General features: G+C 59.6%; 3 protein-coding genes across 6 annotated transcripts; 2 read left to right on the forward strand and 1 right to left on the reverse strand.

Moving 5' to 3' along the window:
- The first annotated feature begins 1028 nt into the window (after positions 1-1028).
- AP3D1 (adaptor related protein complex 3 subunit delta 1) lies at positions 1029-35943 on the forward strand. Its single transcript, XM_032466033.1, has 32 exons — positions 1029-1388; positions 13389-13484; positions 13988-14068; positions 15030-15110; positions 16447-16554; positions 17995-18124; positions 18683-18822; positions 18940-19013; positions 20198-20247; positions 21457-21506; positions 21917-21965; positions 22733-22878; positions 22954-23102; positions 23250-23480; positions 23953-24184; positions 25029-25174; positions 25562-25703; positions 26209-26280; positions 26884-26959; positions 27280-27479; positions 27831-27904; positions 28038-28215; positions 28531-28587; positions 29158-29262; positions 30121-30264; positions 30472-30519; positions 30810-30999; positions 31091-31179; positions 31280-31365; positions 31900-32021; positions 32127-32206; positions 35250-35943. Exons 1-32 carry the CDS (start codon positions 1293-1295, stop codon positions 35343-35345), a joined length of 3618 nt encoding a protein of 1205 aa, XP_032321924.1. The 5' UTR covers positions 1029-1292; the 3' UTR covers positions 35346-35943.
- A 1498-nt stretch (positions 35944-37441) lies between these two features.
- IZUMO4 (IZUMO family member 4) lies at positions 37442-40258 on the reverse strand. 4 transcript variants are annotated; one of them, XR_004314373.1, is made up of 10 exons: positions 39901-40257; positions 39735-39815; positions 39571-39642; positions 39164-39190; positions 38997-39072; positions 38789-38836; positions 38694-38708; positions 38348-38365; positions 38115-38211; positions 37442-37768 (listed from the first exon to the last, which is right to left on the reverse strand). XR_004314373.1 is itself a non-coding variant. In XM_032466060.1 (10 exons), exons 1-10 carry the CDS (start codon positions 40184-40186, stop codon positions 37678-37680), a joined length of 729 nt encoding a protein of 242 aa, XP_032321951.1. In that variant the 5' UTR covers positions 40187-40251; the 3' UTR covers positions 37442-37677. The 4 variants fall into 4 exon arrangements, 3 of the variants coding, with proteins under 3 accessions (XP_032321951.1, XP_032321953.1, XP_032321952.1); XM_032466060.1 differs by having other exon boundaries at positions 38115-38129; positions 39901-40251; XM_032466062.1 differs by having other exon boundaries at positions 37442-38211; positions 39901-40258.
- Positions 40259-40382: 124 nt separating this feature from the next.
- Positions 40383-56222, forward strand: MOB3A (MOB kinase activator 3A). The gene is made up of 4 exons (XM_032466064.1): positions 40383-40538; positions 49651-50158; positions 53316-53518; positions 54846-56222. The coding sequence occupies exons 2-4, from the start codon at positions 49738-49740 to the stop codon at positions 54873-54875; spliced, it is 654 nt and encodes a 217-aa protein (XP_032321955.1). The 5' UTR covers positions 40383-40538; positions 49651-49737; the 3' UTR covers positions 54876-56222.
- The last annotated feature ends 10716 nt before the right edge of the window (positions 56223-66938 follow it).

The raw sequence follows: 66938 nt of genomic DNA on the forward strand, positions 1-66938 counted from the left end.
ACAATCTTTTGCCACATTTTAACTGGGTTGTCTTTTTCTTTGTAATTTGTAGGAATTTTTGTTTGGTTCTGTTTTATTTACTGTTTAACTATATTGTGGCTATAAGTCCTTTGTCAGATATATGTCTTGCTAATATCTTATCCTAGTTTGTGGCTTGATTCTTCACTCTCTTAAAGGTGGATCCGGGAAGGCAGGAACCAAGCGTATCTCATTCACTTGCCAGGCCTGGCACATAGTAGGCTCTCAATAAATATTCGTTGAATGAATGACTGGGCTCAGTTACCCCACGTGGGCATGTTAATCCCCGTGCTGCTCATCTCACAGGATTTTGTGCAACATGCCAGAGACACAGGATGGATTTGCTGCAGAGTCGGATTTGGCGGTGCTCAGACACCCTCAGCTTTTGGAATCAGAAAGGGTGGAGCTAATAAACAACAAGGCCCTACGTTAGAGCACAGAGAACTATATTAATATCCTGCGATAACCTATAATGAAAAGGAATATGTATGTGTAACTGAATCACTATGCTGTACACCAGAAACTAACACAACATTGTAACATTTACTTCATGTACTTTCATTACAACATTTACTTTAATTAAAAATAATAAAGAAAGAAAAAGAAAAAAAAAGAAAAGAAAAGAAAAGAAAGGGGCGGAGCTGGGTTCTTCCACCAGGAATCTTGCCTTGGAAGCTCCACGTGGGCGCCCCGCCCATAGCAGGGCCCTCCCATAGATAGGCCCGCCCACACCTGTCACTTAGCAGGGCAGGGAGGGTGCCTCCTAGCAGGCGTGGTTACAGGCCGGAACCAGGAAGTGGGTGGAGTTCCAAAGGCCACTGACCAATGAGGTGAAAGAGGATTGTGCCAGGAGGGGGCGCGGCCTAGTGGGCACTGAGGCCGTTGTCTGCGTTTCCATTGGGCGGTCTGGCGTCGTCAGGGAAACGCGGGGTCCCGGTGGAGGGGCGGGGTTTCCCGGGAGGCGGGGCTTCCGGGGGCGGGCGGGCCGGCCGGGGCTCCTGCCGTCAGCTGACTGGCCGCCATCTTGTCCGCCATTTGCAAGCGGCGCGGCGCGGAGCCGGAGAGAAGGGGAACGCGGCCTGCCGAGCGGTCCCCGCCGCCGCCGCCGCCGCCGCCGCTGCCCTGCTGACCGCCGCCGACCTGGCCTGGGAGCCCGCCCCGCCGCGGCGGCCGGCAGCGCAGCGCTTTCTCGGGCGGAAGGCGCGGCCACCGGGCCCCCTCAGGGCTCCCGGCCGCGGGCCTCCCGGGGCTCGAGCCGGGCGGCAGCCGCCGCGATGGCCCTCAAGATGGTCAAGGGCAGCATCGACCGCATGTTTGACAAGAATCTGCAGGATCTGGTGCGCGGTATCCGCAACCACAAGGAGGACGAGGTGAGCTCGGCGCGCCGACCGCGGCCCGGACGCCCACCCTGACCGCGACTCGGTTCCCGATCCCCTCTCTGCCCCTGACTCTGGCCCCCAGCCCGTCCCCGAGGCTCCGCTCCAGACTCGAGCCCCGCCTGCCCGCGGCCTGGGCTTCCGCACGCCCGCGCCCTCCCCGAGGCTCGGTTTATCCCCGAGGCCCGAAGGCACCCGAGCCGCGGGTTTTGGACCCACGTATGTATCGGAGCGCCTGGGGAGCCTGCCGCTGAGTGGGCTGCCTCCCCGAACCTCGGTTTACCCGCTCGGCGATGGGGGCTCGCCGCCTTCTCCCCGCGGATGGCCTCGGACGACTTGGCAGGCCCCCCCACCCCGGAGCGGCGGCTCTCCAATATTGAGTGTGTTGCTGGATGTATAAGGGGCCACGCCCCAGGCCCTGGGCACCTGGTTGGGGGGACCCTCCTCTCCGCGGGCCGCCCCCGGACGGAACCCCTTATGGGTTAAACCCACGTTCAGGTCACTCCCTGATGCCTGGCCCGGAACTGGGTCTTGCCTCCTGAGCCCGTGTCCCCCGGAAGGTGCGGCCACCCCTCTTATTGGGAGGAGGGCAGCAGACATCCTAGGCCAAAATAAGGAAGCTACTCAGGGGTCCTGGAATAGGGAAGCCAACTTCAACTAGAAACTCGAAGCCGGGGAGGAAAGGTTTTCCAGAAGTAATAATGCAATCGTGGGCACCATTTTTCTCCCTCCCCCACCCCCCCAACGTGTGACCTAGATTTAGGGGGAATGGGGACAGTTAGTGGCCACCAGGCTGCCAGCTTCCAGGGAAGGATGCCCATGGCTGCACAAGTCCCCTTTCTCTGCTGGAGTCCTCTCTTTGGTGGAGAGCAGCTGTTTGATGTGGTGCAGGTCCCACTGCCAGATGTCACCCGGCCCTCTTCACAAGGGCGCCCCCGGGGGTCCAGCATCACTGGGTGGAGGTGCAGAGAAGTTCAGGAATTTGCTGGGAGGCACCGAGAGCCCCTGGCTCTGCCCTTGTGCCGGGAACCTGAGTTCTTGCTTCTTTGTTGCACTTTTTCAGAATGGGTGTGACCTCGCTGAAATGTAATTAGGTTATTTTAGTTCATTTCCATCCCCTGTTGTCTTCTGGCAACACCTGGGTTTTGCATTGTGTTGGAAGCTCTGGCCAGCTGCGTTGGCTATAGCTCACACTTACCCTGGCCTTTAGTTTCTTTGTGAGTTGGAAGAGTATGTGGTTGGCCTGCATTTTGGTTACTGAGTGTGGCTAAGTGAGTTTGGGTGATGTTTGCACCCTTAGATTTTTTTCTGCCCTGGTTGACCTCCTGATGTCCCCTCTGTCAGCGGATGTTCTGAGCAGACTGTTGTGGGTATTTTGAGGAGGGGCCAAGGGGTCTTTTCAGGCGAGAATCGCACACTCAGGTGGGGCATCTGTTTTTTCAGGAACATTGGCCCATTCTCCCTGGCAGTGCCCTGAGCCGAGCTTTATTCATGTGGAATTACTGGGAATTTTTATTTTTATTTAAATATTTTGGGGGAGGAGGTAATTAGGTTTATTTAGTTATTATTTTTAGTGGTTGAACCCAGGACCTTGTGCATACTGAGCACTCACTCTCCTGCTGAGCTGTACCCTCCTCCCCCTGGAATTGGTGGGAACTGGTGGCGTCATCGCCCCCAGGCTGGGAGCCCATTGAGGGGGCTTTGGGTGGTGGAGGTGGGGGATGCTGCAAGTCCTCAAGGCCAGGTTTCCACGTGAGTCCTGCCCTTGGCCTGTTGATGATGGCCGCAGGAGGTGCCTCTGGGTGCCGGCTGGCGTGGTTTCCTCAATAGAAGAGTTGTGCCATGGAGAATCCTTGCTGGGGTGTCCCTTCTGGTTGCAGATGCTCGGCCATGGCTATTGAGTTTCTCTTCTGGCTCCCTTCTCTCTGAGATCCCCCCCACCCCCGCCGAGCCCCAGGAAAGGCTACTGGCAGCAGTATAGTTTTCCCCCAAAGTTTACTTTTTGTAGTGGATTTTAGCTTGAAACTTCTATGTGGCACCGAAGAGATGAGGCTTAATTATGACTTTAAAAGCCCAGTGGAAAGGCAGGGTGATTTAGTGTATGATGTTTGGGAGAGCCAAGTCCAAGTTCTTGGGCCTGTTTGGGTGACCTGGGGAGAGCCCCCAATGGAAAGTGCAGGCAGCAGCCACCAGCCTCCCCACCTTGCTGAGGGCTTTATGAGAGTGCAAGAGTGACTGCTGTAGGCTTCTGTGGGTGCCCCAAAGAAGAAACTAGAAAACCCAGGACTGCAGGCAGAATAACTTGTTTTTTGAAACTCTTGTTTCAGTTTATGATACCAGGTGTGTGCGTGTGTATGAGTTGGGTTACCATGGAGAACAGACTTTAACAGTGGTCTAATTCACGTGTTTTTCTTGGTGCTTGAGTTTTTTTAATCCTTAAGATGGGGCAGGAATCGTGTTGGCAGGTAGAGGAAATTCACTTGCTAATGTCCTTGCTTCTAAAACTTGCGTATGACTAGGAAAAAGACCAAACAGTTTTAACATTTCCTTTTTTTTTTATTTTTGGGGACGGTAATTAGGTTTGTTTGTTTTTTAATGGTGGTTCTGGGGATTGAACCCACGACCTCATTCATGCATGCTAAACACCCGCTCTACCACTGAGCTACACCTGCCCCCTTAACATTCTGTTCTTATGAGTACCTTTGGAATTTTGGGGAAAGCCTTTTCTTTCCGTCTTTTTAAGTTGTAGAATTATACCCATCACTTTTTGTGATAAGCCTAGTGTTTATTAAAGAAAAAGGGAAAATACTTCTCCTGGTGAATCAGTTCGAGAACTTTTTCCTCGTGCAGAACTCGAGGGAGAGGCTGGGGTTCTGCCCCGCGTCCTGCCTGGGGGCGCAGCAGCGCCGCCGCCGCCCGCGCGCACGGGGCGCAGGGCTGCCAGCCCTCCCGAGTGGGCGCGCAGGCGCCGCGGTTTATTTTACTCCGCCCATGGCAGTGAGGTGGCTTCCAGTGTGTACTGACTGGTGCCCTCCCCTCAGGCGTGGCTCTGCTGGGTCCGGCAGTACCGGGGTATGTCTGAGAGTTTTCCCTTGGGTCTCAAAATTTCCAACCCTATTTAACTGAAGTTTCTGAACTGTAAAAACAAATTCAGTTTAAATTGTGTACTGTCAGCTGTGTGTCCCTGTGGGTTCTGCATTCACCAACTGTGGAATGAAAATATTTCTGAAAAAAATTCCAGAAAATTCCAAAAAGCAAAACTTGAATTCGCTGCATGCAGGCCGCTGTTTACATAGCACTTGCGTTGTATCGGGATGGTCAGTGATCTGGAGGTGATATAAAGTGTAGGGGTGGATGCGTGTAGGTTGTGTGCAAATCTGTGCCATTTTTATACGAGGGACTAGAGCATCTGAGGACTTTGGTATCTTCGGGGGTCACGGAAGCAGCGCCCCGCACAGGTAGCAAGGGCTAACAGTAGAGTAATGCTTTGAAACTGGACGTGAGCTGTGGTTAGGATTGAACTGTGTGGGATGCGGGTGCTCTAGTGCTGCTGACCTCAGAAATGGCAGTTCCCTGCGGTCAGACCCAGCGCCACGCTGTGGGGCCCGTCGGGCTGCGAGGTGTGTGCGTGGCTGGCTTCCGCGCTAGGGACGGTTCCCGAGCCAGTGTCACGACAGGCTTGGGTAAGCACTCAGTGCTTTTTGGCTCTTCCTGTAGGATTCCTTTCGCCCTAACAACTTCTGAGAAGACTGAGATCTGAAGTTTAACAAATGGGCTGTTCCCTAAGTGAGGGTCTCCCCGTCAAAACTGCTGACGTCGAGCAGGTCCCTCTCTGGGGGCGTCCCGGGCACTGTGGCCGGCGGACCGGCACCTCTGACCCTGCCCACTTGATGCCGGGGCATCCGCAGTCGTGACAGCCACGGACGTCCCCAGGTGTTGCCCAGTGTCCCCTGGGGGGATCGCCCAGGGGAGAACCCCTGACCCAGATTGGTAAGAACCATTCCCAGCATTCCTTAGTGCTCCCCGCTTCATCCACGTCCTTTGTCCCTGTTTTGTCACTGTTGCTGGACCCTGTCATACTGTGATATCAGAAGGCCTTTGTCCCTGCCTCCTGTCGCAGAGCTCCTGGAATCTTTGTAGCTTCCTAAGCAACAAAGGTACCCAGGGCATCCTTGTTGACAGGGTTGGTCTCTGCCCCCAGTTCCTGACACTGAGCTTCTAGATCTCTTGGGGTGTCCTGGGTGAGGGGAGCGTCTTTTGTTCTGATGAGATGGCTCTGGGTGGGCTCCTGGCTGGGGATGGTCACCAGAAAGGCCAGGCCATGATCTGAAGCTTGGAACTTTCAGACCCACACCCTACCCCCAATCTTTGGAGGGTGAGGGGCTGCAGATGGAGTAAATGATGGATCACGCCTCTGTGATGAAGCCTCCGTAAAGGTCTCTAGAGTGTGGGGCTCAGGGAGAAGCTCAGGTGGTGGAAGCATCCGTGTGCCAGGAGGGTCCCAACACCATGAGGACAGAGGCCCCGCGCTCGGGGCGCCGTGGACTCGCCCTGTGTGCCTCTGCCATGCCCTTTACTGCGGAGTAAGCCGGAGGACACGGGTCAGTGCTTCCCTGAGGAGAAGGGGGCCGTGGGGCCTGGATTAGAGATGGTCCCTCAGAAGCTCAGGGGACAGCCTGGACTTGGAACCAGTGTGTGAGGTGGGGGCGGTCCTGCAGGCCTGGGTCGTCACCCTGCAGGGTCTGCACGACTCCGGGCAGAGTGTCAGAACTGGACTGAGTTGTGCCACACCCAGCTGACATCACCGAGTTGGTCCCCCCACAGCGGGTGTGAGAGTGAAAGGAACCTGAGTTTTTCCTGGGCAGCCCAGAGGATGTCTTCCAGCTTGGCTCTTTTCCTGGTCCTTACTAGTTGAGTGTATAAGGCGCATGGACTTGATTGCACGTCGTACAGCTGAAGTATTACGGTGAGCTCTCCCGAGTGTAATTTCCTTGCTCTGCCCACAGTCTTGTCACCGCCACACGCGGCCCTGCGCGGCCCGGCTGACTGCTGCTCTGCTGGCTGCGCCCCGCCCTCCGCGGACAGCAGTCTGCCGTCTGTCTGCGCTTACCCGGTGGGCGGGAGCTGGGCGCCTGGCTGGTTTCCGCCTGGGGGGTTTATGAGCCGCCTGGTGCAGGTGAGTCCTCTTTCCTGGTGCCGAGCCATCTGTGTTCTTTGTGAGGCCATCTCTTCTCGGCCTTTTTCTCTTTGTCTTACTGATGCGCAGGGGTTTTTGAAAGGGCAGCTCCGTGTCCCGGGCAGAGTGGGTGGCTGGACCCAGTCTGGGAGGGGTCTCTGCGATGGGTGATCCGCGCTGGTAACCGGCTCCTGGTGATGCCCATTTGTGTGAAGATCTAGTAGGTTGGAAGGAAGGAGGGAGAGATGACTGAAGGAGGCTCGAGGCCAGAGTCCCCTCTCCACACTGTGGATGCTGGGGCCTGGTCGTCCCCTTTGGAGGGGCATGTGGAGCAGCCTCCCTGGCCCAGCTCACTGGGTGCCACGAGCCCCCCCAAGTTGTGACAACCACTGATGTCAGGCGTAGCCCGGCATCCCCTGGGGGCACAGATGCCCCACTGAGACCCTTGCTCCAGGAGCTCTGCTGACAGAGGGAGGCGGGAGGCCGAAGGTCAGGAAGCCTGAGTTGACTGCGGTCCCCAGTCGAAGACCGAGTCCTGAGCCCCTCCCCGGCTGGTCCAGGGTGGGCCGGGGGAGGGGGCACAGGCGCTCCTGCCTCGCTGTCTCTCTGATCTTGGCCTCCCCAGAGCTGCTGCTGCGGGCCACCTGTGGGACCTACAAGTTGTCCCGTCTGTCCTTTCAGGCAGCCAGTGCCCAGACCGCCGTCCACTACTGTGGAACCCTGGTGCTTAGGGTCCCCTCCTGCACCCACTTGAACGACTCGGGCCCTGAAGTGGGCTGCCGCCCCAGTGTGGGCGCAGCCACGTGGTGTCTGCAGGAGCAGAGACCGCAGGCTGGGCCCTCGCGTGCTGAATGACATCTTGCGGTTCCAGTTTCACTGAAGTGGTGGTTTTAGGTGGTTTTATTGAGATACGATTTATGTATCGTAGCATCCACCTGCTTTAAGCTTGAAATCCAGTGACTATTTTAGTGCATTTACAAAGCTGTGGGGCCGTCAGCACAGTCTAACTGTAGAGCATTTCCATGACCCGCACACGAAACCCCAGGCCCGCGTCACGGTCCCTCCCCTCCCTCCCTGAGCCCTGGCCTCACTGACTGGCTTCTGTCTCTGGGGTCAAGGTAAAGGCTTTCTAAGGCTGTTCCCACCCTTCGGGTGGGTGTGTCGTCTCATGGGCCTCCGGGCTGAGCTGAGGGTGGTGTGGGTGATGGCAAGGGCCGTGACTGGCCGTTGTGGGAGCTGTCTGACTTGCGCACGTGGGTCCTGGGGGCTCACGTGGAGGAGGGCTCGCAGGTGGGCAGGGGGCATCTGGCCAGAGCTGTGGCCCGGGTCCCTGCCGTCGCCGTCTCTGCCCAGCACCACGCCGTGTCCGTGGCTGGGGTCTGAGCCCTGGCTGGGCCTCGGGCTCGCGCTTCTGCGGGGGCCCAGCTCCTCCTGGCACAGAGGCGCTGGAGCCTACCCATGGCCAGGTGACCACCAGGAGGGCGTCCTTGTTGGAGGTCACCCTTGGATGTCATCAATTGAAGTTCACTTTGACGTTGACTTGCCTGCTTTGGGGTTCAAATGCATTTTGCTGTTGAAGAGATGATGGTGGATGTCAGTCGGCTTGTTTTTGGCAGGGTGGATGGAGTCACTGAGCGTGCTCTCCCTGGTCCCACAGCGACTTCTGAGAGATGGGGTTAAGTGCCCTGGAGAGCCCTCACTGGTGGTGATGGCGGCCTTAACCACGGCCAAGCATCCAGAGCTCTGAGGACTCCTGGGGCTCAGGGCCTGAGCCGGGGAGCCCGTGTGCCGTGGGAAGGTCCAGAGAGCATCTCGTGGGGACGTCAAGGGATGGAGCAGCTGAGGTGATGAGCGGTTGAATCCTCCAGACGTCGGAACATCACTCAGTGCTGAGAAGAGAGGGGCCGTCGTGCCACGAGAAGACACGAGGAGCCCCGAGTGCACACGACTAAGTGAGGGAAGCCGGCAGGAGGCTGCGCACTGTGAGCCAGCTCTGGAAGGGCAGCGCTTTGGAGATGTGGACGGATCCATGGTCGTGGGGCAGGGGTTGGGAGGGGGTGAGGAGATGGAGCCCAGGGGACATGAGGGCAGTGAGACACTCTGTGTGGTGCTGTGGTGGTGGGCACGGGTCTCTGTGCATTTGTCCAGGCCCACAGGGTGAACCCCGATGTCAGCTAGGGATCCTGGGGGATTGTGACGTGTCTGTGCAGGTTCATTGATTGTCACAAATGCCCCACTGGTGGGGGATGTTGACAGTGGGGGAGGCTGTGCACATGTGGGGCCAAAGAGGTGGGAATCCACCTTCCACTCAATTTTGCTGTGAACCTAAAACTGCTCTTAAAAAGAAGTCTTTAAAAACAAAAGTGCACGGTCCAGCTCCGAGGATTTTGAGTTTGCCAGCACCTCTGAACGAGCGCAGGGCCCCGGGCCTCACCCTGGAGGCCTGACTCCACTTCGGGGGAGGGCCTGGGAGTCTTGGGTGTTTCTGTTTTTTAAGTGTCTCGGGAGCTCTACTGAGCAGCCAGTGGAAATGTTTATAAATGGTTATTTTATGATCGCCTACAGGGCTCGTATGTGCAGGAAGTTTGTATCCTTTGTTCTCTCTTAAGTTCTGTGGCGAGAGAAAGACGCAGGGACCTGGTGCCAGCGTCCTTGCCCTGTGCTGAGGTGTGAGTCAGCCTGAACCAGGCCGCAGCGTTTAACAGCTTTGGCCTGCTTGCACCTCTGACTTGGCTTTTTGAAAAGTGTCGGCGATATGTAGTTGTTTATACTTCAGGTCTTAAAATACTTTGACATTTTTAATACAGACACCTCACTTCATCATGCTTTGCAGATACCCATTTTTCACAAATGGAAGGTCTGTGGTGACACTGCCTCCAGCAGCATTTGCTCACTTGGTGTCTGTGTCACATTTGGGTAATTCTCACAGATTTTAAAACTTCCTCGTCACAACTGCATTTGTTATGGTGATCTGTAGTCAGGGATCTTTCATTTTAGTGTTGTGATTGTTCTGGGGTCCACGAACCTCTTCCGCGTGAGATGTGGACACAATTGATTGCTGAAGAGACGGGCTGAGAATGCAACACGGCCTGGGGGTAGAGCAGTGCGCCCGGCCCGGAGGACAGAGCCAGCTGTGAAGGGAGCGCCCTGCGGGCACAGTGCCTCCGACAGCCACCCCGCTGCGGGGGGGACGCCGCCAGGGCAGGAGCCGTTGTCGTCCGGTCAGCAGGCTTCACTGTCGCCTGCGAGGTCGCGCGGGGTCACCTCATTGGCACCTTTCAGGCGGGGCTCCCCCTCCTCCCCAGCCAAAGCTGACTGACTGGTGGCTCTGATGATGGTTAGTGTTTCTTAGCAATAAAGTGGGTTTAAGTAAGGCACGTACTTTTTTGTTTAGACGTAATGCTGTGGCGAGCTTAACAGATGACAGCGTGACGCAGGCGTGACTTCACACGCAGCTCGCGGTGGCACATGTCCGCCGTATCGCTGTCCTCTGGAACCCACCCTGCAGTGTCTCGGGTCTGCCTGATCACCATCATGTCTGCATACCCTGATCAGTTTTTTTTCTTCTCTGAGAAGGAGAATAAATACTTCCTTGTCAGCAGTGCTGTGTGAAAATAAAGACCTGGAAAGCCTCACGAGGTCGTCCTCTCCCGCGCTCCTTGCCTGGGCTCCGCACCTAGAGCTCTGCTTTAGATGAATGTTTAAGCACTCCCGAGGGAGTGGGGGACAGGGCAGTATTTTACAGCCTTTCCTTCCCTTCCTGTCTGTTGAGCCACTGAGCCCATGCACCCTTTTTATAGCTAAAAGCTAGTGTTGAGGCAGGGTCTTTGCGAAGGTCGGCCCCTTCCTGGGGTCCCATTTGTCGGCCCAGTGTGTGTGCTGGGGGTGGGGACTCTGTCCTTGGGCTGTCGCTCTGCCACCGCTCCCCAGGGCTGTATTCCAGGCTAGAGCACCAGGGCCCGCTGTTCCCCCACCACTCGTGGCCTCCGGGGATAAGTGGGGCCGCCCAAGTCCTTGCCACCCTATAGCCACGGGCCGTGTTGCTCTGGCTGCTTTTCAGATTTTCTCGTATTTCGGTTTTCAGTAGTCTGTTTACCATACGTCTGGGCGTGATTTTCTTTTGTATCTCCTGTTTGTGGGAGACGCTGGGCATCTTGAATCTGTAGACTTATGTCTTCCACCAAATTTGGGGACATTTCAGCCATTGGTTTTTCAGATCTTCACCCACGCCTTCCGTCCCCGGGAGCCCAGTGCTATGCTCGCCGTGCCCCCGACCTCGCAGCGCGGGCAGGCACGCTGGCCCCGCGTCCTGCCTTGACTGCCTGCACAGCGGCACGTCCGGCTGATCCGCCTTCACCTGGCTCGCTTCCTCCTCCAGCTCCCTGTCCAGTCCATCCAGGGCATGTTTACTTCAGAAATTACTTTTCACTCTAGAGTTTCCATCGGGTTGTTTTATGTCGCTTGCCTTTCTCTGCTGAGATTTCCTCTTTCTCTTCATCGTGATCATATTTTCTCTTTGGTCACAAGAGCATGGTGGCAGTTGGTGGATTGAAGTCCGCGTGTCAGCTCCATCACCGGGGCTGTCTCAGAGCTGGCCTTCGGTGGGCGTTCTTCCCCTTGGGTGCAGGTTGTGTCCTCCCGTCTCTAATCTGAACAGCTGTGCCTCGTGTCCTGGACGGAGTGAGCTTGTCTCCGGTGGGTGTCCTTCCCCTTGGGTGCGGGCGTGTCCCCGTGGCTCTCACGTGGATGGCCACACTCTGTGTCCTGGACAGAGCGAGGGCGGTGCTGCGGGGACCCTGGGCTGTGTTGCGCTCTCGGAGAAGTGTTGCTCTGCAGGGAGGGGCTTGTTTTCGGGGTGGTGGTCTTGCCTGGGCTGAAACTCCAGCAGTGGCCGGAGGAAGCTGGAACGCGGCTGCGTCTGGACTTCGAGTTCCATCAGGACGGCGTTCATGTGAGGGTGTGGCCCCTACTCCCCCCTCCGTTCCCAGCGGCTGTGTTCACGCCTCTGTGCTCTGCACGGCGCCCACGGTCACAGCCGGACAGGACCCAGGGGTCTTGTGGGGTCTGCCCAGTAGTGGTCTTCAGATGAGCTGGGGAGGCTTGGCCTGACAGGAGCGCACACACGTTACCGGGAATGGACTCTGCCCAGAGTCGCACGGAGACCACGGTGCCTTGGCTGCTCGTGGGCTGACAGACACCTCACATTCAGGTGTCAGCTGTTGGGGTGTCCTGGGCGTGCGCCCACCCCAGAGCTGCCTGACCCTCCCACAGCAGTATTCGTCCCTCTGTTGCTTCCCTTTTAAATCATTAACGGCAGCTCCCAGGTGCGGGAGGGGTCACCATGTGTGGGGATTAGTAACTGGAAGCCCGCTGGAAGGATCCAGTGACGTGACACGTGTTCTATCACGCGCCCCTTGGTCATGGAATATTCATCACACTCGGGCTGCTGGAGCGCTCGGGTGGCGCCATCCCCGTGTGTCTGCGCTGGGGTGGCCGAGTGGCCGCAGTGACGTGAAGGGAGGGTGTGAGCACTGGGCAGGGTCCCCCGGGTGGGGTCGGGAGCCGTTGAGTCCTGTCAGAGGCCCGGCAGCCCGCTCGCTGTTGCCCACTTAGAAGCAGGGCTGCAGGGAGGGCGGGCAGGCGGGCGCTCCCGGCCCTGTGCTGGTTCACGGCGTCCGGCCCAAGGGCACGTTGGTTGCTCTGGACCTGGTGTATGGGTCCCGACCTTGGGATTGGGGTCTTAGCAGATGTGCTGAGTTAGTGAGGAACCCCAGGGAACTGGAAACCTCTGTCCCCACAAACACCTGCGCACGGACGCCCGTCCGGGAGTCAGGGTGTGAGGGGGGCTGAACCTCACTGATAGGCGGGGAGCTGCACACAGACCCTCGGCAGGCTCGCCGGAGGGGCTGCCGAGAGCGGGCCGGGCTCAGAGACGCCCATGGGGTGGCTGGTGTCCGAGAGGGCCTGGTGCCTTCAGCTCCGAGGGCCGAGGGGCTCCTCACAGCCGTTCAGGGCCAGCAGCAGGCCTGGGTCTCGTGGGGGTGGGCGGGAAGGGGCCTGGATGGCGAGGTTGCTGGCCGGCCGGCCCTTCTTACCCGGGAGCCGGAGCGGTGGGCCCGGTGAGGGGCCGTGCCAATCTGGACCTCCGCCCCGGCTGCCTGCGCTGGGCTCCCTGCGCAGCTGCAGCACGGGCCGAGGTGGACCTGCCGCTGGGGCGGCGCTGGGACATGGGCTGTCTTCCCGGCTTTGTGCTTTCTTGTCTGCAGCTGGCTAACAGGCTAATAGAAGACGAAGAAATTTTCCGTACCTTGATACTCTATGTTGAAATGATTATTCTTTTTTTTAAGTTTTAAAACTTTTCGGTGTATAAAATGTCAGGTAAACACACAAGTAGAGGAAGCAGTTCACAGAGCGCGGTGTGCCTGCCTCAGCTGCATCACCCCGACCGCCTGTCGTCCGCAGCCATCCTCCTGTGGGGCGCTGCCGGAGGCCCGGAGGCCGGGAGGCCGGGGCACCTTGCAAACAGACCTCACGCACACAGCGCGCCCCTTCGTGTGCACTGGTTGGTGGGGTCTGTACGTTCATGGAGTTGTTCTGCCTGATTCCAGAACACCCCATCACCCCAAAATGAAAACCTGTCCCCAGCAGCAGTTACCCCCTTCCCCAGCCCAGTCCCTAGCACCAGGAGCCTCCTCTCTGTGTCTGTGGACTGGCCTGTTCTGGACGTTTCACTTCTATGGAATCACACAGTCTGTGTCTGACTTCTTTAAGTTTTAGCCGAACTCTTGGAGCTTTTTTTTTTTTTTTTTTCTTTTTAGGCAAAATACATCTCTCAGTGTATTGATGAAATCAAGCAAGAACTGAAGCAAGACAACATCGCGGTGAAGGCCAACGCAGTCTGCAAGCTGACCTACGTGAGTACCGGGCAACCTGGCCCTTCAGGCTGGGTCTGACTCCACCGTCCCTCCCTCTTTCCGTCCATCTGTCCCACTGCGACTGGTGGACACCACTGGGGCACTCCGGGTGGAGGGAGAGGTGTGCTGAAGCCCTTGCCCCGTGACCCTTTCCCACGTGGAGGGGCAGGAGCGCCCCCTGCAGTCACAGCTGCCCTGCCAGCTGGGCCCTGAAGCCTGCCGGGGGTAGGGAGCTTCCTGGTCCAGTGGGGGGTGGGCCTGGGCCGGGCAACCTGCTCCGGCCTCTCCTGGTCAGAGAAGGGAGACGCGTGCGCTGCTTGGGTTTCAGCTGGTGTTTCTGTTTGCCAGACACTACTTTAGCGTGTGTTGTTACCCTGTGGCTGTGGTTTTAAATGTGGGGACTCACTAGTCAGGAGCAGAAGTGAACCGCCCCGGGGCAGGGGGGCTGCTGGGGCCGGCGGCGCCCGGGCGTGTGGGTGAGGATCGCCCTTTCTCGCCGACAGCTGCAGATGCTAGGCTACGACATCAGCTGGGCCGCCTTCAACGTCGTGGAGGTGATGAGTGCCCCCAAGTTCACGTTCAAGGTGAGGGGAGCCAGCCTGCGGGGGCAGGGCTAGGGGCGGCGCCCGCCCTGGGGCAGAGGCACCACCGCCGGGCACAGGGCGACAGACACCAGCCGCTGGTCCTCCGCGCTTCACAGCTACTGTTGTGCTCGGCGCCGGCACCCCTTACATCACCTTTATCTTTCAGTTTTAAGTAGGCCAGTGAGCTAAGGGTTTGTAGGATTGACTGTGTATTAATACAAATTAAAATAAATTTCTAACTTTTCCAAAAAAAAGACTAGCAGGCACTGACCCTCCCCGTCAGAGGCCACGCTTCTCACCATGTCCCAGGGCCTCAGTCACCTTGCAGGCGTTCTTTCTGTGTCGCAGGGGCCTACTCAGGAGCAGTTTGAGACGTTGCCTGCTGCTTACTTGGTACTGTAACAAACAGGCACATCTCTCGCTTTAGTAATTGCCCTGAAACGCGGTTTTCAGCGCCCACAGCCCATTGTGGGTTTCCTTGAATTTCCTGGGTTGGCTCAATTTTCCACGCACCGGCTGGGTGCCCGGCTGTTTCCTGCCTGCGGACCAGGCTCCGGCTCTTCTGAAGGACACGGTCATCCTGCCCGCCTGTTAACTGTCGGCAAAGAAAGGAAATGCCGTATTTGTCAGAATTGGCTGGTGCTCTGTGTGGATGTTAAAGTATCTCAGGCGCGTGCGAGTGTGACTGTAGGTGCCCCGTCAGGGGGCAGAGAGATGTGAGTTGAGTTTAGCCAGCACTTGTGATGGCTTTTTCCATCCCATGGCCAGGTGGCAGTGAGGCCGCGCTCGGTCCTGGTGGACTGGTGCCGGCGCCACAGTCTCTCACCCTAGCACCCTGGGAGGGGAGGCCTTCCTCCTGGAGGCCCCATCCTGTGCTGACTCGTGATGGGGACAGCTGGGTGCTTCCTCCTGGCACCGGGTCCCATCTGGCCTCTGACACCTCCTTTTGTTCCACTCCCAGCGCATCGGCTACCTCGCGGCTTCCCAGTGCTTTCACGAGGGGACCGACGTCATCATGCTGACCACCAACCAGATCCGCAAGGTAGGCCCCTCGCAGGAGGAAGCACTCGGGTCGTGTTCTCCAAATGCCCAGAGATGATGGCGGAGGTGGGGTGTTGCAGGACTCCTATCTCGATTTCCCATCTTGGCGTCGGAGGGCTGCCTCCGCATTCACTCCTCCTTCCTGCCCTTCTCCCCTTGTGGGGCCACCTGCTGAGGTCCAGCCCTCCTGGTGCAGGGGGCTGTCTGCCCCCTGGATCTTGTGAGTCACGCCACATGGGCCTCTCAGCCCCGTGTGTTTTTATGTCACAGTGGTCTCTGGGAAGCACTGAGTAATAAGTGTCTCCTTGGCCCCAGTGTACTTTGAACATCTCTTGTTTCCCACCTTATTGCAAGTGGTCGGGGGGGGGGGGATTTGGTGTCAGAGGTACCCTCCCTCAGCCCAGACCACGCATCAGAGCCTGTGAGCTGTGGTTGCTTTGCAGGTGACCTGGTGACTGGGCTCCTGGCAGGCGCTGCGGGGCAGGCAGGCTGCTTAGGGACAATCTGAGTGTCCCCCATTTCTGCAAGCTCCGTGGCAGCACCCAAGGCGCCTGCCGCTGCCCTCTGACCCTTTGTAAGTCACACTGTGCTGGGGGGACTTCATCCTGTGCCCTGGTGGCTTTGTCTTCTCAGCCTGGGCTGGAGTTAGTTTAAAAGCCTGTATTTTCATTTTGTTACTGTGGTCTAGAAGGTTGACTCTTAAAATACCTTTCGGTGTATCTCTTACCACATATGTAAGGTTTGGGGAGGTTCCTTAGGAAAATCTCTCCCCAGAGCAAGTGTGTGACGCACACAGTCCCCTGCTAGTGAGACGGGGCTTCCGCGGTCAGGTTTGGTGAGGGCAAAGGTGAGCAACGTTGGAGGTCAGGGCCGGTGCGTGCTTCTCGCGGCTGGTTTTCCTGCTCCCCTGAGGGCTGAAGCTCAGGGCGAAGCTTCTCTCTGCTTTTGGGAGGGGCCCGAGGAGTTGTTCCTGGCTCTCCTGGGGGAGATAACCCGTGGAAACGGAGGTTCCAGGGTTCTACTCTGGGGGCTCCCCGCCATGTGCCATTGGGCTCTTGGGGCTGGCTGGCTATACCTTCTCAGCCCAGGGCTCCTCCAGTGGAGCCACCTGGGGCCCGTGGGTGGCACCGGCTCTGCACAGCACACCCCTGGGACGCGGGTGTGGCTCTCCCCTTACGGCCGTGCCAGGCTTTCTCTGTGATGGCACGTGGGCCTGGCTGCTCCTTGTGAGTCCTCGTCCTAGCCCGTCTCCCACCCCAGAGCAGGCCTGGCGGGCACAGTGGGACCCAGCAAGGTACGTTCCTCGCCCACCTCTAACCCTGTCCCTCCCTTTCCAGGACCTGAGCAGCCCCAGCCAGTACGACACTGGCGTTGCGCTGACTGGCCTGTCCTGTTTTGTTACCCCAGATCTTGCCAGAGACTTGGCCAACGACATCATGACACTGGTGAGTCTGTGAGTGCGCCCGCCCCCTTGGCCTTTGCTCCCCAGCGTGCCAGGGCCGCACAGGTACCCGGAAAACTGAAGTGGTGATATCACACAGAGAGCCTTGGGCATGCGGAAATGACCTGGGTCCCGGGCGAGCTGGGCACCGCGTCTTCACCTTCTCCGGGCACCTGGTGGGCCCTGCATTCTTACTTCACCTCCTGAGCCGGTCCTGTGAGGGCGGGACGGAGTCTGGCCGGGGACTGTTACCCAGTCTGAGCACGTGACTTGCCGTCTACGTTTTTGCTGAGTCGTGGCGGTGCGGTAGCGGTCCCGGCAGGTCAGGGCGGTCCCGCCTGCCTGCTTTGACCAGGGCAGGGCGCCTTTTATTTTCACCAGAGCACAATTTGACTTCTTATGGCTCAGTCCACCCGGAAGGCAAAAACCCCAGCCAGCCCTGGTCTCCGGGGTGTGCAGAACCTTGTTCTGAAACACGGACATCCTCTTAGAAATCACGGCCCTCACCTTGGTGGGTCGACTGCACGCTGCGTTCTCCAGGGCTCTCCCCGTCTGGCCGCATTAAGTAAAGCAGTGGCGTGGAAGGGAGGTGTGTTCCCCTTGGGAGGGCTCTGTCCGGACGTGGCCTGTTTGCTGTGCAGATGGTCAGGTCTTGGCTGGTGGTCTTGAAAACTCATGCACTTGGCTTCTAGATCAGGGCCAGCACAGCGCGGCCCAGGCCACAGCCAGTCGCCGCCTGTTGTAGATGGTTTTGTCCACCCGCGGCCCCGCGCCTTCATCCCTGCAGTATTCCTGGGCTGCCCACCGTCAGGCCCCCACCAGGCAGTGTGTGGGCCCGCGTGCGTGAAAGCGCCCCGAGCCCTCCGGGGTGTCAGTGAGCTGCTCAGACCGTGCTGGTGCTGGTCCTGGGGTGGGGGCAGGGCTCCCCTGGGCCCTGCCAGGTGGGCAGCGTGCATTCCTGGCAACGAGAGGCCCTCCTGGCCAGAGCACAGTCCCGAGGGCGGTCAGGAGCTCCAGGGCCCCAGGTTGGGGTGCAGGGGGTGCTGAGGCCTGGGCGAGGGGGGCCTGGGACACCCCTCAGCATCTGGCTCTGGGGACAGGCCTTGGCAGGCCAAAGAGCTGGAGGCTGTCTCCATTGTGACCTTCTATTTGGGGTCTCTGTCCTTCCTCCCGTCGCTCAGGGGCCCCAGTTCATCCAGGAGGCAGGTCTCAGCCTCCGGAGGGCAGGTTGGAGTCACAGACACTGGGAGGCAGGTTTCGATCCCGGCCAAGACTCTGTTGTGTGATCCTGGGCTCAGGGGGCAGTGGAGTAGGTGTGCGTGCTGGGCTCCGAGCCAGGAGCCAGTGAGCTGGAGAGAGGGTCGTCCCAGGCGCTGGAGGTGAGCGGGGAGGCGTGGGGCGTGGCGGCTTCGTCAGGGAGACTGACGGCCCTCTGCCCCCGCAGATGTCGCACACCAAGCCTTACATCCGGAAGAAGGCGGTGCTGATTATGTACAAGGTGTTCCTGAAGTACCCCGAGTCGCTCCGCCCTGCCTTTCCCCGCCTGAAGGAGAAGCTAGAGGACCCCGATCCTGGTTTGTTGATTTGAGTCATCAAGGGGCAGACGCAGGGCCGAGGGGCTCTGCCGCATCTGTGAGGGCCTGGTGGAGGGTGTTGAAGGGAGGAGTTGAGGGGCACAAGGTTCCGGGACCCTGTCCTGGAACCTCCCCAGTAGGGCACCTCTTTACCATCTGCCACCACGAGATGCTGGATTCACCTTCTTTCCAGTAGCCCTGGGACCCGCGGCTTCTCCAGGCAGCCCTGGTTCTGTTAGTTGGTTCAGGATTTGGAAACCAAGACCCGGGTACAGGGTGTGCCCGCTCCTGCCAGGGCGTTGTAGCCTCTAGGCCCTCAGCGGACAGTACACTCACACCGTGGGGCCCTCCTGTGGGCAGGGGCGAACAGAGCCGTTCTGCGGGTGGGTGTGCTGTGCCCAGAGTCACTTTGATCCTGCTGGGGACACACCCCGAGCGGGTGGGTTTGAGCTCTGCCCACAGGCCATGGCACACCCTGGCCCAGGCAGGGCCCCCACACACGCGCTAGCAGCCTGCTGAGGGGGCCCCCCTCACTGATGGAGGCCCCTTTCTTCTCAGGGGTCCAGTCGGCGGCTGTCAACGTCATCTGCGAGCTGGCCAGACGCAACCCCAAGAACTACCTTTCCCTCGCCCCTCTCTTCTTCAAGCTCATGACCTCCTCCACCAACAACTGGGTCCTCATTAAGATTATCAAGCTGGCAAGTGACCTGCTCGTTCCCCCCCCCCCCCGCCTCCCGGAGGGCTCCAGGGCTGTTGTGAGCGCGCGTGGCACACGGGGCCAGGCTCCAGTGACCCTGGCATCTTTTGTCCCCTAGTTTGGTGCTCTCACCCCCTTGGAGCCAAGGTTGGGCAAGAAGTTGATTGAGCCTCTCACCAACCTGATCCACAGGTAGGCCCTCGGTTCCCAGGGGCCCTGTGGCCTCAAGGGTAGGGACGGGGGCTGCCGCCACAGAGGGGCCGTGTGTCTGGGCGGACTCTCCCCTTCATTCTGCGAACAGCAGAGTTACAACAAGGTGGAGAAAGCTGCCCCACGCAGCCCCTGGTTCCCTGGTAGACCCAAGGGGTCTAACTGAAGAGCTGTAAGTGTCTCACTGCCCCCCCAGTTCTGGGGTGTTCTAGGAGTGTCCATGCTGCTTTGGGTGCCTATGGTTGAATCCTGAGGGCCAAGCATTGGGTGCTAGGGAATCCTGGACTGGGGTCCTCTGGGCATTGGGGGTCCTGGGGGCCTTGAGGCCGCGTTGGATGTTAGAGCTGTGGCTGCTACGGGTGAGGCCCAGGCCATGGGCTGGGCCCTGCCATCCCCTGGGGTTCAGTGTCCAGGCTCACAAGTGGGTCCCACATTAAAAATAATTATATATATCAGGTGTTTGGGTTCAGGATGTTGTTGGTTTTAAACAAAGAACCAGTCACCAGGCTTAGGATGTAGCTGCGGTTTTCAGAGCGTCAACAAGAAGCTGTCGGCCCCGTGGTGGTTCCCGTGGATGGGCTCTGGTGGCCCATGCTCCTTGGGGCTCACTGTGTCCGTACCCTCGGGTTTGGGTGATGTGGGCCCGGGACTGTCACCAGAGAACGTTGGATTGGAGTAGATGGCCTGGTGCCCGCCCTTGGTCTTCCTGGGCTGTGTCACTGCTGCCCCTTGGTGACCCCGGGGGCTGGCGTGGGTCACAACCACCGCGTTCAGCTCGCCTGCACACAGCCACGGCCGACTGACCCGTCCGGGGAGCCAGGCGGGGTGGTCTGGGTGGTAGAGGCATGTGGGGAACTTGGCTTTTCTTCACAGCTGTCAGAGAATTGGGAGGTTAGGGCGTGGGCTGCAGTGGCAGAGCATTCAGGCAGACTTTGGGGGTGAGGAGGAGTGGGGGTGAGGAGGGGTGCTTCTGTTCCTCGGGGGATTCTGATGGCCGTGCTGACCAGGCCAGGCCTAGGGGCATCACCTGCGTGGCCCTCCCGTGGGAGGCTTCACGGCTCAGTTGCCCTGACGACTGCGTTTTCCTCGAGGCGGTGCCCCCAGGGGTCTTGGTGAGATAGGAGGCAGGTGGCCTTGTCTTCCCTTTCCTCTGTTTCCTCCTCTAGCACGTCTGCCATGTCCCTCCTGTATGAGTGCGTGAACACAGTCATCGCAGGTGAGCGCCCAGGGTTCCCTGACTCTGTAACGGGCGGCTGTCTCCAGCAGGGGGTGCTGGTCCCCGTGTGGGGCCAGCACCCCGAGTCAGGCTTCGCGACCTCCTTCCCACCACAAGCGCCAGGCGTTGACTCCCTCCAGGGAGACGCACGGTGGCCCAGCCTGTCCGCAGTCCCTTTGGAAGCCCCCAGCTGGCCCTGGCTCCAGCGTTTTTCCTGTGCCTTGGCGTCTGCCACACCCACCAGCAAGACCCATCTTCTTGAGCATTTCAGAGCAGATCTCAGGCATTGTTCCACTTCCCCTATGAAGTCTGAAGTGTAGACCTACAGCAGAGAGCCTTTGCGAGTCTTAGTCAGCACGCGCTCCCCAGAAGGTCTCCGTAGAGGCCGTTAGTTGGAGTTGGCCTGCCTGGGTTGCGTGTCCCTGCAGCCCGGGTTCTTGTAGACGCGGGGAGTTACTGGCAGCCTGAGGGGTTCGGCTTCTTGCTGCCTGCCTGTCCCTGCCCAGGACTGTTGGGATGCTCCTTGCAGGGCCACAGGCAGTGTCAGGTTCAGCAGTGCAGATGACACTGGCCGGGGGTCCATGCTCGTGACTGCTGTGCGGGCCACGAGCGTCCCTGAGGGTCAGCGACAGGAGCAGGGAGGGAAAGGGCAAGCATGGGACTTGGGGGCGGCCCCTGTGTCCAGAAAGGTCCGTGGGGCAGACCGGGGCATGGCAGAGTGACTCATGGCCCTGGCGATGGCTGGAGTGAGTGGGCGTGCGGAGAGGAGGCGGGGCTGGTCCTCCTTGGGGCCCTTGGGCCTCAGTGGGCTGTGGCCCATGGACCTACCCTGGACTAGGACCCCTGGTGCTTGGGGACTCTGCTCTGCTCTCTTGGCCCCAGAGACCCAGCCTGGTTTCTCACTGGGGTCGGTCATGCAGGCACCTCTGCCTGGCAGGGCTGAGACCCCAGTCTCCAGGAGGAGAGGAGGTGCCCATTTGGACCCCATGTCTGCACAGGCAGTATAGGGATGGGAGCCCCAGGTCTGGTTCTGGACACCCACCTCCCCAGGCTAGCAGTCAGACCTGCTGTATTAACCCGTTGTTCACAATCAGTTCCCACCAGTGCGTTTCCGGCTCGGGTCCCTCCCCTGGGCCCAGAGGCAATGCCCCCGGTGGACACGGGTGCGGGCTGTGTGCGCCGCGCTCCTCACTGACTGCTCTGTTCCAGTGCTCATCTCCCTGTCCTCCGGCATGCCCAACCACAGCGCCAGCATCCAGGTACGACCGTGGGCCCTGCTCCCCTCTGCCCAATTCTGACAGATATTGGCCCACCCTTAGCCCTGGGAGGGTGCAACCATGGCCCCGCAGCACATGTCTGAAGGGTGGACACGTGGCGCCCGCCGCAGCCCTGGCGCGTTTCTGTGGGCACTGTCTGCGTCGATGTCGGGCGGCCTGCTCTCTGTACTCAGCATGGACGGGCACCCCTTCTCTGTGTAGTGGGTGCTCCACCAGCCTCTCCCCTGCCCAGGCACCTGGGGCTGCCCCCTCTTTGGCCTCAGTGCTCCTTGCCTCCCTCTCGACTGACCGCCGGGCCCTCGGGACTCGGGGGACGGGTGTGAGGCAGGCCCGGGCTGGCTGGCTCCACCGCTGGTTTAAAGGGCATGACCAGTGTTCTCCCCACTCGGCAGCTCTGTGTTCAGAAGCTAAGGATACTAATAGAAGACTCCGACCAGAACCGTGAGTCCTTCTCCCTCCGAGCCCTGCAGTTCCTGCAGCCTCAGCTCCCATGAGTCAGGCTCTTCCCTGCCTGGGCGGAAGGCGGGTACCAGGCTTACCGACAGCTTCCTCCGTGAAAACTGCCCTTGGTCTGCGTGACGGGCTCCTTCCTGCTAGCGTCTTAGCCTGTGCTCGGCCCTGTCCAGCTGGCAAGGTCTTCAGGCACTGGGCCACGCGCCCATTGCCACGGGGAGGTGGGAACCCAGCCGAGGTCCTTGGAAGGCCCCAGCTTGCTCTTTGAGCCCCAGCTGCAGGGAGGAGCCGGGGGAGGGGCTGATGTGAAGGGAGTGCTCAGGCCGGGAGGGGCACAGCAGGCAGAGGGGGCGTTCCCACGGGGCTGCTCTGGGCTCCCTGAGGTTATCAGACAGGGCGGTGCACGGTGCTGCTGGTACTGCTTTTCAGTTACTTAACAAGCTCTGTGGGCTGCGGTCTCTGTCATTGTAGTGCAGAAGCCGCCTGGTACGCACAGGGTAGGTGACAGGTGTGTCGCGCCCATAGACCTCCTTACAGAAGGCGGGCTGTGGCTGGACTGGGCCTGCAGCACACTAGCTGCTGCTGGTTTAGATGATCGTGCCTTGGGGCTGATCGAGGTGGGCAGTGGCATCTGGTGCCCGAGAGACACGTGCCAGCGGTGCCCAGGTGGTCAGGTCCGCGCAGCAGGCTGGGGCTGCAGGCCTCGCTCTCTCCTGGCCACATCCAGGTTTAATGGTGGCCCCCTGTCCCTGCAGTAAAGTACCTGGGGCTACTGGCCATGTCCAAGATCCTGAGGACGCATCCCAAGTCTGTGCAGGCCCACAAGGACCTCGTCCTGCAGTGCCTGGACGACAAGGACGAGTCCATCCGGCTGCGGGCCCTGGACCTCCTGTACGGAATGGTGCGTGCCCTCCCCCCAGGCGCAGCGGCCCCCGCGTGCCCAGCCAGCCCCTCCCTCACCAGCCCCCGCCCCCAGGTGTCCAAGAAGAATTTAATGGAGATCGTCAAGAAGCTGATGATGCACGTGGACAAGGCCGAGGGCACGGCCTACCGCGATGAGCTGCTCACGAAGATCATTGACATCTGCAGCCAGTCCAACTACCAGCACATCACCAACTTCGAGTGGTGCGGCCCAGCCTGGTGGGGGCGGGGGGTCCGGGGGGGGAGTAGGGGGACTACCAGCACGTCACCAACTTCAAGCGGTGTGGCCCAGCCTGGCAAGGGCGAGGGGGGCGGGTGCCCCGCTGTGTCCTCATATCCTCTGTCCCGCAGGTACATTAGCATCCTGGTGGAGCTGACTCGGCTGGAAGGCACCCGCCACGGTCACCTCATCGCCGCGCAGATGCTGGACGTGGCCATCCGCGTGAAGGCCATCCGCAGGTTCGCCGTGTCACAGATGTCCGCGCTGCTCGACAGTGCACACCTGGTGGCCAGCAGCACCCAGCGCAACGGCATCTGCGAGGTGCTCTACGCAGCCGCCTGGATCTGCGGCGAGTTCTCTGAGTGAGTGGGCACCAGCGGGCCTCCTGCTCCGGTGGGGGCGGGGGGTGTACCCACAGACCCAGCCCTGGGGCCTCGCGCTCCAACAGCTGCCATGCCAACTGGCCGTGCCTCCCCCCTCACCTGCTTTTTGGGACAAAGCTGCTCTCACCACGAACGCTTTCTATCACGAGAACCAGTGAGAAGTCTGTGTGACCTGGACCCACCTCTGTCCCCCAGACGGTTGGGTCTGTTCCCAGCTGACCTGTCATCCTTGCATGTTGCTGCCACGGGTTGTTCCTTCCCAAACTCATGCTGTTAATTTGGTTTTCTTCTCTTTTTTTCTCAACTTTTCCTGTCCAGTTGTTCCTGACCGTTGTGTTTTTTCCTCAGATCCCTTCCCTCAGCCCCTGGCGCGGAGGGGAGGTCTGGGGGAGAGGGACGCAGTGACCACTGCAGACCCTGGAACAGGTGCTCACCCCCCCCCCCTTCTCAGGCACCTGCAGGAGCCCCAGCGGACCCTGGAGGCCATGTTGCGGCCCAGAGTCACCACCCTGCCAGGCCACATCCAGGCTGTGTACGTGCAGAATGTGGTCAAGCTGTATGCGGCCATCCTGCAGCAGAAGGAGCAGGCCGGGGACTCGCAGGCGGCCCAGGAGGCCACCCAGCTCCTGGTGGAGCGGTTGCCCCAGTTCGTGCAGAGTGCAGACTTGGAGGTCCAGGAGCGGGTGAGTATGGGCCCGTCAGCATGTCTCAGGGAGCCGGTCAGCCCCCGGAGCGCTGGCTTTTCTCTTCCCAGGAAGCAGCTCAGCAAATGCTTTTTTGTGAATGCGCCTCCGCCCTGGAGCGTGGGCAGTTTCGGAGTCAGTGTCCCAGGGAGGCCCTGGGTGGTCGTCTGCGGGTGGAATCTAGTGAGTGGGCGGAGAGGCAGGAGACAGTGAGCAGATGGAAGACCCTATCGGAGTTCGTGATTGGCCTGACTCCGGGATCCATTGCCCAGAGCAGGAAGTGTCAGAGGTGACAGGTGTCCGGAGGGCACTGGACGGGTGGTGGCGGAAAACTGATTGTGGGGAACTTGAGGTGTTAACATTGGCATTGGTGGCTTGGCATCCTGCTCTTTGTGCCCTCTGTGATGGGGGGTCTTCAACTACCCAGACCCCCACCCCTCGCCAGCACTCAGTGGCCTGGGCTCCCCTGCTGTCTCAGGCAAGTGTTGACTTGAGCCTGCCTGCTGGCTGGGGGCCGTGCTCTGGCGGAGCCCAGGTGCCTCCTGGAAATAGGCACTGCTGGTCCTTGGGGCAATTGTCATGTGGGGCGGCGCTCCCTCTGCCCCTGACCTCTCGTCTTCCACGTGAGCCTGTTTTTATGTCTTCCTCGTAAAGGAGGTCGCAGCTGGGCTGGTTTCTTCCTGGCTGGGGCCTGCCCCAGCCAGCGGCTCCTTACGGAACCTCCTGGTGCCACTTTGGCAAGGAGCAGTGGGGTGTCTGCACAGTCTGAGCAATGCCCCCAGTGGCTGAGTGGCCTTCAGGGCTGGTGCTCTGATTCCCCCTTGACTGCCTCATGGCCCCGCAGGCATCCTGCATCTTACAGCTGGTCAAGCACGTCCAGAAGCTTCAGGCCAAGGACATGCCGGTGGCAGAAGAAGTGAGTGCCCTGTTTGCTGGGGAGCTGAACCCTGTGGCTCCCAAGGCACAGAAGAAGGTTCCAGTCCCCGAAGGGTGAGCCGTGTGACCCATCAGAGGACACAGCCAGGGGGACATGAGGGCCAGTGGGATCAGAAGGACATCCGTGTGAGAAGCAAGAGGGTTGGAGGGAGGCCCCCTGAGGCCTGAGCCCCTGGCAACGGGACAGGCCACCTCGCGTGGGCTGTACAAGGGGGCACTTGCTGGTTCTGACGCCACCCCAGGAAAACAGGTCTTCGCTGCAGACCTTGGGGGCAGCGTGAGAACGTGGAGAGGCCCAGACCCCACGGTCCATAGTCTGCCTTGCCCGCTATGATCTCAAGCAGCTGCCCAGTCTTCATGTCCTTGTCTCCAAGGGGACGGCAGCATCCAGGTCCAGGCGCACAGGCCGGAGCCGCCGTGTGACCTCACTGTGTCCTGCAGCCTGGACCTGGATGCCTGGATCAACGAGCCACTTTCAGACAGCGAGTCTGAGGACGAGGCACCCAAGGCCATCTTCCACGACGAGGAGCAGCGACCGGCCAAGCAGCGGCCGCCCGAGGCAGACGAGCAGGAGCTGGCCCGGGTGAGCACTGGTGGGGGGCCTGGGCTCAGTGTCCTGCTATCCTCCGGGCAGTGCCGAGTTGACCTTCAACCTCAGGTTGGGTTTGGTTGAAACGAGAACTGGCTTCTTGAGCCAGGAGCTTCCCAGGGAGGGCTGTGGGGCCTGACCACGAGCTCAGGGCCCGTGATGCCTGCGACACACAGCACCTGCCTGCCCCTCCTCCCCGCCCTCCTTCTGCAGAGGACAGAAGCAGAGATGCTGCAACCCCACCCCTGTCCCCGCAGGGCCTTTCTGCCCAGCCACGCCCGTCCTTTGTCCCAGAGTACCTGGCCTCTCTGAACCCCCGTCTCAGACCTCCTGGGTTCTCGTGCCTGTCTCCACACCTGCACCTGCCCTGCGCCGGCCTTCTGTGGGTCCAAGGGCAACGGTGAAAACAGTGAGGGACCCCCGCCCCACCTGAGCTTGGTGCGTGGAGGGCCCGTGTTCTGTGTGTCTGCTCATGTGCTCGCTGAACCCCACCCCACAGCGCAGGGAGGCCCGGAAGCAGGAGCAGGCCAACAACCCATTCTACATCAAGAGCTCCCCGTCCCCCCAGAAGGTGAGCCCGGCCGCCCATCCTTGAGGGGTGCTCCCCCAGGGCCACATCTGCGCTCTGTCCACAGGTAGCACTGGGCTGTCTGGTCAGTTCCACAGGTAGTATCAAGAGGGGCTTCCCGACGCCCAGACCCGGGGCACAAGTCCTGCACTCACCCGTGGGTGGGCTTCCCTGTGGGTCGGGGAGCTGCAGAGGTGGCACCCTGGCCTGGAGGGAGTGGACACATGGGGACGCCACCACCTTCTTCCGCACCCCCCCCACCGACGGGAGCCCAGCGGACCCCATCACCACACTGGGCTCCCGGGGAGACGTGGCTCCATGTGGCAGGTGCTGCTCTCTGAGGCCCAGACCTGCGTGTTGGCTTTTCTGAGCTGAGCAGTCCTGGGGGCTGGAGCGCCGTCACCGGGCTCCAAGCCTGCACTACTTTTCCCACTTGGGAAAAAGATGATTGATATGGGATCCAATTGAAGTCTCGCATCTGCCCTGTGCTGGTTTGGGCTGACAACCCCCGCCCCGCCGTTGTGACTCCTTGCTCCGGGGCGTCGGCACTTCCCACCGTGCCGGCCACCCTGCTTAGTGACGGGCACCTTGGTGTTTCCTCTCCAGCGGTACCAGGACACGCCAGGTGTGGACCACATTCCCGTGGTGCAGATTGACCTCTCGGTGCCCCTGAAGGTGCCAGGCAAGTGTGTGCGCCAGTCCAGGGCAAGGGGGCGGGGCCCCAGGCACAGTGCAGATGCAGCCTCAGGCCTGCGCTCCAGCTCTTCCCTGAACCTCGTCCCACCTCCCCATCTGAGCAGGGAGGGATGCACACCCGGCTTCCCCAGGTTCTACCCACACCGTCCCCACTGCCTTCAGAAAGCCTCTGCCCACATCCAGGGGCCTGGAGCACGGTGCCCACATGTCCCTTCGGCCCAAGCGTGGCTTCCAGGGCTGTGGGGTGCTGGTGGGCAGAATGTGTCGCGGCTCTGGGCTGAGCGTGGGGTGTGCGCCCGGTGGCAGGGATGCCCATGTCGGACCAGTACGTGAAGCTGGAGGAGGAGCGGCGGCACCAGCAGAGGCTAGAGAAGGACAGGAAGAGGAAGAAGAAGAGAGAGCGGGAGAGGCGGGGCACCCGGCGCCACAGCTCGCTGCACACGGAGAGCGACGAGGACATCGCGCCAGCCCAGCGCGTGGACATCGTCACTGAGGAGATGCCGGAGGTCAGCTGCTGCCTGTGCGCGTTCCAGGACTCCCTCCACCGAGGAAGGGGGCCACCCCCACGAGGACTGGCTTCCTGGCTCTGTGGCCGTCTTCACAGAGGCCTGCCGGTCCCTGCTGCCTCTGTGTCTGGGGCCAGCTCTGTCCTGTGGCTGTAAGCGGTATCCCCCCACTCCCACTCCGTCTCATGTCCTGACCTCACTGCCTGTGCCGAGCACCCAGCCCCAGGTCAGATGCCCTCCTGGATCTGGTGGTCCGTTTGCAAGGAGTCGGGGCTCTGCGGGCCCATAAGGCTGGGCAGGGTCGCAGGCAGTGTGGGTCGGACTGGACGCAGGGTTTCTCTCGTCCTGCAGAACGCCCTGCCTAGCGACGAGGACGACAAAGACCCCAATGATCCCTACAAGGCCCTGGACATCGACTTAGATAAGTAAGCACAGGGCTGAGCCGGAGCCTGCATTCTGTCCTGTTTACTGCGCAGCGTGGCCTGTGGCGGGGCAGAGGGGCTCCCTCCAGGCCCCGTCCCAGGATGCTCCTCCTGACCCGCCCCTGCCCCCTGCCAGGCCCCTAGCTGACAGCGAGAAGCTGCCCGTCCAGAAACACAGAAACGCCGAGACCTCCAAGTCCCCTGAGAAAGAGGACGTCCCCATCGTGGAAAAGAAGAGCAAGAAACCCAAAAAGAAGGAGAAGAAGCACAAGGAGAAGGAGCGGGGGAGGGGGAAGAAGGAGGCGGCGGGGAAGGTGAGTGGGCGGCGGGCAGGCTGTCCACAGCTCCCGGGCACTGCCGGCCGGGGCTGCTGGGGCCGCCTCCTGCATCGCGGCCTGTTACACACGTGAGGGGGAAGGGCCTTAACAGAAGTGCCACGCGTTGGTCGTGTCCCTTCGCCACGTAGCAGCGTGAGTCCACCTGGTGGCCTGGTACCGGCAGGGCTGCTGCTTCCTCCCAGCGCTGGAGACGCCGCCGGCTGCCTGCACACTTGGCAGAGCTGCAGTGTCTGCTCCTGGCAGGGCCTGTCCTGCTGCTCTGGCCAAAAGCCCCGATTCCTGTGGTTTCAGGGTGAGGACCTAGACTTCTGGCTGTCCACCACGCCACCTGCTGCTGCCCCGGCCCCGGTAAGAGCCTGCAGCAGCCTGCGCTGACCCCAGTGCTCCTTGGCTGGGCATGTTTCCCAGCTGTGAAGGGCTGCTTCTCGAAGGCATCAGGGCCGCCCCCTCGGTTCCCCACTGGCCCTGCGCCTTCCCTTCCATCGTCTACAGCCCTTCCAGTCTCCTGAGCCCCCGCACTAGAAGGATGTGGGGGGACCCTGGCAAGACGAGCCAGGTTTGGGCCAGCTTGGTCCTGTGCCCTAGGTCTCACCCAGGCACTGGCTGCATGGCCGGCCCTCGGCACAGCCTGGTCCCCCAGAGCCGGGCAGCAACCCTGAGCAGCCACTTCGTGTTAGTGGCCAGAGTCTGGTGGCTCTGGGGTCTGGTGCCGGGACCGCAGTCAGTGCCAGCCGGTCTTAGGTCAGGCCCCTTTCCCCTCTACTGGCCAATCTCACTTGCTGGGAGTCGTGCCCACGGGCTACAACACGCTTGTTGGAGCAAGGGAGGCTTGTCCCTGAGGGGCGTCCCTGGAACGAGGGCGGGTCTCCTCGTCTGGGCTCCAGCTGCCCTTCCAGCCCCTGACCTGGCTCCCTGCAGGAAGAGCCCGGGGTGAAGGCCTCGGTCACTGCCCCTGAGGAGGAGCGCGAGGAGCCCCAGGGAGAGGAGCAGGCTGCTGATGAGGGGGAACAGGACCCAGAGAAGGTGGGGGCGCCATGCGCGGAGAGCCAGGTTTGGGGGAGGTGCCTACCCGCTGCCCGCATCCCAACGTCGGGTGTGCTGAGCACTTCTGACGGGGGGTCTCGTGGCTGTGCTCGTGGTGCGCTGGTTTCTGCGGCTTTGTGACTCTTACGCTGTGACGTTCACCTCTTCAAAGTAAGCCATTCGCTGATGTGTATGTGGTACATTCACAGAGTGGGGTCACCATCATCTCTAGTTCCAGAACATTCCATGCCCCAAAAGAGAACCCCATCCCATCAGCAATCACCCCTGTCCCGTCCCCCCCCAGCCCCTGACAACCAGGAACCCCCTCCCTGTGTCTGGGGACTGGCCTGTTCTGGACGTCTCACATCCATGGACTCACACACTGCGTGTCCTTCTGTGTCTGCTTCTCTCACTGAGCACCGCGCTCTCAGGGTCCGTCCCTGTGGTGGCGGGTGTCAGGGCTGCTCTCCTGGTCACGGCTGAGTGATGCTCGCGCGTGTGGAGGGACATGTGGTGTTTGTGGGTGTTGCACTGCTGCCACACTTTGGCCTCCGTGAATCATGCTTAGCACGTGAGTTATGTGCACGTGTGTGCTTGGTCGGCCTGAGTGGACGCTGAGAAGTTTTGTGGTTGCCGGGCCGTCCGGTCTCAGTTCTCCTGGTTTCCCTTGTGTGCTTTGGCCGCAGTCAGCAGGGACCGTCTGGTGGAGCAGTGAGCTCCCGGGGACTGCTGGCCCGCTCACCCTGGCACGTGTGCCCCGTAGCTGGGCACACTCGGTCCCATGTCTCGAGGTGGGAGTGTGGCCGTGCAGCGCTCGTTGGGACGTGTGGCGTTGACTTGAGCCTCTTCCTATTTCAGAAACCTTCCAAGCATAAGAAGAAGAAACATAAGAAGGACAAAGAGGAGAGGCCCAAAGACAAGAAGAAATCCAGGAAGAAGGCATCGAGGGAAGGGGCTGCCGAGCCCGTGGAGAACGGCGCGCTGGACGAGGAGCCTCTCCCGGTGAGGGTGCTGCCCACGCCGGAGCCTGGGCCGGGCGGCAGGGCCGCGCCCCGCCTGCAGTCTGGCCCGCCTACCGGGCTGACATCCCCGAGGTCCTGGTGTTCCACCCGGAGCACTCGGCAGCTCACAGCAGGCCTCGTCCTGTAAGCGGGCGTCACCCTCGGGTCCCTGCTACCCGAAACTGAAACGTTTCCCTTTTGTTCCTAGCCCATGTCCAGCTACTGCCTTCTGGCTGAAAATTCTTACATTAAAATGGTGAGTGACCCGGGTGTCTCAGAGGGAGGGGCTGGGGAAGGCTCAGGGTCCTTTCTCTGGCTGTGCGGGGGTTAGAGGCTCGGCCTACTCGCTGCATTCAGCCCCGGTACAGCCGGAAGCTGCAGAGGAGTCTGGAGCTCAGGTTCCTCGTGGGAGGAATCAGACCGCTGTCCCCTGGGTCTGCACCAGGAGACTGGATGTTGCTCACCTGCCCTCGGGCCTCTCGTCCAGCGCACAGAGGTCTGTGGTTGGCGCCCCCTGCACCACCAACCCCAGCCTTCTGTGTGCAGACATACGACGTCCAGGGCAGCCTTCAGGAGGACAGCCGGGTCACAGTGTCCATGGTCCTGGAGAACCAGAGCAGCAGCTTCCTCAAGAGCATGGAGCTTAACGTGCTGGACTCACTCAACGCCCGGCTGGCCCGGCCAGAGGGCTCCTCTGTCCACGACGGCGTCCCTGTGCCTTTCCAGCTGCCGCCTGGTGAGTGCTGCCTCGGCTGCCTGGCCACACGCTGCCCCCGCCCCCTGCCTGCCCCTCGCTGCTTCTCAGGCCCCTTCTCCTCCTTCACCAGGCATCTCCAACGAAGCCCAGTTTGTGTTCACCATTCAGAGCATCGTTATGGCGCAGAAGCTCAAGGGCACCCTGTCCTTCATCGCCAAGGTACGGGGAGGGCCCCAGACCCAGGGCCGGGCGCTGAGGGCTGGCTGTGTGCCCAGGCCCGAGGCCTGGCGCGCCCCTCACCTGTGCCCCCTCCCGACAGAACGATGAAGGCTCCACCCACGAGAAGCTGGACTTCAAGCTTCACTTCCCCTGCACCTCATACTTGATCACCACGCCCTGCTACAGGTGCGCCGCCGTCCGCCTGCCCCTGTGTCTCTCCTCTGACCCGAGGCATGAACAGGCACGCAGTGCTAGGTGGCCGGCGCGTGGTCGGCGCAGAAAGCCCAGCCCATCTGCTGGGCTGGTTGGCTTGGGCTCAGACAGCAAGCATTGGTCCCCTTCAGTGCTGGAGGCTGGGCGTCTGAGACCAAAGTGTCGCCAGGGCTGGGTCCTTCTGAGGCCTCTCTGGCCTGCAGACAGCCACCCTCTCCCTGTGTCCTCACAGGACCGTCCCTTTGTGCACATCTGCCTGATCGGGACCTCGGTCCTGCTGGATTAGGGCTCTGTCTCCAAATACAGTCCCAATCTGACGTCCTGGGGGTCAGGGCTTCAACATAGGAGTTTTGGGGACAGTTCAGTTCTTGACTTCTTATGAGACCCTTTGAAACCCTGAGCCACCAGCACATAAAGGGGGTCCCAACCCTGGGGCTGGGGTCTCTGTGTGCGTTGATGCTTGGCACCCCCCGTCATCACCCTCCCTGTCTTGTGTCCTTCCCACAGTGATGCCTTCGCCAAGTTGCTGGAGTCTGGGGACCTGAGCATGAGCTCCATCAAAGTTGACGGCATCAGCATGTCGTTCCAGAACCTTCTGGCAAAGATCTGTTTCCATCACCATTTTTCTGGTAAGGGATTGGACGTGGCTAGTGGATGGCCTAGCTTTCCCATTGAGTGGCTTGCCCCCACCCCTGCCCCCAGGTGGCCTGCCTCACCCCTGCCCTCTGTCACAGTTGTGGAACGAGTGGACTCCTGCGCCTCCATGTACAGCCGCTCCATCCAGGGCCACCATGTCTGCCTCCTGGTGAAGAAGGTGAGCCCCTCCCTCCCCTCCCTCTGCGCCTGTGTCCCTGAGGAATGTTGGGTCACTAGTGGCCTCACCCGCTGAGCTGGGAAGCGTCCCCTCCTGCGTCTCCTGGAGAAGACTGCGTGTAGTTAGTGTCTTTCTTGGACTTTACGAGGAATCACCAAGAAAATTATCTGGGTCTGGTTTTTGAAAGCTTTATATCTGCAAGTTCAGTTTCTTTCCTAAATAGTTGTAAGACTCTTTGATTCATCTGTTTTTTTCTGGGGTGACTTTCGGTAGTTTGTGGTTTTCAGAGAATTGGTGCGTGTCCCCCAGGCTGTGGACGTGGGTCGAGCCGTCCGTCCAGTCCGTGTCCTTCAGTGTCCAGGGGACGAGTGCGGCAGCCCGCCTCATCCCTCACGTTGGCAGTCAGTGTCTTCTCCCGTTTTCCTTGGTTGTCTCGGCTGGGAGGCTTACCTGTTTTGTTGATCTTTTGAAAGATCAGTTTAAAAACTAACTTTTTTTTTAAGTTACTGTTTTTCAAACAATAAAATTTGATTGCATTCTGTTGCACATCTCTTTCCTTCTGCCTGCTCAGGTTTATTTTGCTCTCTTGTGAGTTCCTTAAGGCAAAAGCTTAGACCTTTCCAAGAGACCTGTCTCCAAGCGTTTAGTGTTATAGGCTTCCCTCTGAGTGCTGCTTTAGCTGAACCCCACAAGTTTTTGTTTTGTTTCCATTTCTATACAGTTCAGAATATTTTCTAATGTCTATCACGGCTTCCTCTTTGACCCATGGGTTAATTAGAAGCACGCAAATTTCCAAGCACTTGGAGAGTTTCCTGTTGCTTTTCTGGCACTGATTTCTGGCACCTAGAATGTTGGGTGCACGCCACCTAGGTCCCCCTGGGCGATGGCGTTTTCGATTCTTCTGCGCGCCTGCAGGTTCCCCTCTGCCGGCCCTCAGCGAGCGAGCCAGGTGCGTGAGCCCATGTCGCCAGCCGGTCTTTCCTTTCACTTCCTCAGGCTTCGCTCCGCGTGGGGAGCTCTGCTGTTGGCTGTGCGGACCGCGAGAGTTGTGGGATCTTGGCACTTGAGGCGTCTCACCAGTATGTGTGTTCTCTCCGTCCCGGGCTGCGTCCTTTGCTGCGAAATCCAGTGTGGTATCGGCCCAGCCACTTCTGCTTTTCTGTGGTTGGCGCTCACACGGTACTCTTTACCGTGCATCTGCCTTTATCCTTCCTCTGGGGAGAGCTCCTGTGGACGCCATGGAGTGCGGGCCATGTGTCCTCATCCATCCCGTCAGCCTCTGCCTTCCTGCTGCTGTGTTCATGCCGTTTGTACTGAAAGCATCACTCCTGTGTCTGGCTCTGTCTCCCAGTGTATCTGCTTGTCCTTCTGGTTCTCAGGCCTCTTCGCCCTCCTGCCTCCTGTGGCGCGTGCGAGCGCCACCAGTGCCCCGTGCCTCGTGTCTGCTGTGCAGTCCTGTCTTCTTGTGTCTGATGGGGGGTGACGGGCTCTCGGGGTTCCATTACGCACTTAGTTTCCAGTCTGCTTGGAACTCGGGGGAGAACAAACAGACCTCGCACTGTGTCAGCCTCTTGCCCCTCCCCATGTGAGTTGCCGTAACATGTTGCCCGCACCGACAGTGCAGGCCCGCAGGCCGCAGGGGGCATGCGGGCCCCCAGGAGCTCGGGGTGGGGCCCGCTGCGCTCACCACATGGCCGCGTTCCCTTGCCCCTCCACTCCCCATGTCCCACGTTTTCTTGTGGCTCGTTTCCCTTCTGTCTAAAGAGCTTTCTAGATCATACTTGTTGGCTAGGAACTCTTAGTTTTCCTTCATCTGATGATTTATTTCAGTCTTTCTCAAGGCTACTTTTGCTGGGTCTAGAATTCTGGCTTCGCCAGTCTTTTCACTCAGTATCTTAAAAATAAGCCGTTGCCTTTTGATACCTGTGGTTTCCGACGGGAATCATGCTTCCTCTCTGGGGAGCGCCCCGCTTCCCTCTGGCGCTGCAGACCCTTGTCTTGGGTCTCCGGCCGTCTGTGACGTGTCTGGGCGTTGACGTCCTTGGGTTCATCGTGGCTGTTTGGAGCCTGCTGAACGTACTGAGTCTGTGCGCGTACGTTGTGTGCGAACCCTGGGAAGTTTCGGCTGCTACTGAAGCACGTTCTTGCCCTGCGGGCTGCAAGCCTCGCGCACCCGGCTGCCCGGCCGCAGCCCGGCCCCTTCTGCCATCTGTCCGGACCGGGTCGCTCCCGCCGCCCTGCCCGGCTCACTGCCTCCTGCCTCATCTGTCCTGCTCCCAAGCCCACCCTGTGGGCTTCTAGTTCTGGCTGCGTATTCCAACCTAAAGGTTCCATTTGGGTTTTTTTGTCCTTACATTTCTTTGCTGAAATGCTGTTTTTCTGTTTGCTTCTAGAGTGCTTGTGATTGCTAATTGGAGAGGCCTGTAGTAGTGCTCGAAAGCTTGTCAGGTGGCTCTGACATCCGCCTCATCTCGGGTGTCTGTCGAGCTGAGGTATCCCTGGCCTTGGTGTGCCAGATGACTTTGGACTGTGTCCTACATTCTGAATAGACGAGACTCTGGGTCTTCTTGAGAGCTGGTGGGGACGGTGGATACGTAGGTTCCAGCTGCAGGACTTGGGGTCTGGTGTCCAGCCATTCTCACGGCCTTCATCCCAGAGCTGCCTCACACGTGCGCCTGGGGCCGGGCTGGGCAGGGCTGTGTGTTCCCTGCGTCTTGGGTACACTGGTTGCGGAAGGACCGGGGGCTTCCCTGGCCTGGCCCCAGCTTCCCGTCCAGGTCGGGGGGCTTCCGTCACTTGCTCTGCCACTCTCTCCCGGAGCCCGCATTCTGGTCCCTCTGGCTCTGGCCTCTGCCCAGGTTGTGTAGCTGCCTCTGGGGGAGACACGGGCACCGTATCTGCTCCATCTTTCCTGGGAACCCTTTTAAAGGGGATCGGAGCACCAGCGTACAGGGGAGCATTTTGAAACATTGCCGGTGCACGCGAGCACCAGGCCCCACCTTCACACAGCCTCAGCATCCTGGTCGCCACCCCCCTTTTTCAGGGCGAGAAGTCTGTGTCGGTCGATGGGAAGTGCAACGACGCGACGCTGCTGAGCAACTTGTTGGAGGAGATGAAGGGGACCCTGGCCCAGTGCTGAGCGCCAGGGCCGCCGCGGAGGGCTCATGGGAGGCGGCACCACGTGCTGGGTGGCTGCTCTGTCCCCAGGCTGCACTGGCCTGGAGGTAATTGAAGTCCACTGTCATCCACTGTGTAGACACCGAGGTCTGGGTTGCGTTGATTTATCCTCTCGTCCTTTCACCTTGACTCTCTCCACTTCTGGCGAGAAGCCCCATACCAGTCCCCAAACCAGCAGGGGCTGCCGGACGGGCGAGGTGACCACTGCCTAGGCCGGAACCTGGCAGGGACCGGCGGGGCGGCCTGTCCGGCTGCTGTCAAGTCGTCCGGGTCCCACAAGTCCCCAGACCCCCTCCCCGGTGGCAACTGGGGGTGAAGAGGGGGCCAGCTGCTCACCAGGGAGACACTCCCTTCACGCCTCACACTGAAGGTCAGGTCCCCCCAGGATGCACGGTGGGAGAGGCCCTGTAGGCTGCTGTCTGTTGTTCCCCCACCGTGTCCGTCTGTGCAGGTGGGGATCCCCGTGCAGTGGGGATGGCCCCGGTGGCTTTTGTGGCCCAGGCGGGGTGTTGGGGTGAGTGGTAGAGCACCACAGTTCCCACCCCCTCCTCTGGTCGCTGGATGCTCTGCAGTCTTGTCCCTGCGTCCTGCCCACTCGTGTGGAAGGGTCCTATCCCAGGCTTTTCGGCCTCGACGGCGAAACGTGTGTCTCGGGGCAGCTGGGCCCCTGAAATGTGCTTTTCGGGCAGGGAGACTGAACTTCCCTCAGAGATGATGGTCCTCAATGACGTTTTAACTTCCTTTTGATGAAAACTGTCACTTTAGCATGTAGAGTAATCTATTGCAGAATCCTGTGCAGTGATTCTAGAATCTCGAAATTGTATGATGTGTTATATAAGAATTTATTTGCTATCGACATTCCCGTATAAAGGAGAGACATATCACGCTGCTGGAATGATTTTGTGTCAAGATGATCAAATAAATCTGCAAAACAGATGGCCGCCTGGTGGGTCTTTTTCCCATGCCTGTGTGTGCCCCCGACTGGGGCAGTTGTCACACAGTACGAGGGGGACGTCACCCAGCCAGGCCTCTGGACTGTCCCCGAACTGCTTGGGGTCAGAGGGCTACCGGGCACCCTCATGGAGGTTGCAGCATGCTGGGGAGCCCCACCCCCTCCTGCCGTGCACCCTTGTCCCCTCGGGAGATGACGTGGTCGTCACACGCCGTCCAGGCCCCTGGGCTGGGAACCCCTCTGGTAAGGGGTGTATGAGGTGAGCAGCGGGAGCGCGGCCTGGAAAGAAGGCCCTGCTGTCATTTTAACTCCGCAAGTTTCTGGTGGCTTCATGGACACATTGTGGAAAGGGGTTGTGCCAACAGGTGGAGAACCTGAATCAACTCCAATCTGAATCCTAAAACGTGGGCAGGTGAGGAGCCCTGCACCGAAACCCCCTCCGCACTGAGTGGGCAGAGCGGCCTTGGGTGCCCCCACCCGGTCATCAGCCCGGCCTGCTCCGGCACGTGGGACCCGGCTCGTGTCCTGGGGCATCAGAACGTCCCTCCCGGGTCTCCTGCTCCCCGTTTCCCTGCCCTGACCCACATTCCTGTGTGAGCAGAGGCCAGTGTGGTGTGAGACCCACCTCAGCGGGAAGACGCCCGTGGACGGGGAGCGAGAGGAGGGCTCAGCTGCCATCTGGAAGCCGGGAAACAGCTGGGCTCGTGGCAGCATCTGCAGGCCCAGGAGGTACCTCTGGCAGTCCCTTCACCCCTAGGCCTCCCTCCCATCTCCTGAACAGGGTTCATTCCTGTATCCAGCTGGCTTGGGCCTGTCTCCCTCATCACCCATGTCAGATGTTCTCCAGAAGCTAAGCAGTGGGTCAGCAGTTCCTGAGCCTCAGCCAGGGCAGCCTGGTGTGACAGGAGCCCCGCCGTGCCCAAAGCTGGCCCTGGTTATCACCAGACAGATTCACTGAGTCATCAGAAGAGCCACTTGTTCTCAAGGCTGGTTTCCCTGCACACCTGCCCAGGTATGAATTGTCAGCGTGGAACGCCCTGCAGCCACAACCCTGGACGCACCTGGCCTGGGGCCCCAGCCCCCAAGAAGGACTGCCGCCGCAGTGAGAAAGGTCAAGGATGTTTAATCATTCCATCAAAACAGCTGGGATCGTGCCCAGCGCCGGCTCTGTACTATATACAAACCCGTGCCTCTTCTTATCCTCCCCCTGCCCCGGCCAGGGCTCCTGGCACGTGGGGCACCCAAGGCAGCAGCAGGCCTGCTCCACAGGGTCAGGCTGAGACGGTCTGGCAGGGTCCTGGTCCTGCCCGCGGCTGGGGCAGGTCTGGCTGGCCCCGGGCCCTCAGTGCTGCATCAGGCACTCGGAGGCCTTCTCCAGAGTCAGGTTGGCCAGATGCGGGCGCCCCAGACACATGAAGCTTGGTGATACCAGGCTGCAGGGAGATATGAGTGCCCCAGTCCTTCTTCTCCCCAACCTTGCCCTCCCCGGGGGGGTCTTTGCTGGGGGCCTGGGCCCCTCTTCCCAGCTGGGGCATGAGACAGGGCCGCAGGCGGACCCTCGAAGCCACCTGTGGGGGCCCTGCCCGTGCTCACACCCTCAAGACAGCATTAGGGTTACACCCAACGCTCCCACCACCGGCGCTGCAAAAGGCAGTGGGGGGGTCCGGCTGTAAATTGGCTGTAGTCGGGGTTTTAGTCTCTGGCTTGGGCACAGCTTCTGCCCCAGGGCCCGCCCGGCCCCCCGCGGCCCCCCGCAGCCCCACGCCGCGGATCACTCACAATGCTGGAGTGGTTCTTCGCATCCAGGCCGGGAGGAGGAGGGGGGGCTCGTGTTTATCGTGAGGTGATGGCACGGGTGTGGTGGCAGAGGCCATGTCTGCACGATTCCAGGTGCAGAGAGAGCCCTGCCTGGCGGCCCCACCCCGTCCAGCACCCCTGCCCAACCCCACTGGCCCAGACAACCCCACACCACCCTGCCCTCCCCTCCAGGGGCACGGGCCTGGGGACCTTACCTCGTGTTGGTGTCCTGTCTGAAAGACATGACAGGGCCCCGGTTACCTCCAAGCTTTGGGAATGAGCTGTGCCCGTGGCCTCAGGCCTCTCTGTGGAGGTGCACATGCACCACGGGGGCCTCCCCAGCTCTGACCACCGCCCTGCCACCCACCTGGGAGAGGGCTAGGACCAGGCTGTGGGGTCCCTTTAACCAGGATGTGCCCCCCTTGTGCCGGCTGAACTCAGAGACTGTCGGAGGAAGAGGCTGCGACCCTCCCAAGGACTCCTGGCCCATACTCACCCTTGTGGGTGCGAGCGCGCACTGCCTCGTAAAACTCATGCTGGGTTTGGGGAGGGGGAACTTACTTGTGCCACATATTCCTACAATGACAGCACGTTTGGAGTCGGGCCAAGCGGCCTCGATGGGGCTCCCCTCCGAGAACCCAGCTGCCCTAACTCACATGTACTGGAGGAGGCCCTGCACTGCGGTCTCCCACTGCACAGGTGACCTGCGGGAACACGGGACGTGGAGGGGGCATGGCCCACGTTCAGGGTCCAGCTGGGGGGCTTCCATCCACCCACCCAGGTGATGAGGGCCTCTCCATGGAGAGTCTCGGAACCCATGGCAGGGGCCCCCAGCACAGACATCTGCCTGCGCCTGAGCCCTACTCGCAGTTGTAGCCAAAGCAGATGACGTGCGAGTCTGTGCAGTTGGTGCAGGCGATGGTCTCATACTGGAAGACGCCTGCAACACAGCAGAGGCGGCAGCAGGCTCTTACCCTCTGGGCCCCAGGGCTGCGAGCTGCACCTCACAACCCGAACAGAGGCTCACCCACCACAGTGACGCTGACAGTTGATGTAGCCTGTGGGGGACCAGAGCACAGATGGCGCCTTCTTAGTAGGCCTATCCTGTCCCCTGCTCTAGCCCACCCAGGCCACCCACGGCTCAGGGCCTCCAGGGACCAGTGGGGGGAGGTGGCTGGGGAGGGTGGGATTTATCCCTCAAGGTGCCCCCTTGGTATCCACGGGATGAAAAGGTCCCTTCCCCAAGGTGTCATCCCTTCTTTCTGTCCTGAGTTCTGACATCCAGCTGCAACAAGCCAGATGCCCTCTTCATATTACTCCAGCCCTAGCCATACCCTGGCCCTGGGACCCCCAGCCTGGAAGGAGACACATACTCCGGTGGCCCTGGGTCCTCAGGCCCTGGGCAGCACTCTCCATCCCCCAGCCCTCAATTGCTCACTTTCGATGATGGCATTCTGGATGAGGTGCACCTGCTCCCGGAAGATAGCTCGCAGCTCGTTGGGGAAATACCCTAACGGGGTAGGGAGGCAGAAGAGAGGTCAGCCTCAGACAGGGCGGGTGAGCTCTGCCTCAGTGTCCCGCACGTGACGGCCGCCCCCTTACCCGGGAAATACATCTTCCCCTGGTACAGCTGATCCATCTTCTTGTACACGGCATTTGCCACTTGGTTCAGCTTCTCCCTGGCTGGGGACGGGAGGAGGCGTGTGAGCGGCGCGGTCCTGGATCTGGCTGGGCCAGGGGCGCGCCCAGACGGGGCCCCGGCACTCACTGATCTCCGCGGGGATGGCCAGGTGCAGCTCCTTCATTGTGTCCTGACTCCAGTCGGTGAGCAGCGAGCCCGACACGGGGATGTCGCCCACCCACCAAGACTTGAGGTTCACGTGATGGCGGTAGAAGGAGAACTTCTCCGAGAAGTTGCCGTGGCAGTGCAAGCAGCCGCGGGCCAGCGCCGCTGTCAGTCCCAGGTACAGCAGCAGGGCCATGGCCCGCCCCTGCCCGCCGCCGGCCAACCGACGGCGCCTCCCGCGCCACGCCCCCCGCCGCGCACCCGCCATCGGCGCCCTCCTGGGCCGCGCTCGCGCCCCGCCCCCGACGTAGGCCCCGCCTCCGCAACGGACAACTGAAGGCGCTCTCCCAGGCCCCGCCCACGAACCACCACTCCCAGATAAGGTTCCACCCCTCTGTTAGCCCCGCCCCCGCCTGCGCTCCTCGCCCGCGACCACCTCCCGTACAAGCTCCTCCGCTTCCGGGGAGGCCTCGGCCGGGAGCGGAAGCAGGTCCGGCGGGGGGGCGGGGCGGTCGCGCGCAGCGCTCGGCGAGGCGGGGCTGGCCGGCGGGCCGGGCACAGATCCGTGGACGCTGGGCGGCGGCGAGCGTAGGCCTGGCCCTTCCAACGGCGGGCGGCAGGTGGGTCCCTCCGCGGGACGAACGCGGGCGGCGGGAGGCCGGGGCGCTCAGGAGGGGAGGAGAAGGAGCTGTGGCGGCCCTGGGTCGAACTGGTGGTTACAGATGTCACTTTAGGGTCACCCCCTCTCGCCGTGTCGCTAACCGGGACCCCACCTCCTGGTTTGGATGGAAAGTCCACAGGATTTTAGGGTCCACGCCCACCGGACCCCAGCCCTTTGAAAGCAGGGCCCTTGCTTCTTGGTCCCCAGAGTCCCTGAGCAGTGGGCAGGGGCTGGGCGGGAGGCGTTGGCGTGTCCGCACTGCCCGCTGGGTGACTTCACGGCTGCATCTCCGCACTGGAGAGGGTCACAAAGCGCAGAATAAATTGCCAGGGATGCTCCCACCCAGAGCCACCGCTCATTTGTGGGTGAGGGTCCTCCAGTCTTTATTCACTTGTGCTCTTTGCCCCTTGCATCTTTCTTTTTAAACCATTTTTTAGAGACTCGGTTGATTTGCAGTGAGCTGCATGCATTCAGAGCGCACTGTTGGATGACATTTCGGCATAGGATACAGAAGCACCTCACATATTTCACACCCAACCGCCTGCCTGCACTTTGTGATTTTGGACTTGTTCTGTTACATTTCTTCTACATTCTCCCTCCACCCAGCAGAAAGTTCAGAGTCTCCTATGAGGCCACTTTACAGACTCAGCGCTGAGCGATACCAAGAATCCTGCCCTGGCCCATGTCAGGACGGGCCACTGCAGTCCCCCCACCAAAGTCCTGAGCGCCCATCCGCCCCCCCTTCCCCACCCCAAGTTTTAGTCTGTCAGTGACTGTTGTACTGATTACAGACTGAAGCTAGTGGAAGTCCTGGCTGCTCCACCCCTGCCCACACCCCAGGGCACCGTTTTTCTCCTCCCTTCCGGAGGCTCCCTTGTTCACCACGAAACTGGAACCTGCTCTCCCCTTCCCAGGGTCCAAATCCAGCACCCACCTCAAACAGCACCCATCCCATTGCTTCGTCCTCCATCAGGTGGGTTTTCCCCCTTTTAAAACCTTCCAGAGCTGAGTGGTCCAGTGCAGCAGCCCCTGGCCTCGCGTGCTAGGGAGTGCCTGAAAAGTGGTCCAAACCGGGATGTGCCATCCGTGTAAAATCCGCACCAGTCTCCAGAGACTCGGTGTGTGTGGGGTGAGGGGACAAAATATTTCTTTAATATTGTCTATATTTGTTATGGTGTTAAAATGATATTTTGGCGCTCTTGGGTTAAACTGTTAGCAATGTTAAAGCCACCTGTTTCTTTTCATTTTTTTTACTTTCCAACATGGCTACCAAAAAGAAGTTACACACATGGTGTACGTTACACTTCAGTGCCTTCCGCGGCATTTAGTCTTTGGGCAAATAGATGTCCCACTCCTGCTCTCTTAGCGTTCGTCATTTTCTGCTTCCTGTCTGTGGCTTTAGCTATTTCTTAAATGGGGTGAGCAACTCAAAGGATTTAGCCAAGGGCTTGGTGTGTTGTAATTGGTGAATTCGTGTCAGCTGTAGTTTTTCTCTCAACAGACTGAATTTTTTGAGAGCAATTTCATGCTCACGGTATAACCGAGCAGGGGGCACAGGGACTTCCCGTCTAACCCCTGCCCCCACGTGTGCGCCGCCTCCCACGTTACCAGCACCCCCGCCTGAGCGGGCGTCTGTGACAGGGGTGAGCCCACACTGTCACATCGCTGTCAGCCAGCGTCCGTGTGCGTTAGGGTCCCTCTGGGTGCCGTGCGTTCTCTGGGCCTGGACAACTGTATACGGACGTGTATCCGTCATTTCATCACACGGAGTAGTCTCACTTCCCCAGAAACCCCCGGGCTCCACCTGTCCAGCTCTCCCTCACAAACCCCCCACCCCCGCAACCACCGGCCCTTTTGCTGGCCCCATAGCTCTGCTCCGACCTTTCCAGAGCGTCCCAGCGTTGGAAGCACAGCGTTGCCCTCTCAGAAAGGCTTTTCCCACTTCCCCTTGGTGACGCGCCTTTACGGTTCCTTGTGTCTTTCCGTGGCTTGGTGGTTTACTTTTTACTTCAGTCTCCCTGAAGGACAGACTGTCTTTCTCATCTTTAAACTCTCGAGCGTGGTGTTCGCACACCAGGCGCCCCAAATAGCTGCGACAAGTGGAGTTCTAAGTTCGCCTCTCTCAGCAAAAGCAGAAGTGGTTATTTTAGTCCCTGAGGGGGTTCGCGGAAGTGCTGTTTCAGTTCCAGGACTTTTTAGATGATTCGTATTCCTAACAAGTTTAAGGTGGTCTGTTTCATGTGTGATGACGTTCCAGAGCCAGCCAAGTTCATGGAAAAGTCAGCCATTAACTATCATCCCATCCCAGGAGCTTCTCTCCCTTCCCCGGGGCTTCTCGAAACGGAAGTTTAACAAAAATTCCCCAAGCAGCCGACCTGGAACTTGGGTTTTTACTCTGGGAAATTTTGGACATGCCCCAGCTGGTGAGCCCTGTTCCTGACTTCCTGGAATTTCGAGGTTGAGATTGCTTAAGCCAGAGAGGTGAATCCAACTTCAGGAACTGGGTGCTGGGAGGGAAGTGGTCGTTCCTGCAGCTCCTTAGTCCCAAATGAGACGCCTGGGGCCAGTCATCCTCTGTGGGGGGCCATTCTGTGTACTGTGGGGTGTGGCGCAGCTTCCCTGGCCCCCCCAATGCCAGGAGAACCCCTAGTCGTGACAACCACAAATGCCCCCCAGACGTGGCCCCTGGGGCAGAGTCGCCCCCGTTGAGACCCAAGGCTGTAGCGGAGCGAGGCTGGGGCTCTTCTCAGCGCCTGGAGAGACTGCGATGCTTGATGGACGGCGCTCCGAGCAGGGACGCCCTCCCCGCAGACTGGGGTCAGTGCGAGTGCCGACGACCCTGATGTTAAAAGGAAGCTTGGACAGCCAGCAAGTGGGGGTGCATATGGGGTGCCGCTTCTCTTGTCTTCCCCTCGGTGACACGCAGGACGCTGGTCAGCGCAGAGCCGCAGCTCTTACAGCCTTGGGCCGAGTCCTCAGGAGGAAGAGTTACGACTCCTGCGGGGGGACACACCACCCATGACCTCCCCCTGTTTCTCCCCTTCTGGTCTCCCCGAGGCCCCGTTTTGTTGAGCACTAAATCCGTGCTGGTCCGCACGGGGAACTGAGACGGAGGGAGGGGTTGGAGGAGAACCGGCAGCGCTGGCCGGGGCACACCCAGCACCCCTCTCTCCGTCTCAGTGGAGACAGCCAGATTCAGAACCCCAGCCCCTCTCGCTTGCTGTGGGCTCTGCGCTCCCGGAGGCCCTGCTGGGGGGTCCTTGCCGCCGCTCTCCCAGCCTGTGGCGCGGCCGGCCAGAGTGGTCCTTCCTTGACCTGGAGACACGTCCCCGGCCTCTGCCTCTGTCAGATGGCTGTCTCCCTGTGTCATGTCCTCATCTCCCTCTTCTTGTAGGGACAGCAGCCGTGGCTTAGCGCCCACCCTCCTCCAGTGTGACCTCGTCTTAATTGCATCTGCAACGACCCCGTTTCTCAGCAGGGTTCCCTCACAGGGATCGAGGGTTAAGACTTGAACATGTCTTTCTGGGGGACGTGACTCAGCCCATAAAAGGGGGGTAGGAGGTGACTGCTGACGGGCACGGCATTTCTTGTGGGGCGAGGAGGATGTCCTGGAATTAGAGAGTGGTGACGGTTACACACTCTGATCTGACTAAAACCCGTTGGACTGTGTGCTTTGAAAGGATGGAATCTATCGTATGTGAGTTGTGTCTCAGTTGGTTTTTGTTTTTAAAAAAAACATCATCAGGAAGGCTGGGACACACAGAACCCCTCCAGAGCACCTTGGTCTTCGTGTGTGTCCTGCAGGGCGGCGGGCTGCCTCCCCACCCAGGGAGCCGTTGCAGTGTATAAAAATAAACATTTAGATGTTGAGAGACAGCCGTGGGGCACAACCACCTCTAACAGGACAGATCCTGGGCCTCGAGCATCTTCCAGCCAGACACTCAGGCTGCCAGGCCAGGGGCCCAGGTTTACATGCCGATCGATCCGGAACATGTAGGACCGACCTCGGAGGTTGGGGCCTGTCCCCAGACAGTAAGTGTCGCAGCCCAGGCAGGATGTGGAGGCACCGGAAGGAAGTGGCGACTGGGCCAAGGTGCGGCGTGCCCCCCCCCCAAGGCAGTTGCTTACAGGAACTGTGTTTTGTTTTCAGAAAAAGAAGGGAGGGTGGGTGTGTGCTGGGGCAGGGGAGCTTTGTCATCTGAACTTTGGCCACTCTGGGAGTTTCGAAGTGTCACACACATCTCATCTCCAGGAAGAACCTAGGGGAGGGAGCCCTTCGCGCTGGATTCCAAGAAGCCTGTCCTGGTTTTCCCCAGCGCCGTCCTTGGGGGCTTTCTAGGAAGAGCCAGGAGAAAGGAGCCCCAGAGACGGTACCTGGGGCAGCGTGGGGGCGTCTCCCGGTGCCTTGGCCTCCTGCATGCTTCTCAGGAAAAGGCGCTTTCTGGCGGCCGGCCACCTCTCCACCATGGGAGTGTATTTCTAATAGAAAGCTGTTTGCTTTTGATGGGAACTCTGCCCATCCAGGAAGTGTTTCAGAAAATCATTGCTTCCACTTAAAAAAAAAAAAATCTACTTTCTGAGGCGAAAGAAAGGCAGGCAGGAACCTTACAGGCCCCTTCCACCGCACCGCCCCATCTTCCAGAACGATCTTGGCGTGGCGCTGGTGCAGGGCATGAAGGGCTGTAGGCAGACGTGGTCAGCAGGCCCGTGGAGCCCCCACCCTCTCCTGTCGGGCAGGGCACATGTCCATAGGTGACGTCGTCGGGGATTAAACCCCCAAAACTGTCCCTGGAGAGGCCCCAAAAGAACCAGGAGGCAGCAGCTGGTCCCTGGCGGGCGGGCTGCGTTTCTCTGTGCGGTGTGATTTCTCAGGGGCTGGCAGGCCAGCTGCAGGGCGGGTGAGGAGCCCGGATGGGCGGGCCACACAGAAGCGGCTCCGGGGGCTTTGCTTGCAGCTCCGCCCCGCTCTGTCTTCTCCTTGCCAAATTCAGGCCGCGCTCCGCTCCTGCGGAAGGGCGTGCAGGGCCGAAGTAAGTCGCACAGGAGACATCGCCTTCCCTGGCACCAGCAGGTGGCAGGCGCTGGAAGGGGCGACTCTCGTCTCTAGCAGGACCAGTGCCCGGGGTGGCCTGAGAGATGCTCAGCTTGCAGGTGAATCACCTGGGCAGGTTCAGGGCCCCTTGGGCCGCAGGGTCCCCGCCTGGCGCGTCCGGCTCACATGCCCTCGGCACAGAGGGTCGGGGCGGGTTCAGGGTCCCTTTAATTAGTGCCTCCTGGTGGGGGTCTAAGGCTGAGCCTGTCGGGTCTTTCCATGTCAGGAGAGAAGCCAGCAGGTGGCAAGTTTCTGGCTGTACCCCATTCTCAGAGGGACCCCGTTCCTGCTGTCCAGGCCCTGGGCACCTGGGGCTGTGCCCACCCTACAGAAACAGGGAGAGTGGGAGCTGGAAGCACCCACACCAGCTCTGCAGGCATGCAGAGGGGCCTGTGAGGGAGCAGTCCAAGCCCGGGGGGGGTACCTGGCCCTGGCTTTGGGGTCAGACGGGTGGAAGCCTGAATAGTGGAGGGCGGGGGCCGTGGGGGCAGGTGGCCCGGCACAAGGGGCGAGGCTTCACCTGTCTGGCCGGAGTGTGAACTACAGCTCCTCCTGCCACCAGCTGTGTGGCTTAACTCTGACTTACCGATCACTAACTAGTTAGTACTGAGTCAAGCTCTTCTAACTCAGTGGTTCTCACCTGGGGTGGTTCTGCCCTCAGGAGACAGCTGTGGTTTTCAGGACTCAGGGGGCACCAGGGAGCCTGCCTCACACACACGCCAGTGCCCAGGACTGGCCCTGATGTCAGCAGTGCTGAGTCTGGGCCTCAGTCTTCCCATCTGTAAAGTGGGGGGCTCTGTTTTGCTCCGAGCTTTGCTCTGAGTGCCTCACTGACACTTAGGTTTCACATGCAAGGAGTCATACACTATGTGTCCTTCTGTGTCTGCTTCTTTCGCTGAGCATCGTGCTCTCTGTTGGAGCGAGCGTCAGTGCGTCTCTCCTTTTCGCGGCTGAGTGATGTCCCAGTGTGTGGATCAGTTCACCTGCTGATGGGCGTTTGGGTGTCTCTACCTTTTGGCTATTGTGAGTCAGCTGCTGGGCATGTGTGTGTACAGGTTTTTGTGGGGACATGTGTTCTTACTTCTCTCAGGTGGGCTTTGAGGGGTGCACTGCTGGGTGAGACAGTAACTCGGTGTTTCTGTAACCAGCAGACTGTTGTCCACAGCGCTGCCCCAGCTTATGTCCCCACCAGCAGTGCAGGAGGGCTCCGACCGCCCCGTGTCCTCACCAGCACCGCGATTCTCCTTTTGGCTAGCAGCCACCCTCGTGTAGGGGGTCCTTCCCCTCTTCACTGGGTCTCCTCCCACCCCCGGCTCCGTCCCCAGATGCTCAGCTTCTGTGACTGGCGAGTTCCCGCTGCCCTGAGCTGACCTTCCAGCACTCTGTCCAGTGGGGCCCAGAAGTGTGAAGGAGCTTCGCCTGCAGTCGCGGAGGCCTGGGGGCTCCAGGCCCGCGCGTGGGCAGGGCCTGAGCGACCCAGCTCAGTCAGCTGTGAGGTCTCCAGCCTGGCGCCCACCTGGGCTGTCTGCCTGGCCTCTGTCTGAGCTTCCTGCAGCTGCTGTAATAAGTCACCAGAGACTGTGGCCCAGGGGCACACAGATTGGTTAGCTCTCATGGTGCTGGAGGTCACGAGTCTGACCTGGGCTCAGTCCAGAGTTGGGCGGGGCTGGCCCCTCCGGAGGCTCCAGGGAGAAGCGGCTCCTGCCTCTTCCGGCTTCTAGAGGCGCCGCATCCCTGGCTCGCGGCCCGCCCTCCATCCTCACCGCCAGCAGGGCAGCGTCCCGTCTCTCTCTGACTCTGACCTCCCGCCTCCCTCTGATGAGGACTCTGTGAGGACACAGGGCCCCCAGGAAATCCAGGGTCACCCCCATCCCAGGGGCCTTAACCCAGTCCCACCTTCAGGATTCCCTCTGCCCCATGAGGTGACGTAGTCCTCAGGTCCCGGGACCAGGGCAGGGTGTCTCTGGGGCCGTCACTCTGCCGGCCAGGTCCTCCGCCCTGACCAGGGCAGGGAGGCTTCCATGCCGGATACTGCTGAGCCCTCTCAGGGAGGGGGTCGCTCCGCCCTCAACGCCCCTTCAGCCCCGCAGGGAGTCGCTCTAGAGGCTCAGCTCCAGTGCCATCCCCCTTCAGGCTGGAGCAAACTCTTGTTTTAAATTCTCCTAAGTCAGCTTCTGCATTGCTGCCCGGGCTCTGACGCCCCGGGCAGTGTCCCCTGGGCTAGAACATGGGTCCCAGCACTTCGCAGTATCTGTCTGTTTCTGGAATTAAGCCAAAGGCTTTCGGAAGGCAGCGCGTCCAGCCAGACTGCTTCCTGGAACCAGTTCCCGTCTGACCCCGGCGACGGCCGAGGCCCCCCTTGATCCCAGTTCTAGAGGCGTCTGCCTGAAGGCAGAGCTGGGAGCCCTGGGCCTCTGGGAGACACTCTTCTTTCCCGCCCCACAAGGTGTGGAAGGACTGGGCTGGAGGAGACACCAGGCTCCAGGATGTGGCGGTGGTGACTCAGCCCTTGCACTGGTGCCGCCCTCCACTCCCGGTCCCTCCGCCTGGGTCCCCAGTCCCGTGCGCTGCCGGGATGACCAGACTCGCCAGCCTCGGGCCCCGCCTGCCTGGAACTGCTTCTCTGTCACCGAGGTCGACCTGGCGCTGACATCCATTCTCTGGGGGTGAGGGGTCTCTGCAGAAGGACATGAGGCCCACTGCAGACATGGGGCATCCCGAACAGGGGTTTAGTATCAGGTAGTGGGTAAGCGGGTGCTTACTAAACCAGGGGGCCTGGCCCTGGGTGGGCAGAGGCGTCTGCTTCCACTTCCCCTCCGAGCTGACTTTCCCTTCTGCAGCCGCTCCTGGAGGAGCTCCCGGGAGCCCCACCCCCACCCCCGCTCTGTCCCAGCCATGTCCACCCCCTCGGGAAGGCACATCCACCCAGGCCACAGACGGAGAGCAAGGGGCGGCGGGCTAGTCACAGCCGTGGTGGTGACAGGGCTGGCGCCATGACTGGTCCCGAGTGTGAGCCTCTCCCCACCAAACAGGGGAGACTGGGCGCGGGGAGGAGCTGGGGAGGAGCTTGGGGGGGTCATGCAGTCACAGCAGGGGCAGCCCCCACGCCAGGGCCTTGTCCCCAGAGACGGGTGTCACAAGACTGGACCAGCTCGTGGAAGAGTCTTCACTTAGTGGTCCACTGGGGTGACCATCTAGTGTCCCCCGGAATTCATAACCACCATCAGAAATGGAGTCTTTGCAGATGTCAGAATGGTAGGATGAGATCTCACTGGGTTACAGTGGGCCCCGAACCAGTGATGAGATTCGGACAGGAGACACAGGGAGGAACAGATAAAACAGGAATGTATTCCCTCCCAGCTCTGGAGGCCAGAAGCCCGAAATCCGGCTGCTTCCTCCTGAGGCTCTGAGGGGGCACCCGTCGCTGGCCTCTCTCCAGGCTTTACCAGTGCCAGCAGTCCTCGGTGTCCCTCGGCTTGTAGAGTCATCACCCCGTCCCTGAGTCTGTCATCACACAGCCTCCCCATGTCTGTCTGCTCTCACAGGGACACTCGTCATTGGATCTCAGGCCCCCCGGATAATTTCGGACGAGGGCATCCCAGGATCCTTAACTCAGTCGCGTCTGCAAAGACGCTTTCTCCTGATGGGGTCCCGCTCCTGGGTCCCAGGGAGGTGGACGTCTCTTTGTAGAGGCCACCACTTAACCTGCTGGGGTCAGCCTCGGCCCAAGTGCGGGTCTCCGCGCGCTCTCTCTTGCTTTACAGGAAGCCCCCGGGCGGGGAGGGGATGCCACCAGCTCTGAGTTGTGGGGGGCCCAGCTCAGCGTCTGCTCTAAGGCAGGCAGACGTGCCCGGGGCAGTCTGCATCCTTTTGGTGAAACTCAAAACCACACGTCCAGGGAGCGTCCCCAGTCCACCCACTGGTGCTTCCAGAACAGGGTTCAGGGGACAGGCGATGAGTCTTCCTCTGTGTATTCCAGGTCTGGGGCAACCGTCCTGTCTCAAGCGTCCCACCTGGCCGTCCCTGCAGAGGCCTGCCTGGAGGCCGCCTGTAGAGTGTGGGCAAGATGTCCAACCCCTTCCTCAAGCAAGTCTTCAACAAGGACAAGACCTTCCGGCCCAAGCGCAAGTTCGAGCCAGGCACCCAGCGCTTCGAGCTGCACAAGAAGGCGCAGGCATCGCTGAATGCGGGGCTGGACCTGAAGCTGGCCGTGCAGCTGCCGGCCGGTGAGGAGCTCAACGACTGGGTGGCCGTGCACGTGGTGGACTTCTTCAACCGCGTCAACCTCATCTACGGCACCATCAGCGACGGCTGCACCGAGCGCTCCTGCCCCATCATGTCGGGCGGCCCCAAGTACGAGTACCGCTGGCAGGACGAGCACCGCTTCCGCCGGCCCACGGCGCTGTCGGCCCCCCGGTACATGGACCTGCTCATGGACTGGATCGAGCTGCAGATCAACGACGAGGGGGTCTTCCCCACCAGCGTCGGTGAGTCGGTGGGCAGGCGGGCACCACGCGCTCCTCTGGCTTTTTAGTAACAGCTTTATCAGGATAGAATCCACCCACCCTGGAAGCCGCCCCCTGAAAGTGCACAGTTCGGTGGCATTTTAGTACGTTCACAGCCTTGTGCACCTGTCAGCTCTAATTCCGTCCCCCCGAAAGCACCCCCTCCCCAGCCCCTGGCAGCCAGGAGCCCCTCTGTGTGTCTGCGGACTGGCCTGTTCTGGACGTCCCACGTCCATGGAGTCACACGCTGTGTGTCCTTCTGTGTCTGCTTCTCTCCCTGAGCTCGTGATCTCAGGGTCCGTCCCCGTGGGAGCGGGTGTCAGGGCTGCTCTCCTTTTCGTGGCTGAGTGATGCTCCCGTGTGTGGAGGGACCACGTTTGGCTTCAAGTTAAGGGTCTTGAGATGGGGAGATTATTCTGGATTATCTGGGTGAGCCCTAAATGGCATCGCAGGGGCCCTGCGGGAGGCAGACACACAGCAGGATGGAAGGCGGTGAGACAGTGGAGGACGGGGTCCTGAGCCCAGAGAAGGCAGGAGAGGGATTCTCCCTGGAGCCTCCGGAGGAGCCACCCCCACACCTCCGCTTGGGCCTGGGGTGCCCTGGGGGCTCTTGGCCTCTGGAACTGTGGGAGAATTCACGCGTTGTCCTGAGCTACTGAGTAGTGGTAACTTGTCACAGCGGCCCCGGGAGGCTCAGCAGATGCTGTTCCCATGTCACCAGGTCGTCACAGTGTCCTAGCAAGTTGGCCCTTGGCCGCAGGCAGGCTCTGTGCCTGGCAGAGTTTCTCAGCACCCCCGCCCCCGCCCAAACCCCACTCTCTGTACAGTGAACAGGGCTGGATCTGGTGGGGGGGCTTGCAGGGACCCACTTGGGAAAAGGCCATCCCAAAATAGATTCCTGGGCAGTCCCCATCAGGTTCGGGGTCTGAGTCTGCACGTGCTCCCTGTTGTTCTGACTCACAGCCTTGCTGGGACCCCCTAAACCCTAGCCCCAGCTCCTGAGGGGCCCACATCCGGGAATTCGGGCCCCGAGTGCCTCTAGTCAGCTCCTTGCTCCCAGAAGGCGAATTCCAGGCATCTTACCAAAGAGGCCACCACAACAAGGAGACGAGTGAGTTTGGTGGTCGTTACCCAGCTGCCCAGCGAGGGTCAGGCTCTGGTGCACAAACACATCATGGGTTCTGGGGCTGCTCCCGCCTTCCCTGGGGCCCGCCTGGCCCAGGCTGCACCTTCTAGCCCTGTCCGTAGACCTCAGGGCCAGCTACACTGGAAGCTCTTCAGGGCCCTTCGGCCTGTTATGACCCCCGGCCCGGCAAGCGGACTGAAATGCTTCTTTGCTCATCTGTGGTGCTTCTCAGGACCAGAGCCTGCCACGCACCCCTCAAGGTTAGACTTGTGGCCAGGCAAAGAAAGGGCGGGGTCCACAGCCTTCCCCGTGGAGGGCCCGGTCGTAGGTCTTTCTGGTTTCGCAGCCCAGGTGGTCCGTGTGGGCTACCCGGTCTGCATGTAGCCTGAGAGCCACCCTAGATGATAGATAAACAGACAAGTGTGCGTGAGGAGTAGGCCTGCATTCCAGTAAAACTTTATTTACAGAAGCAGGCAGTGGGCGGGACTCATGACCCCATGTGAGAGCATGGTTGCAAGTGTGGGCAGTGCAGTTCTGGAAGATTCGTTTCTAGGCCCTTCTACAGGGCTGCTGCCCCACCTACCCCCAGGGTGGGATGTCTCCTGGCACCCCCTGCAGGAGAGAGGAGCAGGGGATGGGGTGCCAGCCACGTCAGGCCCAGGACCCGGCAAAGCTGGAGCCGACCCGTGCGCTCCGTCGCCTTCCTTGCCGCTGAGCGCTCTGTGCGCCCCTGAATTTGTGGCTGTTAGACGGCTTTCCCTTATGGGGGTCCCCCGCCCTGGAGGCGATGTCCCACCATGTGGTTTTCAAAGGTCTTCACTGACAGCATGTGCGCCTCAGACACCCGTGAACGTGGTGTCTCGAGGGTCAGGCATTCCTCCCGAGGGATCTTGGGAGAAAACCCAGAGGCCTCGCTGATGCTGACCGCACCTTCTGCGCGTAGACCCCCAGGAGCCGCTGGGCCATGTTGCCTGGAACAGACGTTCACAGGGGCTTCGGGACAACAGAATATAAGTCCCATCATTGCTCAGGCCGGGAGGGGTCGCCTGGCCTGGGGCACCTGGCGCAGCAGGACGGAAGCCGGGTAGACGCCTGGTGGTGGGGAGCTTCTCTTTCCCGCTTGCCTTCCGCCCCGGCGCGCCGGCAGCCTTTCCGCGCGGGCTCGTCTCCCATCCCGGACTGGGTGCGGGCTGTCCCCAGTCCCACCGCAGACACAGCGTGGGAGCCTCCCCACTCGCCCACCTCCAGGCACTTGCCTGGATGTCTCTGGAGCCTTTCCTCGCCGACCTCAGGGCCGGGAGACGCAGCGCCGTCCAGGGGCTGGCGGTTCCGTCTTCCAGGAGCGCGTGTCCGGCGCACCGTGCCTGTCCCCGCGGTGCTGGCGGCTCCACGCGTCCTACCCCTGGGCCCAGGCCCCCTGCCCGGTTGCACTGGGCAGACGGAGTGAGCACGAGGCGTCTGTCCTGTGGGAGGAGAGGACGTGGGTGGGGGCCGGCCCCCTCAGGGCCGCTGGGTCTGCGAGTCCTACGGGGTGTGTGTGTTGTGCTGTGACTTTAAAAATAGAAAGAAAATATTAAGTTCAGTCTTAGGAGGAGTTACAGTCTACTGTATACAGGCAGTTAAGTTCAGATTTAAGTGGTAACAGTGAAACACGTTTACAGGGAGAGGTATGAATACATTAAGTGAAAAATACCAAATGTCAAAAAACGTTTTGTCTGAGTTGTCCCGTTCTACACAGAAAATACACGTAGCTAGGAACAGACGCACAGAAGCCTGTGGGCTCACCCAGGCCGAGCGGGCGGCGGGTCCCCGCTGGCTGGGCGCTCTGGCTCTGAGCTGGCGCCGGCAAGGCCGGGGGTGCGTCCCGTGAGGGCCGGCCCCGCGGCCGGGCTTTACCAGTGAGCATCCCTGGTCGCGCCCCGGGAGCTGTGGGGGGAGCAGCCGGCGGCGGGGAGGGCCGGCGGGCCCCCGCTGAGCCGCCCTGCCGCCCCCCACCCCCGTCCGCCCGCCCAGGCACGCCGTTCCCCAGGAACTTCCTGCAGGTGGTGAGGAAGATCCTGTCCCGGCTCTTCCGCGTGTTCGTGCACGTCTACATCCACCACTTCGACCGCATCGCGCAGCTCGGCTCCGAGGCCCACGTCAACACCTGCTACAAGCACTTCTACTACTTTGTCACCGAGTTTGGCCTCATCGACACCAAGGAGCTGGAGCCGCTGGTGAGCCGGGTTCCTCCTGTCCCCACCCCTGTTGGGGGCGCCCCCAGTGACACCAGACCCCGGTCCTGGGGGGCTCCTGCCTGCAGCTGCCCCCGCTTTCCCTGGAGCCCCCACCCCCACCGCCACACCCTCCTGCCATGCCCACTCTCGCACGGGAGGCTTTTCTGTTTTAATTTTTAAAAATTGTGTGTGTGGGAGGAGGTAAGGAGATTTATTTATTTTCAGAGGAGGCACTGGGGATTGAACCCAGGACCTCATGCATGCTAAGCACATGTTCTGCCATTTGAGCTATTCCCTACCCGCTCTGGTTTTAATTGAGGTAAAATTTACATAATGTAGAATCAGTCGTTGTGAGGTGAACAATTCAGTGGTGTTCAGACCATTCACAGACTGTGCAGCCACCACCTCTGATAAGTTCCAGAACCTTCCATCCCCCAGAAGCAGCCCCACCCCAATTAGCTGTCACCCTAGCCCCTGCAATCACTAATCTGATCTGTCTCGGGGGATTTGCTGCTTTGGCCACTGTTGACCCCACCCTGGAGATGGGATGGTTCAGGTCACCTGGGCTGTGACGTGGAGCCGGGCTGTGCCACGGCGGTCCCCAGTGGCTTTGAGCAGGACCTGCGAGTCACAGGACACAGGTGGCTGCTCTCCTAGTGCCCACCAGCTGCAGCCACTGTTCACCAGGGTGGAGAACACCCCCCAGGGTGATTATAGGGGTGTGGGAGCACCTCCGTGCCCCTCTCTGGGCATCTCCCCAGGTCGGAAGTGCTGGAACGACCCAGGGCCCGCCGGGACCAGGGAGACTGAGATCCGAACTCTGCGTCCCCCTTCAGAAACTTCTCAAAACATCTTCGTGTAACTGTTTCACTTTTGTGTGTTCCCTCACAGGCCCTGCCTATCAGTTAGCGAGTTTCCAGAGTTAAAGTTTGAGTGCACATGCCAAGTGGGGAAGGGGTTTTATGCTGGGGTCAAGGAATGTTCTGGAACGAGATAGAAGCGGGGGTTGGGCGCAGCTGCAGAGTGGGTGCCGCTTTACACGGCTCGCTTTGTGGGACTCTCAGCTCAGCAGGCACTACACGTGTTGTGCCCTCGCACTTGCTTTCTTCACCTCGGTGGCATACCCCTCTTCTCCCCCCTTGGCGCTCAGAGCCCTTCCTGGAGGCAGACCCCCCGCCCCGGCCTGCGGCGCAGCTGCTGGCCGTCCTGCTCTCTGTGAGGCCTCTGTTAAACGAGGCCTGTGGGCCCTTGAGACCGTGCCCCCCGGCCTCCCTCTTGCCTGTGGTTTCCTGATGTGGGTATCTGCTGTGCTGATTGTTCCTAACAGAAAGAAATGACCGCACGGATGTGCCACTGAGAGCCCGCGGCCCTGCTGTCACCAATGCCGCACCTGGGGGACACTCCGACTCTGGAGCTGTATCTCCGGAACCGGGACCCATGTGTTCTGATCCAGCGAGCTCTGCCGCTGGGGTTGTGTCCTTGCTTCAGTTCCAAGGTGGCAGCAGCTGTGGAGCCCCACGCCATGGCACCTGGCCTCCCTGAGCCTGTCTCTGCTGTCTCGGGGGAGGCTGAACTTGAACTCTGCGATTCTGTGCGTTGTGAGCAACCAGGAGAACCCACTTCGCTTGTAAACCACTTGCACCTGCCTCGAGGCTGGAGCTGCGGCCGGGCCTCCGGCCACCCACCTGGGGCCTGTCTCCTCAGCAGCCTGCTCGGTCTGGGGCCCTGGGGCCTGACCATCGAGGCTGGGATAGGTGATCCACGCCCTGGCCCCGAGTCCGGTTCCCAGCGGCCAGGCTCCGTCCTCCCCGCAGCCTCCCCAGCCCACTTCCATTCCCCGGTTCCTCCCAGAGGCTCAGCCCGTCTGCCTGCTTCTCGAGCCCACGCCCGCATCCCACGTCCCTGTGGCCCCTTCGTGTCCCGTGAAGGGTTGAATCCTTGGCTGCATTTACCACTGCCATGAGATGTTACAGGGGAGGGGAGCGTGTTTTACCTACAAACAGTGAGTGCCCCTCCCTGGAAAAATGTCCCCTTTGTGTCACAAACGACAGGATGACTCCATGGAACGCCTCTCCTCCAGGATTGGGACCTTTGAGTTTCACCGAATGTTTCGCTAGAACCGGCCTTTGCACATGCCCACCAACTTCACGCTGAAGCCCTCTGGGGTGCGGCACCCCTGTGGCTACAGGACCAAAACCCCACACCATCTCCCCGCAGAGCCTCGGGAGGTGGGACCGCACTGCGGTGGCCACAGAAGCCACGCCCAGCCCCGCCCCCCGCCCGCCCCCCGCCCCCCGCCAAAGGCATCCTGGGTGGCCTCTGCCTCAGGCCACACAGACTCTGAGTACCTCTGGGTGTCTGGGATGCTCACATTGAGGGGGTCACCGCCACCACCCAACACCAACACAGATCAAGTGCAATTAACGCGACCTGGGCCTCTGTCCCTTCAGAAGCCGCTGGAGTCCGGCTCTCGGAGGCCTTGGGAGGTGGCCCTGAAGGACTTCGGGAAACCGGCTGATCGGCTGATCGAATGTAGCTCCTTTTAAATGCAGAACCATGACCAAATGCCATAACCACTGTGCCCTCCAGGTCACCGGCCAGGTGGGGGAAGGAGGTGGGACGGGAGGACAGAGGGTCCCCTGCCCCCTCCCTCACCCCAGCGTGTTCCCACACGATCAGCAGAATAAACTGTACTGTCTCCTGACCTGCAGTTGCTGCTTATTTCTGTATTTCTGGCGGGAGGGCCTGGCATTGGGACATGTTGCCACCATTGTCACCAGGGTGCCCTCGTCCCCAGGGGCAAGGAAATCTTAGATGTCACCATGGTTGGTGGCCCGCCCAGTAGATAACCGTGCGTGCAGTGTGGGTGGGGCCAGAATTTCCTGGAGTGCAGGGCGGGACGACTAAGACAGGTGACTGGAGAACAGGTGGAGAGGCACCCACCTCCCTCCGCGCTCCAGCTGTGTCTCGTCTTGCCTTCAGCACTGAACACGCGTGATTCTGTCTGCCTCTTTGTTACATAAAAAAAGAAGTTTCCAGAAAACTTTGAACTGTGTGCAGAAGAACAGAATGAGAGGGAACAGACAGGGGTGGCTTCTGTCTCAGCCCTGTCCTCGCTGGCCTGCGACCTTGGTCTGTGATTACTTTACCTCAGAACTTTTTCTTACGTGTGAAAGATGGGATCAGTTACTCTCAGGGGCCCCTTTCAAACAGAAAACTTAACGGCGGAGCAGGAGGTCGGCCGTAGCCGGAAGGTCCTTTGCGAGGCTGGCTGGGGCCTGTGCCTGGCGGGTGGCCTCCAGCCCAGCGTGGAGCTTCCTGCCCCTAGAGGGCGCGCCGTCCCCGTCGGAGGGAGAGTATCTCCAGCATGAATTCTCTGTTACTTGGAAACACCTTCCAAAGAAGCCAGTTCCTTACCCTTTGATTTTGCAAATGCACCACAAAGATTTCCAGGACCAGTTTAAAATCCGAGGAGCTGTTACTGTTATTTGGAACAACAGCCCCTGAAGACGTCCACATCCTGATCCCAGGACCTGAGGACATGTTACCTCACCAGGCAGAGGGGACTCTGCAGGTGGGGTTAAGTTAAGGCCCCTGGGATGGGGGTGACCCTGGATTCCCCAGGGGGGCCCCGTGCCATCACAGGGTCCTCATCAGAGGGAGGCGGGAGGTCAGAGTCAGAGAGACGGGAAGATGCTGCCCTGCTGGCGGTGAGGATGGAGGGCGGGCCGCGAGCCAGGGATGTGGCGCCTCTAGAAGCTGGAAGAGGCAGGAGCCGGTTCTCCCTGGAGCCTCAGGAGGGACGAGCCCCGCCCACACCTGAATTGAGCTCCGTGAAACCCATTTTGGACTTGTGAGCTCCAGAACTTTAAGGGAATAAATGTGTATTATTTAAGTCACAGCGTTTGTGGTGACTTACTACAGCAGCCACAGGAAACTCATACACCCTTCAGAAGGAAATGTTTTGTACACAGAATGCCTGCGACCCGCTGACTTGGGCTGCCTGGAATGCAAGAATTAGGCAGGCCAACTTCTGAGCAACTCCTCCCTCCACGGGCCTGAGACTCGCTCATTCTCACAGGATGGTTCATCCCAAAACGTGTCCAACCAGAAGAGGTAAGGGGGGCAGGGGCTGGTGTCTGGAAGTCTGGCCTGGTGGTGGAAGGAAGCAGCTAGCTGGCTCGGTCAAAACCCGCTGGTCCTGGCCAACGTGGGAGGGGCTGCCCCTCAGGAATGACCGTGGACTTGCCTCATCCCAACAGGCCTGACAAAGAAGGGCAGGACAGCCTGGAGGCAGCCTCCGGGGGGCCCGTAAGAGATGTTCTTCCAGTAAGTCGACAACTACCAGCAGGACATCTGAGAAGATCCGAGCCCTCTGCGCTAGAGGTTTCCGGACTGGATGGAGCAGGCATGGTCCTAGACCCATGCTCTCCACTCCAGAGTCTGATAGCTGGTCCCCGTCTTGACCGCCCAACGCGAGGCGGGGAGTTGGCCCTGGGGGCACAGAGGGAGGGTTTGAAAACCTCAGATATGCTTGTCTCTCTGCTGAGATCATGCTTCGAGGGGTGTCCCCTAACGTAATGAAGCCCCGCCCGGTTGTTCATTGTTTCACAGCTACGATACGTATCCCTCCAGCTGAGTATTTATACACATCCTTAACTGTTGACGCAGGTGACCGCCAAGACTGGTGTCAGCATCAGAGGGAAATTACATTGCAGGGGGCTTCTGATGTGCTGTGTGTTGCCCTGCAGAAAGGGGAAACCAACTTACACTTCCATCAGCATGTCTCCTGGGGGGACGGTGCAGCTCAGTGGTAGAGCGCATGCTTAGCATACAGAAGGTCTGGGTTCAATCCCCAGTACCTCCTCTAAAACTAAATAAATAAACCTGATTATTTCCCCACACCAAAAAGAAAAAACCTGTTTCCTGGGTTTCCATCTTCCTCTCAGCCCTGGATATTGGTCCTTGAGTCATTTCTCAGCCTGACAGGGACCATCCTTATTATAAGTAAGTCCCTGTTGACCAGTTAGTTAAATTACCAACTCCTATCCTTTGTCCACTTCTCCCCTGGGAAGTGGTCCTTTCCTTACCAGCTTATAAACACCTTTTACGTGTCGGCTTGTAAATGTTTTTCACATACTTATCTATAAAAGCTTGCCTACATGTAATCTGTCATGTGTGTTACACAAATTTCTCCTGGTTTCTCGTTTGCCTTTAACTTGGTTTACGATCATTTTGGCATACTTTTCCCTTACTCTTGAACTTTCATATTTTTGGTCAGTCTTTCTACCCCTGCTGATGAGCTTAGAAACTTGGGCTGTGGAAGGCCTTTATGTAAGTATGAAAACCTCTGTTTTCTTCAGATTCTCCATTTTCTTTTTAAATGGAGATACTGGAGATTGAACCCAGGACCTCGTGCAAGCTAAGCAGACGCTCTACCACTGAGCTACACCTCTACACCCCCTTTTTCCTTTTTTTCCAATGTTAAACACTAGATAAACTAGAGAGTTCAATTTCCACCTGTGGTGTGAGGTAAGGCTCTACAGAAATTTGTCTTTTTTAAATAATCAGTGAATTGCCCCCTGCAGCCGTACAGCCCCTCTGCGCAGATCAGAAATGCTGCTTACTTACACAGGGGTCTGTTTCTGGCTTTTCTGGGAGTTTGCCTACCCCAGCCTCCAGTTTTAATGTACCTTCTAAAGTTAGAGTGATTTCAATACCTGGCAATATGAGTTTCTTATCTTAAAATATATATATATATATATATATATTCCTGACTATCCCGAGTATAATTGCAGACGAACTTCAGAGTTACTTTAGGTGCCCTCTTGAGTTTGGAACTGATTTCATAACTGGCTGCTTTTGTGAATTTGAGGTTGGCTCTCCTGCCGTTTCTCAATCGAGCGCCGTGTTTGCAGGCGACGTTAGTTGCATATAGTCATCTTGTATGGCCAGAATCGGTAGCTGCCATTCCACAGATGATGGTAACTGGCAAAACTAAGGTCGCGCAGTGAGTATACGTGCGTGGTTAGCTGCTGGTGAAATGTAAGCTAATACGCATCCTTTTAGATTAACTGGAGGGGCAAAGGCGGGGAGAGCAGCCGCTGCGGAAGGTGGAACATACAGAAAACAGCAGGGATGGACATTTTAAATTTTTAAATTTTTTTAAATTTTTAATTCTTTTTTGGGAGGAGGGGGAGGTAATATGGTTTATTTATTTGCATTTTTTATGGGGTGAATATTTTAAAGCATCACACAAGATTAGCTCACAGAAAACCAAGGCAGCAGTCCTGGGTAGGGCTTGGCTAAATGGAGTCCCTCCCTGGTTTTATGAAAAAGTTTTATTGGCACCCGGCCCTGCTGGCCCAGGTACAGACCATCTGCAGCCCCAGGTGGAGCAGAGCCAGCGGGACAGAGAAGCTGAAAACAGCCACTCTCGGGCCTCCAGAGGAAAAGTTGGCCAGCTCCTGACATGGAGGTTGATTCCCTTGTCCTGGTAAAATCTGAGGACTTCGCAGAGGAGTAGAACCACTGCCCTGACACCGTCTTCCCTCCACACACACTTAGACAGGGGTGGTGCTGGCCGAACTCCGCAGCTACTAACCCCTTGAGCCCTGCACTTTCAATGGGAGAATCTCATGGCATGTGACTTCTGTCCCAATAAAGCGCTTTTTAAAAAAGGCACAGCATGGTTCAGAGGGGATCAGGCAATCCAGTCATGAGAAAGCAGGCATTGCGATAACACACATGGGAAAGAGTGTACTTATTTTGATCATGTTCTCTTGATTAATTTATAGGGGACATCTATTATCTATAGGGAACATATATTAGAAAACTTGATGTGTGGAAATACATTAAATGAGATATAAATTTCAGAAAACATGTTGAAATGATTTAATAAACATTTAAAGTTACTTCTCTTGCCAGCTAAGAAAATACATTAATATACTGATACATTAATATATGTTTATTTATATATTAATTATAAAATGATGCATACGTTTATTAAGATTATTTTATATCATATAATTCATTTACAAAATTAATATATGAATTTAGGGGGAGGGTGTAGCTTAGCATGCACGAGGTCCTGGGTTCAATCCCCAGTACCTCCATTAAATATTTTTTAAAAAGAAATAGAATGTTTAAAAATATACATATTAATTTAATATAATTAAAAGTAAAATAATATGTTATATATGCAATCCATTAAAGGTTATTTACTGGCCATTTTTTTTAATTTCTCACTCAACAACCAGAGAGCCTTGGTTTTGGCCAGACTACCAGAAAAGCATTTGTGGACATTGATTTCCTTATTTAACCGATGGTATATTCAACTACATGAAAAATGTCAAATTTCAAAAAAAAAAAACCAGAAAGCAACACCCAAAACAGCACAGGCCATCGCCTCTAATCCGAAGGCAGTTGCTGCGTGCCGGTCGCAGCCTCCCAACAGCAAGTCAGGTGCGGCAGGACCGGCCCTGTGCTGCTTACTGTGGCTGCAGGACAACCTGCAGCCACAGCCAGCAGGGCCCTTAAAAGACAGCGTGCCCGTCCCGGGACCCGGACTCACGGGGCACTCCTGGGCCGCTGCAGGGCCCTGCGGGGGCAGGAGCTCACGGGCCTGAGGGCGGGTCCCCCGTTTGTTTCACGGGCTCACTCTTTATTGGTGAATTGAAAACAGACAGCAGGAATTTAAAGGGTGGGAAGGGAAAACACAAGCAGTACAAATTGGTCAGTTACTGAAACCAGCCAAGACCTGTAACACCAGGCAGCCTCCGTGGGGAGACGTCCCGGATCCTTACGTTGCCAGGAGCCGGCAAGCTGTTGGTCCGTGATGCCCTCTTTGAAGTCAGTAAGTCAGGCCCTCACCTTACGAAAAAGAAAACAAAAAAGAAGATCAGCTGTCAGGACTTAGGCGACAGCAGCAAAACTAGAAGTTGATAGCCAAAGGTTAAATAGCCCTCAGCCGTTGGAAACAGACTAAGCCTCCTGAACGAGTACCTCCGCCTGGGGAGAAGAGCCCAGGTTTTTGTTTTTTTTTTTTAAACTGAAATAAGGTTGACTTACAAGAAGAGCCCAGATTTTAAGGGAAGAGTCCTTGCTGCAGGGTCAGACAAACCCAACAAAAAACCTGCTGACAAAGGGGGCCGGTCATCCGCTGGGGGGGCGCTGCTGGGGGTGACGCAGCATCCCTGGCCCCACCTACTGGATGCCAGAAGTCCCCCAGACATGACCCCATGTCCCCTGAGGGCAGGACCCCCGCGGGTGCGGAGGGTCTGGGGCACAGGAGGTTGGTGCCCTTCTGCTCCACCATTGAGGAGAATCTGGGCGCCCCAGCCGACGCCTCACACCCTCACCAGCACCACCTCTGAGCTGCGTTCTCAGCACAGTTCCTCCTGAAATTTCTTACAAGTGACAGCTGGTCTTTTATTTGGGGGGCAGGTAATTAGGTTTATTTGTGTATTTATTTAACGGGGGCACTGGGGATTGAACCCAGGACCCCATGCACGCTAAGCACGTGCTCCACCACTGAGCTACACCCTCCCCCCAGAGACGTTTCCTTAAGTGCCTGTTTCTGTCCTGGATGTTCTTCAGACGTGGGGTCCCCCGCGCCCGGCTGCTGATCTCCTGTGGCGGGATGCTCACAGGCCTGCTCAGACCCTCCCAAGAAACGCGGAGCGTTCGGATGTTTGCACCTGGGGTTCACAGGACAGCAGGGTCCACCTGGCGCTGTTCTCACACGGTCTAGCGGTCAGCAGGTGAGCACCCCCGCAAGTCATCCCCGACCCGCTCCAGAGTCTGACCGCTGACGGTTCGGGGCTTTCGGTCCACTCGCAGGTCGTCCAGCTGTCACCTCTGCCTCAGTCCAGAACATTCTCATGCCTCTAAAAGAAGCCCCGTGCAGTCACCCCCCCATTGCCCACTTTCTATCTTTCTGGATTTGCCTATTCTGGACTTTCCCCGTAACCAGCGGCTGCGCTCCACCCCGCCCTGCTGCGGGCCTTGTGGCCTTGGACAGGAATTCTCCCAGGAAGGCCACTGGGCAAAGAGATTGGGGGGAGGCCAGTCCCCACAGCCGCCAGGCCATCAAGTCCCTCCACTGCCTGGCCCAGGGATCCGGCAGACGCTGAGGGTGGACCTGAATCTCCCTGGGGACACTTGGCCCTCCCAGCCCTTCACTGGACAGTGGAGCTGGAGTCTGGTGGCCACCCCTCCCCATCCCCCGCTGCCCAGGACGCCCAGCCTTAACTTACCAAGTTGCTGGAAACACCTCCCTCTGGCCAGGCACAGGGCCCTGGTCCTGACCTCAAAGAGCAAGGTATGCTGGTGTGTCCTGACACAGGGAGGCGGCCTCGGGATGCCCCACACTTACTGGGCCACTATCCTTCCACCGCCGTCCCACCCATGTCCTTGCTTTGCGCGAGCAGTTCTCCCTGCCCGTTCCTCTGGCTCTGTTCGGGGGCCATAGTGAGCTCCCCAGGAAAGGACCAGAACAGGGGGACCCATCCCACCCTCTGTCAAGCAAGTGTACTCGTCCGTCATTCCAGGCTCCAGAAGCCACCCAGAAGCCACGCCAGTCTATCACAGCAGCAACAGACAGCTCTGCACTCAGCCCTTCACATCTGCCTGGGTGAGGGCATGTTGGTTTCCCGCAGTGGCTGTGATGAATCACCAAAACTTGGTGGCTTAAAACCACACACATTTATCATCTCACAGTCCTGGAGGTCAGGAGTCCCACAGGGCTAAGATCCAGGCATGGGCAGGGCGGGTCCCTCCGGAGTCTCCAGGGGAGAATCGGGTCCTGCCTTTTCCAGCTTCTAGAGGCGCCGCATCCCTGGCTCGCGGCCCCTTCCTCCACCCTCACCACCAGCAGCGCAGCATGCTGGCCCCCAGGAGACAGCCCACCCCACGGGTACCCCCCATAAACCCCCAAAGAATCCTGGACACGTGGGACAAACTTCCCCCTGTCTGGGGCCCCCGGGAGAGTGTGGAGACCATGGACAGCAAATTGGGAGGTGGCCTTGGCCCCCCAGACCAAAGCCAGACTTCCCTGAGCATAGCCTGCCTGGAGGCAGGAAAGACTGCTTCCAGAAAAGCTGGAGGCTGAGGAACCTCAGAGACATGTCCTGCTCCACACCTCAGAACGCCACGCTTGTACCCACAGGTCATCTTTTATGGGTCAGTTTCAGACCTACAGAAAAGTTGCAAAAGTTGTACTGCAAGTTCCTGGATGCCCCCAATCCAGTTTTCCCTAAAGCTAATGTCTTACATCACCAGGGGACAAGGACCAAAGCAGGACAGCCCAGGTTAGTGGTGTCCAAGGGCACTGGGGTGGGGGGGTGATGGAAGTACAGGAAAAGGGACCACTAGAGGGAAGCTGGGGCCACATCCCAAAGCCTGCCATGGACCAGGGGCTCTGCCCAGCTAACTGTCCCTCTCTTCCCCAGGTCTCTGGGCCGATGTCACTTCTTACCCCTGATCTGTGTTTTATTGACCTGGACCATTTGACAGTGGAGAGGAGGGCCCATCCAGAGAGGCCATTGCCCCCAAAAATCCACAGGAAACAGACCCTCACCACCAAACTCCTTTGCTTTCCACTGTGGGAACAGAGGGCCAGTGGGGATAGTACCAGGGCATCAACACCCGAGGACAGCGGACACAACCTCCCGGACCTACAGATGGAGGAAAGGTCCTTGTAAGGGATGTTTCCTGGCCCCTGGGGAGGATGGGTTAGTGCAGAGGACCAGGCTGGAGGACAGATGCGACCCCCAGCTGCGGTATGCTCTATGCTCTTCTGGCGGACAGGCTCTCCCCAAAGCCGCGAGGCGTGGGTGATCCTGGGATGGGAGGGCGGTGGGAAGAGTGCTGCCTGGGGTCCAGGTGTAAACCGCAGCACTGCACACATGCACGGGGTCCCTTCGAGGGAGCTGCGGGCTCTGGATGTGTCGCCCCCGCTCATTTGCTACGTGCGCCTGAGAAAACTGAAACTCAGGGAGACCTGTGGTCCGGGCCCGCGGACCCCCTAATCCTCTGTGTGCCCTTCTCCCCGAACAGGGAGCCAAGCCCCACGCTGTGAAATGCGCGCTGTCCCTTTAAAAGGGACATGGTCCTCCTCGCGCGGCCTCGACAACAATCCCATTGGCCTGAGAGCAAGCCTCGGCCACGCCCCTCACGTCTGGTCCCTGGAATTCTATTGGCCCAGAGCCAGGGCCCCGCCTCCCACTCCTGGGAGCCCAGGCGCTACGCCAGGTTCGGTGACGCAAACGCATTTCCCAGGCAACCGGTTCCTGTCGCGGGGCAGAGGGGCCGCGCCAGAGCCAGGGCGCAAGCGCTGCCGCCCGGATCCCCAGGGCATCTGGCTCGGACCCTCCCCTCCACGGCTCCCCTCTGCCACCGACCCCCGCCGACCGTCACCCCAGGGCAGCCGACGAGGGGCGCCCCGGGAGGCCCCGCTAGGCGAATGGGGAGGAGGCGCCGGGGGAGCGCATGCCTGGCGGGGGTCATGGCGTGGGAACGGGCTGGGCGCCGCTGGCGTCCCGCTGCAGAGGGCGGGGAGGGTTCAAAGGCGCCGGGTCACACGCCTGGCAGCAGATCGGCTCGAGCATTTAGCAGCACAAGCAAATCCAACCCCGGGGGAGGACATTCCATGGAGCATGGTCCCTGGACCAGCCCCGTGGTCAGGCGGAACCCCGCCCCGCCTCTGGCCACAGCGGCCTCAGGAGCCTTCAGCAGGTCAGCAGACACTGGGCTCAGGAGTCCAGGCTGCGAGACGTGTCGGCCCCCTGAACCAATCGCCCCTGTCCCAGCGCCATCAGGGGCCCTGGCTGGAAAACCGGGATTGATTGGCCTCCTTCTGCCCTGGCTGGACTTCCCTCATTTTGCTCATCTGCTAAATGGAAACTGGGATGCCTCGGGGCTTTATATGAGCCTCCTAGGGCTGCTGTAACCTATTACCACAGATTTAGGGACTCAAAATAACAGAAATTTATTCTGTAACAGGCCTGGAGGTCGAGTCCGATTTGGGTATCATGGGGCTAAATCCAGGCCTGGGCAGGGCAGGTCCCTCCTGAGGCTCTAGGGGAGAATCAGCCTTTCCCAGCTTCTAGAGGCGCCGCATCCCTGGCTCGCGGCCCCTCCCTCCATCCTCACCGCCAGGAGCACAGCATCTCCTGTCTCTGACTCTGACCTCCCACCTCTGTTTTATAAGGACATTTGTGATGATACCACCTGCCCCCCCAAATCCAGGATCCCCATCTCTCGGCCCTTAATCTTATTCACAAAGTCCCTTCTGCCATGTAAGATTTCATAGCCACAGTTTCCGGGGAAAGCCCCCACCCTTGTCAAAACTAAGGGCTGTTGTACATGCTGCTGGGTCACTCTTGGGGAGCAGGTCAGCTGGCAGTGGGAGAGCCACCTGGTGTCTGCTGCCTTGGACAGTGGGGCAGAGAGAAAGAATGATAAGCCAAGTTCCCTGTCCCCAGTCACTGGGGCAGAGTGGTGGCCTTTGGACATCTGCTGGGCCAGCACCGCCCAGGCCCCACCCCCACCCCATGGCTCCCTCGGAGACTTTTAGTGACTGACCCCAGGGAGGCTACACAGCCCCCCAAAACCCCGCCTCCGCCTGCCATCACAGCAAGGCAGGCCCCACGGCTGCTGAGACACCCACAGCCGGGCCAGCGAGCTAGCTTGGAGCTCCTGGCCACACCCGCCCCTGCTTCCCTTCCCCCCCACCCCCACAGAGGACAGCGGGCCTGGCTCCGTCCCTAGGACTGCTGAGCCACTGGAATGGAGCGGGCCGTGAGTCAGCCAGTAGGAAGGGGCACTTACAGACCCTTGCATCAGATGTTCCTGCCACTGGGCCCCACGGCCAGAGGCCCCAGCCCAGCAGGGGCCTAGTGGTGATCCTGCCTGTGACCCTCACTTCTCTCAGACTTGATAAGACCTGGGGCTTGTGGTTCCTGTCCCTGGGTGTCCAGACTCGGGGAAACATGCAGACGGGATCCAGGCCAGGCTGGGTGCCAGCCCAGGATTCTAACTCCACCTGCCCTTTATGCCCACAGCCACCCCAGCCCCACGTGCCGACCCAACCCTGATTCCAGCACCGTGACCCTAACCCAGGAGCTGTACTGGGATAGCCTCTGCCTGCAACAGCTCAGTGTTCTCCCACCAGCCCTGTGCCCCCTCTGAACCTCAGGGACCTGGCTCTGAGCAGAGGAGGGAGGGGCCAAGCCAAGCCAAGCCCTCCCCAAAAGGCACAGGCCTGTGAGGCTATTGTAGTGGTCCCAGCACCAGCTGCATGGTGCCCAGCCCTGAGCATGCGCATCTCCTGCTCTCTGGAGTCCGCACATGCTGGTGGGGGTGTGCTGGGGCCACAAACCTCCACTCCACTCCCATCTGCACACAGAGTCTGCCCCAC

The sequence above is a fragment of the Camelus ferus genome, chromosome 22, assembly GCF_009834535.1.
Source record: "Camelus ferus isolate YT-003-E chromosome 22, BCGSAC_Cfer_1.0, whole genome shotgun sequence".
Classification (NCBI taxonomy): Eukaryota; Metazoa; Chordata; class Mammalia; order Artiodactyla; family Camelidae; genus Camelus; species Camelus ferus.

Excerpts from the sequence above, each read along its gene's own strand:
- AP3D1 (XM_032466033.1), top strand. The coding sequence starts at position 1,293 with ATGGCCCTCAAGATGGTCAAGGGCAGCATCGACCGCATGTTTGACAAG. Across the intron at positions 24,185-25,028 it reads ACTTGGAGGTCCAGGAGCGG|GCATCCTGCATCTTACAGCT; the intron begins GTGAGTATGGGC and ends ATGGCCCCGCAG. Across the intron at positions 27,480-27,830 it reads TCACTGAGGAGATGCCGGAG|AACGCCCTGCCTAGCGACGA; the intron begins GTCAGCTGCTGC and ends CTCGTCCTGCAG.
- IZUMO4 (XM_032466060.1), bottom strand. The coding sequence starts at position 40,186 with ATGGCGGGTGCGCGGCGGGGGGCGTGGCGCGGGAGGCGCCGTCGGTTG. Across the intron at positions 39,643-39,734 it reads GGGGAAGATGTATTTCCCGG|GGTATTTCCCCAACGAGCTG; the intron begins GTAAGGGGGCGG and ends CTACCCCGTTAG. Across the intron at positions 38,837-38,996 it reads TGCTTTGGCTACAACTGCGA|GTCACCTGTGCAGTGGGAGA; the intron begins GTAGGGCTCAGG and ends GTGTTCCCGCAG.
- MOB3A (XM_032466064.1), top strand. The coding sequence starts at position 49,738 with ATGTCCAACCCCTTCCTCAAGCAAGTCTTCAACAAGGACAAGACCTTC. Across the intron at positions 50,159-53,315 it reads GGTCTTCCCCACCAGCGTCG|GCACGCCGTTCCCCAGGAAC; the intron begins GTGAGTCGGTGG and ends CCGCCCGCCCAG. Across the intron at positions 53,519-54,845 it reads CCAAGGAGCTGGAGCCGCTG|AAAGAAATGACCGCACGGAT; the intron begins GTGAGCCGGGTT and ends TGTTCCTAACAG.